The 58,880-nt window shown below is 33.3% G+C and overlaps 3 protein-coding genes across 5 annotated transcripts; 2 read left to right on the forward strand and 1 right to left on the reverse strand.

Annotated features, from left to right (window-relative positions):
• Window positions 1-11,058: 11,058 nt before the first annotated feature.
• LOC120352210 (putative nuclease HARBI1) lies at window positions 11,059-11,768 on the reverse strand. Its single transcript, XM_039431946.1, has one exon. The coding sequence runs from the start codon at window positions 11,719-11,721 to the stop codon at window positions 11,059-11,061; it is 663 nt and encodes a 220-aa protein (XP_039287880.1). The 5' UTR covers window positions 11,722-11,768.
• Window positions 11,769-12,306: 538 nt separating this feature from the next.
• On the forward strand, window positions 12,307-39,570 carry LOC111058721 (gastrula zinc finger protein XlCGF57.1-like). 3 transcript variants are annotated; one of them, XM_039432830.1, is made up of 7 exons: window positions 12,366-12,519; window positions 27,865-27,987; window positions 28,462-28,573; window positions 30,579-30,661; window positions 31,722-31,854; window positions 38,394-38,624; window positions 38,854-38,999. In XM_039432830.1, the coding sequence occupies exons 1-7, from the start codon at window positions 12,508-12,510 to the stop codon at window positions 38,865-38,867; spliced, it is 708 nt and encodes a 235-aa protein (XP_039288764.1). In that variant the 5' UTR covers window positions 12,366-12,507; the 3' UTR covers window positions 38,868-38,999. The 3 variants fall into 3 exon arrangements, with proteins under 3 accessions (XP_039288763.1, XP_039288764.1, XP_039288762.1); XM_039432828.1 differs by having other exon boundaries at window positions 38,394-39,570; XM_039432829.1 differs by lacking the exons at window positions 27,865-27,987; window positions 28,462-28,573 and having other exon boundaries at window positions 12,307-12,519; window positions 38,394-39,570.
• Window positions 39,571-44,526: 4,956 nt separating this feature from the next.
• Window positions 44,527-58,558, forward strand: LOC111058910 (SET and MYND domain-containing protein 4). Its single transcript, XM_039432832.1, has 6 exons — window positions 44,527-45,169; window positions 48,416-48,674; window positions 51,306-51,427; window positions 55,211-55,438; window positions 57,160-57,389; window positions 58,195-58,558. The coding sequence occupies exons 1-6, from the start codon at window positions 44,678-44,680 to the stop codon at window positions 58,541-58,543; spliced, it is 1,680 nt and encodes a 559-aa protein (XP_039288766.1). The 5' UTR covers window positions 44,527-44,677; the 3' UTR covers window positions 58,544-58,558.
• The last annotated feature ends 322 nt before the right edge of the window (window positions 58,559-58,880 follow it).

The following is a 58,880-nucleotide window of genomic DNA, read 5'->3' on the forward strand; positions in this document are numbered from 1 at the left end:
CTTCTCAACTACACAAAAAATGTGTCCTTTGTCCTTCAACTCGAATATTCGAAGATATTATCGGCGTTATTAGTTTGTTAAGTTATTCAGTATTTGTATTGAGGCAATGATTTGTTTATTAATAGATTTCTTTCCACTAAAAAGGGGATTTCTTCCGTATAGATAGGTTATGTAAAGAATTTGAAACGCGTTATGAAATATGTTAATAACGACAATATGAACTACTTGGAAAGCACTATCAAAAATCAAGTGTACAGACAGTGTCTTATTGTCATCTTTCCCCTCCCCCCACTCCTCGTCGGCCATCTGTTTTTATTGCCCCCACTACTCTATCATCCACCCCTTCCCTCTCCCCCCGTTCCAGTACAGCGCCAATCTAAAAGTCTATCAAAGAGCGCGGGACGCCATTTTATTTTAATTAGGGGTCTGTTTTGTGAGATTTATTTTCTTTGATCAAACTAAGGGTCATATTACCGTTCAAATTTAGTTGAATCTATCTTTGAATTACGATGGAATAATATTTTATTAAGATATAAGAATGCAATTGTTATTTGAATTCTAATTAATAACTTATTCTTTTTATCACAGTGAGTAACCAAGATAATAGCTTTCTTAAGACAGGCCTCAAAGTTCTTCCATTGATGTTATCTTTCTTCTATTGTTTGAATTCATTGGTATTGCTTATGGTGTTCTTTCATCTTCCTTTAAGGTTTGAATTCGTGAAGTAAAAAGATGAGTGTTTTGCTGTTGGGAAAATGAATTGTAAAGTAGTAACTGTGGTAGTTATTGAATACTTCAACAATAATATTCTCAATGTGATTTGGATTCTATACAGTGTACTGTATGTTATATATTTTGGATTGAATACGAAGCAGTGAATTCATTACGATACATAATACAGTTGAAAGAAAAATAGTTTCAGCTCAATCCTTTATAAAGTTGGGTTGAACATTTGATTGTGAACTGTATTAAAAACAATTTCTGTATTGGACGAATATAATTGAAAAATGGTAAAAGGCTTCCATATTTTAGTTATCGACACAACCTCTGGCAAATTCAAGCCTTATTATAAAGTTGGGTTGAACAATTTGATAGTGAACTGTATTGGAAACAAATTTCTATATTGGACGAATGTAATTGAAAAATGGAAAAAGTCTTCCATATTTTAGTTAATCGGCACAAACCTACTGGGCGAATTCAAACCTTATTTGAAAAAATATATATTAATGTTAATGTATTAAAAACAATAGTTATTAACCCAATACGAGAGATCTTATTTAAAATGCATAATGATTCGAAAGTGCAAGACAGTGCAATAAATTTATAGTTTTAAAAAGTTTCAGGGAAAATTACAGCTTCCAATCATGTATGCAAAGTTTATTCGGTTCTCATTATCAATCTCCCCGTTCGATCAATATTTCGACCAATATGCTGTAAGCTGGAAATCAATCGACCATCACAGATCGTTTGTGTCTCTCTTCTGCTTTGTTATTGTCAACAATTACAAGTACTCCTGTTTGTAGCCCAACTACAATCGGGGCACCGTAGTTGTTGTGAATGAATCTAAAGTATAGACGTGTAGGATAAATAGAGAGCATAAATTATAGTGAAGCAAGCTGTTGATATTTTGTTTGTTTTCTCATAACTGGACAACCAATAATAGTAAGAACAACTGGTTTTAACTTTATGTACTGTATGGTACATAGATCTGTTCAAATTTTCTAACTGTAATAACTCTTGCGATCTTGGTGTGTTCAGATTTGTGTAAATATCGCAGTTGCAGTGAAAACGTTCTTGAATATTCTCAATGATTACCTACCTTCATAGTCAGCTAGTTGAGTGATATTCTCATCATGAACCCATTCTGAACATTTTATTGATGCCATGAACGAATGTAATCGATGTTAAGCATATGTATGTTTTTGTTGAAGATATTTCGATTCGGAGATATGATATATATTATAAAAATTTGATTATTTTATTATTATGATTTATTAATATTACGAGAGAAACACATATAGTTGATTATAATTATTTTTTAGTATTTTTTTTTATTTGCTAGAGTACATATTAATAGTAAGAGTATTCTATCTAATTTTAGTAAAATGTTTATTTCTAGAAATGAGTTACAGCATTGTATGCTCCAATTTCCGAGACCATGTTTTTTATTATATTATATTGCAATTGTAAATCTCTTTGATTAGAACCTTAATTATTATTGAAATCATTGTAATTATGAGTCTTCATTCGTGTGCTTTGATTATTGTAAAATTGCTGTTCTATTGGAAATGCTTATTTGATATTATACGTTTCAATTGAGAAGAATGTTCTTGTTATATCCTAACAAAAGCTCCATGTGAATTGAACTTGAACATAATAGAATATTTGCAAACTTGGCAATTTAGTTTTTCTATTCTTAATTTTATTGAAATATTGGTGGTTATGAATTCACAAAATCGAAATTTTATTCCATTGGAACATATTTTTTTATTTGATTTTTACTATTTTGAACCTAATGTTAGTAAACGATTGTGTTTTTTCTTTAAGCATTTGAAATTATCATATTAATTGTTTGTTAATCAATAAACAAACAATAGCTGGAGAGAAACAACATAATTTAAGACCAAACTTGTTTTTATAACATATAATTCGGTATATATTTAACAAATTAAATACTTTACTTCCTTGTATGACTCAACAGAAACTGGTGTTTTGAAAATAGTTCAATTCAATTTAAGATAAATCTATTTTATTCAGTGAAATGGCATTTCATCAAATTGTGTCCTAGTACTGTAAAATGATTGTGAATATTATACAATATTTAAAGTTAGATCATACTTAAGAATCTTACATAGACAGGACTGTAGTAAATGTCTCTTTTATTATAAAAGTTGGATAGTAAGATTTTTTATAATTATTTTAAACTGGCAATGTTGATAAAAAAAAATTATAAATCATTGGCATCTCATAATAAAATCTTTCAAGGTTTTTCAATGAAAAACATTGAATAGACTCGTATCTAGGTCTTCAAATGATGTAAATTAATTCATTTCTCCTCGAGTACACTGGATGATAAAATAAATAAATAATGAATAAATGATGGTCAATAAATCTGTGGAAACCAACGCAAGAAAATATAGTTGATGTATATTGAACAAATAAAAATAAATTAAATTATTATTTCAACAATAAGTTAATATCTGTAGTGCTTAACCAGTGTTAATTCTTCCGTTTAATCTTAAACTTAACAGCTACTTTATAATTGTAGCTATTATAAATTTTTAAACATTACAAAATTTCCTATAAAAAATTAGTTGACGAATTTAAATATGTTTTTTAACAAGATTGAAATGAATATGGTATGAAAGGTAGTGTGCATTTATGATTCGTTTCTGAATTTTTGAAGTAACAAAGTATTCCTTTGTAAAAAAATCCCAGAAAATTCTTATATTTCTATAAGTGGCTGGGTTATATAAAATCCATGCTTCAAATAATAAAATTAATATTTTGTTTCTGGATTCAATCTTCATAATTTCAATAATTGAAACGCCCAATATAATTGAAATTGGTTTCATACGTTTTTTATTTGATAAGTGAAAGTTGTCAACCTTTTTAAAATTACAATAAAACAGTGTAATTTATCATAGTATAGTGTAGTTGAATATTTTATCTGACATATCTCGTTTTAATTATCTATCTACTGAACTCAGCTCTTCCAATTGGCATAACTTTTAGTCACTGTGTACAATAAAAATCTTAGTCTGTATATTTGGTCACTTCCAGCTATTATTGTTTTGAGTGAAGCTTTGATCATTTTAGCATGAATTCTGTTTATTTGAGTATTCTGTTGACTATTGTTTCAAGTTGATAGAAGTTAGAATGAATGAAGAATTGTATCATCTTTTTAAACTAAGATCCAATATCGTGTGTTTAATTGTAGCTCGAATTTGGATGAGAAACTATCACATCTATAATTTAATGTCATGTATTGTGTATTTTTGAATAAATCTAATGAAAGTATATAAATATTTATATATATATAGAAAGATTATAAAATATTATTATTATCAGCATCAACATTGATTGAATCAAGTTCAAGATTGATTGTAGTACAAAGGGTGCAATTAAATTTGACTCTAATTGTGATTTTAATCAAATTTCAAATCCTTGTCTTACTCCCTCATGATACAATCATAATACCATTATTGTTGATTATGATACAATCATTGCGATCAATATGTTATTACAATCTTGGCGGTGTTGTATTTACGTTTTCCTTGTAAAATTTACCTGATGAAATAATCTGAAACCAATAAATTTATACATTCTTATGCCTCTGTTGATTGAGATCTTTGCTTGGTAACACCAGGCCGAATATTTATGTCTGGAAATATGTTTGACATTGAATTGTATGTGTTTATATTTATAGATGTGCACCGCACATAATTTATGTGAAAGTTCATGCACTAAGATGGCAATAAACGATTCAGATATTTTAATTTCGTCTTAATGTAATCAAATCATTCTACAATTATGTGCAGCATTCATTTTGTGAAGTGTGGAAAAAACTTTTAGCAGATTTCACTCAACTACCACCGCTGCTGTACCTTAGTTCATAACTTTTTTAAATTTTTTGAACTATATTAATAATTATTATTGAATTATTAATAGTACAGAAAAAATGTCAGCTTATAAAGCGAATGAAAAGCATGATTCATTAGAAAGTTGCAATTGTTACTTTCAAAGCATTTTTGCATAATTATCTACAAATAGAAGGCAACGTTCTAAATACGGTAAACCTTGTTGACAGTAACGTTATAAATTATTTATAATTTGTAAATATTATACTGAACTGCTATAAAAATAATGATTAGTAATCATTCAATTGGTCATAAAATTAATATAAATTTTAATTGCATTAGAAGAGGGAGTTAACTAGCTCTCATTTCTGTTTTGTAAGCTTTGTATTATAGAGATGAGGTTATTTATAGAGTGTGAGTCATATGGGAACCCCGCAATAAATTTGAGACTGTTGTGGATATAATAATGTAACTTTCAGAATAAGTTATTGGACGAATACTCTACCTTTTGACGTACAACTGAGTTCAATCCCTCATAAGGGGGTGACTAATGGTTGTAACTCGAATATTTTAAATGTAAACACCCATTGTGTGGTACATAATTTTGAAGCCCTTTTCAAGAAAAGAAAGATGGCATCGATAAAATGTTCTATGATACTTGTATCCAAAATGGCGGCTGATTGAAGTTTTAGTTTTTAAATCAAATTTGACAACTTCTGTTGGTAATGACATCTTCAATGAATCAATTCATAGTAGTCAAATATTTTTTATCGTAAATCTGCAATAATTGTGGTGTTTTTTATTTTATATCAAGACGTTCTGACTGTATACTGTACCATGCAGAATCGAACCGTGTTCAATTATTTTGAAGTAAGTTAAGTCAAGATTACAGTACAAACTACACCTATGGTTCTGATTGAATAACACTGTGCACAGAAGTATGTGAATTTTAAACATGATTTATGGAGTGGCTGTAGTCGATTGATGCTGGCTTTATGATTCAGAGGCCTGGGTTCAAATCCGTTGAGGACATAAACACGGGTTTGTAATCCCATTGACAAAACAAAATCACCTATGGGTGATTTACCCCAGTTCAGTGTGAGCCAGTGCATTTTTTTGAACATTGTCAGATTTTATTTGACCGACTTTGGTAAATACTAGCATCAATAAAACTCAAAGATTTTTGTCAAGAGTTGGAAACATTTTATGTTTTGGTGAGTCTCCCTTTTTTTATCCTACATCATAGGTACTTCAAACATAAATGGTATTAGCATTACAAAGCATTCAACTAGTTTCTCTCCCAATCTGTGCTTAATTGTAAGAAATAAAGAATAAATTATTGAAAAGTTTGAAAAAAAATCATATGGCTTTTGCCAACATCACAGTATTAATGCATCAATGCTTATGGTCTACTTTGAATCCTTTTGAACTATTGTAACGTGAAGTAAAAAATATCCCGAGAATATTATTCCTTAGTGAGCACCTTGGGCCTATAAAGAAGCTATACTCCAATCACTGCAATCCATATGGTAGCCTACATTAGTTTTCCAAGAATCATGATCAGTGAGAAGTCAGTGATATTCGAATTTTATAAGTATATAAATAAAAACATTGTTATTATCAGTTTTGTCCAATCACGTATTTTTAACTAGAGCCATTGATAATAGTCATTTGTAAGTAATCACTAAGTAGAGATTACTTCTTCTCTATGAAGTAATGATGAGAAAATGCATAAATTGGAATGACATGATTTGAATTATGGTCAATCCAAGATGGCTAGCGCGGGAAAAAAATGGTGTCAGAGTCAAAGACCTTAAAGAGATATAGACCCACAATGCCTATGCCTTCCCAATCAGGGGTGCCCACAAGGGGGGGGCATGGCGCAATTTGCGCCATCAACATTTTTGGGGGGGGGGGGGGGCAAGATTTTTTTTATATTTTATGTCAACATTTTGAATCATGGCTAAAAAATCAAGGTATTAAATAGAGATATCCTAATGTAGTTAATTTTAATACTTTTTCCCACCTTTAGAATGTTATATTTCCTAAGGAATATAAAGCATAAAAAATACAATTGATAATATTTTGTATGCAGGAATTTTAGTAATTTTAAGCCTATGAGTTTGAAGGTAAATCTTTCACAAAAATAAATTATAACTTAATCATCCACTATTATTCTGATTTCCTTTGCTTAATTTCAATTTTAATGGTCCTGTGTTTGAGTTTCCTTGCTGTTGCAACCTAATTTTCTTAAAAGCACAATGACAAGTTAAATTGTAAAGACATTTTAATCTAATAATTATTTTAATTCGAATGCGTTTCATGATGATATTAATGTCTCTGGAATGGGAATGCAATTATAAACAACATCGCAAACTCTAGTGAATTTGACAGAAGAAAAAACTTCTCTTGTCAAAAATTTGTGAAAAATATCAAATGAAGCCAATTTCAATCTTTCAAATTTACACCCTATTTACCACACAGTAATCAAGTAATTATTGTAATGCTTCATTACTTTTTCTGTTTTGTATAATAGTACAGTCAAATTGTCGTTTTTCAGGAAACAGCCCAAAAGAATTTTTCGCGACGGTTCTATATATATTTTGGGGCACTGAATTCTAATCTAAAATTCGCTGACACGCCAGAAGGCGGCTTCACCACCAAAACTCCCAAAAAACCCCAAAATCTCGGACTTTTTTCAAGTTTTCCATTTAATGTTGAGAACCTTTAACTTTTCGAGAAAAAGCATTCCCTAAAATATTAAAGATAATACAATTTCAATAAATTGAGTGGTCGCGCAGGACTCTACGATTTTTGATTCCATAGTTAAGAGTTTTCAAAAAAGGGGTATTTTTTAAGGGGTTTTCAAAAGTATGCAAACCTACCAATTCTAGCCTATACAACTAGGATATTTTTCTAGTCATGATAGAAATTCATGTCCTACAGCCAAAATTCAAATTCTCATCATAATACCTCTTCATGGCCTTCCTAACAAAAAAGAAACATTTCGGCTGAAATCACCTTACGAGGGTTATATTATATGAGAATCTCTCGTTAGATTTCAGTATTTCCTAGTGGGGGGCACACATAGGGATACGTCCAGGATCAAAACTTTAATCACTTATAACTTTTGACTGAATGATCACATCTCCTCGTACCACAGCTCGTTCATATCAGCTCGTCATGGCAGTTGAAAATCATGTATCATATCACTAATATTTGTTTAAAAAAGTAGGAAATTTCTCCTTTAGTGTATTTCAGCCCATATTTCAATGCATAGAAAAATGGCCGATTTCTATATTCAAAACTGTGTGTCTCGGTAACTCAAAATGATACTTGGTCTTGATTTGAAGAAAAGAATCTCCTCTTTTATGTGAGGTGAATGATTTTTGTAAAAATATAATCGTGAAGTAAGATACGTTTGTTTCTAAAAATCAAGAAATTTGCGATATTTTTTTTTTCATTTTCACAGTCTCGACAGTTTTTCGATATAAACAGTAATGCAAGATTAAGGCAACTCAGCTTATAGAGCATGAAATTTTCTCTCATTTAAGACCAATCGCAAGTTTCTATCATGTATTCTACTCATTTAAGAGACTCTTTAATAACAGTAAAATCGCAAGAAAAATGAGGAAATGGAGGTCATTATTCATTGGCTGTAACTTTTGAACGGTATTGAAAACAGGAGGGAGTGAAAAGAGGAGAAAATTCATCACAACCTCAACTACTTTTTGGATTTTTTATCTGAAGTGTTCCACAAGATACGCAACGTTGCATATGCGAGACTGTGAAAATGGGGGAAATATCACAAATTTCTCGCACATGCAAAGTTGCTTATCTTGTGGAACACTTCAGATAAAAAATCCAAAAAGTAGTCCTCAATACATTGGAAATTTTATTATCTTTAATATTATATAGAGAATGCTTTTTCTCGAAAAATTCAAGGTTCTCGAGATTAAATGGAAAACTTGAAAAAAGTTCAAAATTTTGGGGGTGAAGTCGCCCTCTGGCGTGTCAGCAGATTTCAGATTAGAATTCAGCGCCCCAAAATACATATAGAACCATCGAAAAAAATTCTTTCGGGGCTGTTTCCTGAAAAACGACCATTGACTGGACTATAAGTTGTTATCCTATTATATTAAGCGAGCAATTTCTGTATATCTGTTTATATTTTTATATCTGGCTATCTGGTTATCTTGTTAAATGGTTATTTATGTTCAACGGGTCTCGGAAACAGCTCTTACGATTTTCAAGAAATTCGGAATATAGTAGGTTTATGATATCAAAATTCGATTGCACTAGGTCTCATCCCTGAGAAAACTCCCTGAAGGACATGAAAAGGATAATTTATTCATCCTTGGATGATTTCGTCATCTGTCGATAACAGAAGATGCGTGTGCCTGTGTGGGAGATCAGCTGTGTAATCAATTAGCTTACCGTATCTCGCGAGAGATCTAGAAATTTAATTGACTCAATCAAAATACAGTAATCTGATTTGTTGACATGAGATGGTATATATCATAATATTCAAAGTTAATCATTATTTTACAGTTCTAAGTGATTAGTGAGTGTTATATTGTCATTCAATTTGGTATGTAAACATTCTAAATTAGAAGTTTCATGTTTTCAAATATTTGGACTGAAAATTTCACTTGAATTCAAGTGTATGAAACATAATCTACTTTTTGGAATATTAAATATTCCAACTATAAATTTTATAGTGCATAAATCAAAATTCGGGGAAGAAACAGTTTTGGGCTGTGCCTGTTAGTCCTTCCCCAATCATTTTAAAGAATTGAGTTCTGTTTATCAATGAATAAATAACGAGCAAAGCTCGGTGCCCCGATATTTGGTATTAATAGATAGAATTTACAAAATGTACTTGTTCAGATGATATCTTTATTCCAAAAAACAAACCATTTGAAGATACATTTTGTTCGACTTGTGTTATTTACTCTTGTAATGTTAAAAAGTAAATACTACCAACAACGCAACATCAGTGACAACCTGTTCCAATTTATGATAAATATCGGGACACCGAGCTCTGCTCTGGAGTACCTACAAAAGCATATAAAATTATTACGGAAGAAGAAATTATAATAAATATTCATAGCTCATACAGAAAGGTTCTATCTAATCACAGTGGATTGAGATTAATTCCAAGAGGAATGCAAAAAATTCTCTCATAAAAGCATGTTAAATTTTAAACCTGATTAATTTCACGTGAACCAAATCACAGAAGACCATCTCAAACAGATAGCTTATCTGATTGGTTCTACTAGAATTAATCAGGATAAAAATTTAACCGGCTTTTGTACAACTGCCACTAAGTACCTGATTGAATAAGGTACAAAATTCAACAGCTGAGTCATAATTTTGTCTCACACACATACAATGTCCTTCAGCGAGTTTCCCCAGGAATGAGACCTAGTGCAATCGAATTTTATATTATAATCTACTATGTTCTGAATTTCGTGAGAATCGTTAGAGCCGTTTTCGAGATCCGGTGAAAGAGAAAATCTAAACAGAAATTGCTCGTTTAATAGTATAGGATTTAGAATATCTAAACTTGCCGACATGATATATTGTATGAATAAAATCGTTCCAAATTTGTATGAATGTTAGTAACAAAATTGCTATGCAATACTCTTTTGCAATAAAGAATTATCAATGATATTAATATTCAACTTTTTATAAGTAACCTAAACATTTAAAAAGCGAAGCCCCCCTTACTTGTTACATTACACTCTAACTGATTAACTGGATGTTATTCAGAAATGTTATGTGCCGTCACTTGGTTATGGGAGCTAGCTTATGGTTGAGAGGATCAACGTGCTAACCACACGTTACCTCTATCCTGGTTGATGATTGTTCACCTCTGGTTGTTGGATCGTACCCGCAATTAATACAATTAATTTTTAAACATATTGAAGTTTGCTTGCACTGTAGAAAGTATAAGAAATTTTTATAATACAATTTTTCTAAAAGATATAGTAAAATTCTCAATTTTTCAGAAGTGATCTTCATTCCTGCAACAGAGGAGGTGGAGGAGGTAGTAGAGGTGGAGAAGGCAGAGTAGGTGAAGGAGGTAGTAGAGGTGGAGAATAAAGAAATACCAATGCTAACAAGGCCTTCAAAGAAAGCAATAACGGAAAGCCCTATCAAAAATATGGAGAAAACAAGGAAGAGAAAATTTGAGGCTCTATTAAAAGAACAGTACTATGCAAAGGAGCATGATAAAAAAATGATTATATTAGCAAAGGAGGAGCAGGCTGCTGATTTGAAAATTCAGTACCTATATAAATATGAAAATTGAAAATGCCCAAAAAAAAAAACAATTAATTCTAAATATTGAGTTAAAAAAATTACAGAATGATAGTTTATTATCATAAAAGAATCTAATAATAATCAAACAATAATAATAATGATTGTGATTCTGAAATAATGTAGTTTTATTGTTGTGTGTACCATCTCCTCTTCAATTTAAATTCTGAAGATTGTAGCAATGACATTGTCTCGAACAGCAAACTGATTTCGTTTGATCAAACTCTTCCATAACTTCATCATTGTCCATTAGAGGCTGTTCTTTCTGCTGGATAGCTATATTATGAAGAACAGCCGTTGCTGTTATTATCATCAAAGTAGTTTGAATTTTTGTTCTTAATCCTATTGACAAGCAAGGAAATCTGCGTTTCCACACTCCAAATGCTCTTTCAATGGTATTCCTAGTTTGGATGTGGGCATTATTATATCTTCTTTCTGCTTCATTTGCAGGATGTAGAAGTGGAGTTAGCAAAAAATTTCTGCATGGATATCCACTATCACCAAGTAGGTAGCAGCTGCTGCCCCGATACAACCCAGCTTCCAAATCAGCATGTATCTTGGATTTATTAAAAATGATACTGTCATGAACAGAACCCCTCCACCTAGCAGTGATTTCTGTGAATACTAGCTGTGCATTGCAGATAGCTTGCACATTGATAGAGAAATATCCTTTTCTATTTCTATACAGTTCTGCATCTTGGCCACCAGGAGATTGAATTTTTACATGAGTACAGTCTATACATCCAACCACGTTAGGGAAACGACGCATTTGAAAAAAATCGCTTTTTGTTCTTGAAATTTCCTCATTTGTGGGCATTTGAATAAAATTAACGCACGAATTGGCTAAATAGCAGGAAATTTTCTTCACTATTTTGCACACAGTACTTTTATGGACATGAATGATATCCCCAACGACATTTTGAAATGTTCCAGTTGCAGACCCGTAACCCAATAAGTAATTGGTCTATTTTCGACAACGGCTTACTTCTGTTGTTCAAATTATCAAAATTGGGAAGTAGTTCAGAAATGTAGATCACTGTCTCTTTACTAAACCTGTATCGAGCTATGAATTCACTGTCCGAGAAATAATTAAATGTTTCAAGCCTAATCCTAAAGAAATTCAAACAGTTTATTTTATGGATGCATAACAACTCTAATACATACATTTAGAATGCTCAATAAAAATTCAATGTAGTTATTATTAAATATAACTGATTTGCGCCTTGTATTTTATGCAAGTTCCCATTATAACAATAGGGCCATTCAAATTTCCCGCCGCTTCTTGCCTCTCTCTGTCATGGCTGCCAATGTTCAATTCGTAACAGGAATAGTGGCCACTCAGCCGCTCACTATAGCCGCTAGTTTATTAGCACTATATTAGTTTACTATAATAGCTCGTTGGTGCACTCAAGTTAGTCTTGGTGCCATTTAAAATGCATGTCTAAATTGGAAGATACCTTTCTATATATATTCTGTTCTGTGGTGTTGCATCTTGCCAAGTTGCCATTTGTCAAATATGTAGCTAATTGGTATTTTAGTATTTTTTTGTCTCTGGTAGTTTATTTCATTTTAGTCCAATATCAATTCAAATATAAAATACTAAATGGAGTCGGAAGTAAGTAGCCTACTTGAAAATTATACAAGCATTAAATCAAAATAGATGTACATAACCTAAAACTCAGTAAGGCCTTTTCCAATAAACCAATACGGTATTATTTATTTTGATTATTTATATTATACTATCTCATGTTAATAAAAAATGTCTGTTGTTTTCTCCCAATCATATTATATATGTGATGCGGAAAGCAAAAAGGGACCCAAAGTCGCTGGAGAAAATTTTTCAGGAGAGGCAAATCAAGTGATCAATGTCAAAAATATCGATATTCGGTTTTTAGTCGATAATAATCGAATAGTGGAGCTATGTTCTGTTTTTTTAAGAAAAGGGACCTCTTGTCGTTATGGAGAAATAACATTGTGCGACAAGAGGTCCCTTTTCTAAAACACACTACTGCATATGGAAGTGCTGCACAAAATAGCCTGCTATGAATTATTTTGGCATTGAAGAGAATTAGTACAGTTCCATACTTCATACAGAACATTATTTCTGTTAAAATAAACATTTTATCCAACAAGACACTGTTGGCAGCCATGCTATTCCACAGATCAAATCAAATCAATTTTGCTGTGGCTACAGTTATCATAACCATGTCACCAAAAACCATCAACACCACAATGTTTGTAAAAAAAGAATGGCAATAAATTCAAATTGATTCGCTGTGGCTACAGTTACGGTTACCGTAACTCCGTTCGCGTTCCGGTAAACATTTGCGCAGGCGCGGCTACCGCTATTTACATGTGCATTGTGGTGTTGATGGTTTTTGGTGACATGGTTATGATAACCTATCGTTTCAATGAAGTTAGTTAGAAATAAGTTAGTTTATAATGAAGTTAGTTAGTTACTTAGAAATCATAATCAAGTGACCAAAACCACAAGCACCACAATGCACATGTAAATAGCGGTAGCCGCGCATGCTCAAATGTTTACCGGAACTCGACACGAGCTACGGTTACCGTAACTGTAGCCACAGCGAATCAATTTGAATTTATTGCCATTCTTTTTTTACAAACAAGTGATACAAAAACATTCTTATAATGTTATAACTAATTATAATCTAAACTAATTTGAAAACATATTCAACGAATGTTTTCTTTTATTTTAATATTGAAATAATGGGCTCTCCCAGAAAAGCTAATGCTTGAGCTCTGGAAGAGAGTTCAAAAATGTTAAAGGTAATCAGATGAAAAGTGTTTGGCAGAGAAACAGCTGTTTGAATTCACTTGAGGTTATGTTGTTGATAAACATCAAAGACCTTGAAGATAGACCTTAACCTAGCTCCGCAGTGCAGGCTGGTTGCTTGGCTGAATCGGACTAGGCGCTGAGACAGCAAATAATAGCAGCATTGGTGGGAATGCGAGCGGCCGCAGTAACATCTTCCACCCAGCAATGGTCGGCGTAGTTCCGCCTAGCGGACAGACGAAAGATCAAACCAGTCGGTTATTTGATCCCTCCAGCCAGGCTCAGCCAAGCAGCCGAGACAATAGAACAATGGAGTGGCGGTCTTATTCGCGTTCATCAGCAGTTTTCTTTCTCACGATTATTTTGAATTTTGTGTGTCAATAATAACTCCAGTCACCAGTAAAAAGTTCCCAGAAACGTGGTGTACTACCATATTAATGACTTTTCGTGATGATTTTTAATTATTTAGAAGCATTGTTGACATTCTGAGCCTTTAGGCTAAACTTGGGGTCGCTGAGAACGAATCTGCAATCAGAATTTCTCTATCACGAAAAATAACGAAAAAAATCCAGCTGTTGATCTTCCGGCAACCGTTAACAGTCATCCTGCAATGCGGCCGAAACACTTCCAAGCCAGACACCCATCTCGAATGAAAACAACGCCAAGCTGTAAGAAACCATCCTGCACTGCGGCGCTAGGTTAAGAGATGTTTTTGATACTGGTATTTGGAATAGAGGGAAACATTTTAGTTGTAGTTTTATTGTTTGTATTTTCCATCTTTTTATTTTTAGATTTTAGGGACATGGGGGTTATTAAAGAGCTTATGGAAAGATTTTTTGACACTGGTATGTGAAAAAGAGAGAGAACATTTAAATTGTAATTTTTTTGTTTGTATTTTCCATCTTTTTATTTTATAGTTTTTAGGGACATGGGGGTTATGAATGAGCTTATGGGAGTGATGGAGGGGGATGAGAAAATAGGGAGGGTACTGTTCGCGCGCCAGCTCCGGACCCCTGGGTGGAATGCGATTACTAGTACTAGTCATCACATAATTTTTTTGAAACATTGTCTACAACTTAGAAATTTCTAAACTTGGTAAAAAAAGAACAATTTTTTTAAAATGTCATCAACAAAGTTTCAAAACCATTATACTGTAAGATTTGTTTCAGGTTTTTTGGAATGTTTAATTGCCAATGAATAGGCAGCTGGAGAGTTGGATCAAAATTTTAAAATGTATTGAAATTATAAAAATATTAACAAAATTATGATAAAAACAATCAATTATTCATACAATTACATACCGTATACTATTCTGGAAGAGGTCGAGCGTAATCGTCTGAGTCTTCTTCGTCATCAGAGCCAGAATCATCTTCTTCATCATTATCACTGGAACTCGAAGACTCATCTTCGTTGTCCCCAAGGGAAATGGTGATATTGTCTATCACATCAGATATGATACCATCATTCTGCCAATACATTTTTTCATTTTCTACTACTTTCTCGCAGTACTTGGTCCAATCTGCACCTGTGAGTGTTGAAACTGCTTCTTCGGCTAGCTCCATCAGTCTCTTCAAACACAAATTACCGTCACAGTTTTTACTCCTTACATAATTTTTTACACTGGCCCAGGCATACTCAATGGCATTCAAGTCGCACATGTATGGAGGTAGCCTTATCACTGTATGATTGAAGCTTGAAATATATTTATCAATTCGAAAAGTTTTTTCTCTGGGCTTATGCAATTGTATCAATGGGACCAATTGTTCTTTTCTCATTGTCATATCGCACTCGACTCCTTTCTTTTGTAAAAAATCGATCATGTCTTTTTTCACTGAGTATTTTGTAGGAACTTTTTCAGCCAGAACAGAATGGTATGGAGCATTGTCCATAACAACTATCGAGTTTGGAGGAAGATTCGGCACCAATTTCTCCTTCACCCACTTCTCAAAATTAACATTATTCATCTGACCATGATAGTCCCCAGTTGTAATACCCGCTCTATAAATTAATTTTGCACCACTCAAAAATCCCGATGCACTCCCAGCATGTAAGACGATTAATCTATTTCCTGCCGAATAGTTCTCTTGAACACCAAATATCTCGTCTGATTGCCAGCATTTTTTGACAGTTATGTTGCTGTCAATCCATGTTTCATCGAGATAGAAAATTTCTCTACCTGTTTCGCGCAAAGCCTTAATCTCAATTAAGTATTTGTAACGCCAATTCACAATTTCAGGTTTCTCTATCAAAATTCGTCGTTGCTTCTACATTTTCTCCATTTAAAGCCAATACTTTTTAAAACTTTTCGTAGAGAGCTTTCTCTCCAGGGAAATGTATTTTATTTTGTACAATAGGGAGAAGCTTCCTAATTGTTGGGACAACTTTCTCTGTTTTATAGAAATCGTGCACTATATTACGTATTACACATTTATCGAAATCATCTACAAATAATGTTCTATTATTCTCAGCTCTTGTTGGTCTATGCTTTCCAGGAGTTGCAAGTTTTCCCTGGTCGCTCTCATTCAGCTGTCTACGAATTCTTTTTATAAGACTCTCTGATTTACCTGTATAGTAAGCTGCCCGTTTTGTAGCCTGTTTCACCAAGAATTTCGACGAATTTGCCAATGCTTCTTCATCACACTTTCGAATAATATTGCCTATTAATGTTCTCGCCTCACTATGTACAACAAAACTTTTTTTTCGGCTATTCTCAGACATTCTGAAGTGTATCGACTCTAAAAATTATTTGAACAATTGGATAAAACGACTAGATATTGTCAACCTACATAAATATTATTTTATAAAATATTATTAATTTAATAAATATTATTTATTAAACAGCTGCGCTCATCTGTTAATCAACAAATGGTTAAAAATCTGCATATATTGTCTAAAGATAAATTGCTGTAAAAATTCCGATGAATTTGCGGTTCAACAATATCTAGAATTTTTAATCAATTTGAATTCCTACCACATCAATTTCACAGGTTTCATTCACTATCACATCACAACTTCACAGGTGTCGAAAGAAAAGATATTTCACCGATAAAAAGACTAAGAACACCGTTTTCGAAAACCGTATTCGATGACATAACGCGATCACCGTTCATTGAACACTGGAAATGGAAATTTCAACGCATTCAGTTTCCCATAGCCCAACAACAATATTACTCTTATTCGTGCTGTTATTAAGAGAGAGAGAACCCAGCGAGTGTTGATGTGTTTACTTTGAGTAGTCATTCATGGAATTTTTCCTCTCTCCTCTTCAGACCTCAGGGGTCTAGAGCTCGCGCGCGACCAGTAGGTGTAAAGGGAAGGAGAATAATTAAGAATAATAATTTATAAGTATAAGCTACTTAAGTTAAAAGAAGTGAAAAGGGGATAAGTAGGGCCTACAGAGGTATTAAAAGGATAAGAGAGGGGAGGGAGTGGGGGGTGGTGATGAAGAGGGGCGAGCAGATGGGGAGGATAGGCATAAAGGGAAGGAGTATAGTTATTAAGGATACTAATTTCAAAGTATACTAAGGAGAAAGGAGTGAAAAAGGGATGAATATGGCCTATAATAGAATGATGAGGATATGAGAGGGGTGGGAGACCGGGCAGCGATGAGGGGGTGAGGAGTAAATTGAAATGGTAGGAGTAAAGGGAAGGAGTATAATATAAGGGATAATGATTATCACGTAGACCTTAAAAGAAAAGAGGATAAATGGGGCCAGTAGAGGTATGAAGAGGATAAAAGAGTGGTGGGGAATTTTGGTGGGGGGAAGAGTAAAGAGGAAGGGGGAATTTTTTCATCAATTTTTTGATTGTTGACACATTAAAGTTTGTTTTGATGTATAATTTATCTCTTAAGTATGTGAAATAAACAAGCAATAATGTTATCAAACTTTGAAACGCGTTTTTCTCAAAACTACCATTTCAGTTATGAAAACTTCAAACTGCCATAACTTTTTCAAATTTACAGATAAAAATTTGAATTTTGCATTGAATTGTCAGGAATTCATAGCTTAAAAATACAAAAATATTATCTAAAAATGTTCAAAGTGCAACTTTGGGTCCCTTTTCACTTTCCGCATCACATATTATGATTTGTAGAAATTCGACTGAGTCATTGTCAATTGTCATTTGTGTTTTTATGATTTGTGATTGTCAATAAAATAAATAAATGAATAAATTAAGGTTTTAGAGCATTAAGCAATTGCTACTTTGCTACGGGGGCACTTTAGTTTATGGGCCGCGGAATCTAGCATTGAGACCTACATAGATCGATAGAGGATATCATTACGAGATCAACCATGTATAAAATTGTTGTCAAGGATTAGCTGAAAAAACATGGTGGAAAGTTCAAAATTTTTATATCAATTTTCATTTTTAATAATTTTTTTAAAAATTAATTAAAATTAATTTTATATCAATTTTAATTTTAATCAATTTTAATTTTAATCACTTTTAATTTTATATCAATTTTCATTTTTAATAATTTTTTTATGGCTAAAATATGTTTAAAACTAGTGCAATCTTATGTAAAATTTGACGATGAATCCAATAAAACTAATTTCAGGTTCGTAACTTCAGTAGTTTTTGAGATATTGCAAAAAATGTGCAGAAAAATGCCAATTCCCTAACCTCGGCTTTTCATAATCTAAGCTTTTCCTAACCTAAGCTTTTTCCTAACCTAAGCTTTTCCTAAGTTGAGCTCTTTCTAATGCAAGTTTTCCTAACCTATCTTTCCCTGACCTAAGCTTTTCTCAGACCCAGCTTCCCCTAACCTAAGCTTTTTCCCAACCTGAGCTTTTCCTAACCTCAGCTTTACCTAATCTAAGTTTTTCCCAATCTAAGCTTTTTTTCCTAATATAAGCTTTTCCTGACCATAGCTTCTCCTAACCTATGCTTTCCCTAATCTAAGCTTTTCCTAACCTAAGCTTTCCCTAACCTAATATTTTCCTGATCCAAGCTCCTCCTAACCTAAGCTTTCCCCAATCTAAGCTTTTTCTAACCTAAGTTCTCCCTAGGTAGCAAAAAATGGAGTTGCAATATTTTTATTTGTCCAAATATCTCAAACAATTTTGAGTTTAGGCAATCAAGTGACTGGACATTTTTTCTTTAGAATTTATCATTCTACTAAATCCAATAGTTTAAAATACCTATCAATTACCATGCAAACAGGTTCACCTCTTTTAACCCAAAATTTGCACTTTTTCGCACATTTTTGCAATATCTCAAAAACTACTGAAGTTACGAACCTGAAATTAGTTTCATTGGATTCCTCGTCAAATTTTACATAAGATTGCACTAGTTTTAAACATATTGTAGCCATAAAAAAAATATTAAAAATAAAAATTGATATAAAAACTTTGAACTTTCCGCCATGTTTTTTCAGCTAATCCTTGGAAATCGACAACAATGTTATACATGGTTGATCTCGTATTGATCTCCTCTATCGATCTATGTAGGTCTCAATGCTAGATTCCGCGGCCCATATACTAAAGTGCAGCCGAGAAAATTGTATATTGGTGAAATATAGCCTAATTGTTGGTTTAGCAGAGAAAACAAGCTTCTATGAAAATACAAAATAATAATATTAGTATTTAAGGAAGAGTGGTCATCAACTTCAGCATTAAAAGAAAATAACATTTAAAAAGGATAATATAATAAAAAGAGAAGATTATTGAGTGCAATTGTGAAGTTTATTTATCTTAAAAATGAGGTCTTCCCACTTCAACAGTCAGTTGCACACTGAAGAAATGCCCCCAGACCCCAGACTCCCACCAACACTGTCATCTACTACGGAAAGGTATGAAGAAAGAAAACGTGGAAGCACTGGAAAATGGTAGCTATTGAAGCCACCTTAAAAGAACGAATATGCAGAAGTACAGTATGCTATGCCTGTAATTGAGGGTTAAACAGTCAAGTGAGCATGCATGAAAACATCAACATTTTGCAAGAGGGATATTTTGTCCACTTGTTTTATTCAGTGTAAAAGAGTCTCAAAACTTATTCTCTAAAATTAAAGCAGTAGGTTATATTTTTCAAATGACAGGTAAGAGGTAAATCATTAATGCAATCCGTCTTTTATAATATTCAATCTATTATCACAGTAAGCTTTACAATAATTTGTATTTCTAGCAATAACATTCAATAATCTTCAATATTGTGATAGTCTTAGGGGGGTCGCTGGAATTCTGCCAGCCCTGAAAACTCCACTCACCAAAAAAATGGCCAGTTTTAACGGACGTCCCCAAAGTGAAATAGTGAAAGACAAACTGGGTCTATTCCTATTTTACATCATCTATCATTTTTTGGCAGCACTGAACCTGTATTCCTCTTAGTTTGTAGTAACATTAAAAAGGATGGAAAGTAAAAAGGCCTATTAGAAGTGTTCATTATAGGAGTTATTATTAGTTTTAGTAATACTCTTATATTGGAAAATTGTATCATATTCTGGGAATCAAATTTATGGAAACATAATATTATATCATTTTTTCTTGAATCTCCTCCTAGTATCCAACTGTATCAATAACAAAACTAAGATATTTATAGGCTCAGATTGGAGAATGTGGTCGATATGCATTATCTATTTCATAGGTTAGTTCTAATATTATTAATGATCATCATTCTGGCTCTACTCAACTGGAAAATTCCATTGACCAAACCGTTGACTGCTAGACCAGTTACTCGAGATTGATAGTTGAATGAAAAACAGTCCTTCATAATATTCAACCAACAATATGATTCTTAACTCATTTACAAAATGGCCACTTTGACCAGTTGGAAAACGTTGTCAACCTTTGGTCGATAGAATTTTTCGGCCGGGGGTAAACCAAGCTTGTCTTTATGTGAAGCGACAAGCTGGATAAAAAAAGACCTAGTTTGTCTTCGTCCCAGTTTGACAAAATATCCCAATTCGTTCCATTTTTACTTTCCTTGCCCTACTACCATAGGTAAGGAAAGTATTGCTTTCCAAAAAAAAGGTACCCCAATTTCAAGTTTTCTATACGTTTCAAGGTCCCCTGAGTCCAAAAACATGATTTTTGGGTGTTGGTCTGTGTGTGTGTGTGTGAATGTCTGTGAACACGATAACTCCATTCCTAATTAACCGATTGACTTGAAATTTTAACTTAAGGTCCTTATCAATTTCAGGCATTCCAAATTTCAATAAGTTTAAAAATTGTTTAAAACTTTTATCAATCTGAGACAAGATTGATTCATTCCCTGTCAGTATTTCGATTCATTTCCTATTAGCTGTTTGTTTTATATTTACTATCATTTTCATCTTATCATGTTTGCTTTTGGTTAATTTTGTTTGTTTTTTTTTTGCTTTCAAAGTAATTAATGCAAGTTATTATGAGTTCTATGATGTGCTGGGTACTATTTTGAATATTATTCTCATTGGAGCATATTTGTGTACATATTTTTCCATTATATTTCCCGTTGGTCTTTATTTTATTCTTCTCTTGTGTTTCATTATTTGAATTAATGTATATATAAATTTGCAAAGTATAATAAGGACTCCTAGAGGAATAATTTTATTCTGTTTTGTAACTGAAATATCTTTGTGTTTATATAATTTTTGTTTTCTTATCAATTGGATTTCTTATTTTTTATTCTTATTTTGTATGATTAAAACTTTATTATTTAGTAACTTCATCAATAAATTACGTAATCTAGTTAATTATAGTTTGAAAATTGTATTATTTATTTCTTTCACACTTTGATGATGATGATTTCTATTATTTTGTTAATTTATTATTTCTATGTAATAAGGTAATTGCTCTTACACTCATCCCTCAGCACAAGCTTATGCTTAAAGAGGGATGGACCTTTTTCATTGATTTGTATAAGTTTATTAGTAGGCTACAAGATTTTGCAGTATTGTATATTATTATTTTGTTTGATATGATTGGTTAATAAAAAAAAAATATTATTATTATTATTATTATTATTATACCATGAGGACCCAACAATAAGAAATTCAATAAAATTCAATTCAAGATGGCGGATAATACTAAAAACCATGTTTTTCACGATTTTCTCAAAAACAGCACTAACGATTTTCTTTAAATTTATACCATGAATAGCTATTTATAAGCCCTATCAACTGACATGAGTCTCATTTCTGGGAAAATTGCAGGAGCTGCGTAATATTCTCGAGAAAAATGGCGGATAATTACTAAAAAACCATGTTTTTCACGGTTTTCTCGAAAACGGCTCTAACGATTTTCTTCAATTTATACCATGGATAGCTATTTATAAGCCCTATCAACTGACATGAGTCTCATTTCTGGGAAAATTGCAGGAGCTGCGTATTATCCTTGAGAAAAATTGCGAATGATTACTAAAAAACCATGTTTTTCACGGTTTTCTCAAAAATTACTTGACTGATTTATTTCAAATTCATACTCTGTATAGTTATTTATCAGCTCCATCAATGGCATGAGTCTCCTTTTTGGGAAACTAATGGGGGGTTCACCCCATCCTTGAGAAATGGACTTTGTAAGCTCCTTCTCGTGCATGAGGTAGGTAGGTAGCAAAGTTAGTAGACAGAAGGTTGGTCACTCATCTATAGTATTTTAGTTGAAATGCAAATTGGAGTGGGGGAACTGCAGCCGTGACGTAGGCTGTAGTACAGAGTAGGCAGAATATCGCATTCTTGAAAATCATACGGTGACCTATAGTCAAATTATATAACACAAACATTTTCTGACAATCAAGCTTTCTGTTTCTGCTTTACATTAATTATCAAAGCATTTGAATAATACAAGCATTTTGCAATATAAAAGCAAAAAATCCACCTCCTAACCTTCCCTTTCAAACCCTAAGGTTTCTTTATCTTCTAGGTCGTGTTTATATTTTGTAGTTTGGCTATACATCAGCTTGTGAATTTCGGGGATGAGATATTTTGATTCTCGTAGAACATGTGCTCGATACCAGCATGTGTTCAGTGCATTTATATGAATGAAATTTATTGGATTTATCGGGATCGGTTTATTGTTTTATTGCAATGCATTGGTTTATCAAGATTTTTTATGGGTTAATCTGAAATTATAATAGTATAACGTTGTCTACTAACGCTTTTCCAGCTTATTAACTTTTCCGTGTCACGTGTTTAGATTCTTGAAAAACTTTCAACTTCACTTTATTCATACAAGTTGAATGAACTTGAAATATTAAACAACATCATTAGAATCGGTGATTAATTCGCTATAAGTATGGAGAATTTTTAAGTTCTAGGTCAATCTTGAGGGGATTAAACGACGATGTATTTGAAGATACAGTGAATAAACTGTATGCTGAGTGTGGTTACTCTATCACTTCTTTACTACACGTGACGTCACGCTGGCATTCCCCCCACCACTTCGAATCTTACACCTGTGAGTGATCAACCTTTTGTCTACTAACGTTGGGTAGGTAGAGCAGTCTATAAAAATAACACATAGTCGAGATATTTCATCTGTAGAACAGCTGTTTTGACGACTTTCAAAAAATCATCGGATTTCACAATTTACACAAAGGAAAAAGTACTCTGAAAACAATTATATACACACACTAGCCGTCAGGCTCGCTTCGCTCGCCATATCCGTCTAGCCAGGGGCTCCGCCCCCTGGACCCCCGACTGGATTGTCCAAGAATAGATTAGCAGGCTCGCTTCGCTCGCCTGCATTTTTATCATGTTAGGACAATCCAGTCGGGGTCCAGACTAAACGTCTGGCTAAACGGATACGGCGAGCGAAGCGAGCCTGACGGCTAGTAATATAATATTCCCAGGATTGAAGTAGCAGTGCCCAATCAATTTTTCCTCGATAAATGCATTTAAATCTTCAACTTGGTGCCAACCTAACAAAGTCAACTCAACTTAATGCCAACCTGACAAAATTATTAATTTAGTTGCCATTAACAACTGTTCATTATAGGAGTTATTATTAGTTTTAGTAATAGCCTACTCTTATATTGGAAAATTGTATCATATTCTGGGAATCAAATTTATGGAAACATAATATTATATCATTTTCTCTTGAATCTCCTCCTAGTATCCAACTGTATCAATAACAAAACTAAGATATTTATAGGCTCAGATTGGAGAATGTGGTTGATATGCATTATCTATTTCATAGGTTAGTTCTGAAATTATTAATGATCATCATTCTGGCTCTACTCAACTGGAAAATTCCATTGACCAAACCGTTGACTGCTAGACCAGTTACTCGAGATTGATAGTTGAATGAAAAACAGTCCTTCATAATATTCAACCAACAATATGATTCTTAACTCATTTACAAAATGGCCACTTTGACCAGTTGGAAAACGTTGTCAACCTTTGGTCGATAGAATTTTTCGGCCGGGGGTAAACCAAGCTTGTCTTTATGTGAAGCGACAAGCTGGATAAAAAAAGACCTAGTTTGTCTTCGTCCCAGTTTGACAAAATATCCCAATTCGTTCCATTTTTACTTTCCTTGCCCTACTACCATAGGTAAGGAAAGTATTGCTTTCCAAAAAAAAGGTACCCCAATTTCAAGTTTTCTATACGTTTCAAGGTCCCCTGAGTCCAAAAACATGATTTTTGGGTGTTGGTCTGTGTGTGTGTGTGTGAATGTCTGTGAACACGATAACTCCATTCCTAATTAACCGATTGACTTGAAATTTTAAACTTAAGGTCCTTATCAATTTCAGGCATTCCAAATTTCAATAAGTTTAAAAATTGTTTAAAAACTTTTATCAATCTGAGACAAGATTGATTCATTCCCTGTCAGTATTTCGATTCATTTCCTATTAGCTGTTTGTTTTATATTTACTATCATTTTCATCTTATCATGTTTGCTTTTGGTTAATTTTGTTTGTTTTTTTTTTGCTTTCAAAGTAATTAATGCAAGTTATTATGAGTTCTATGATGTGCTGGGTACTATTTTGAATATTATTCTCATTGGAGCATATTTGTGTACATATTTTTCCATTATATTTCCCGTTGGTCTTTATTTTATTCTTCTCTTGTGTTTCATTATTTGAATTAATGTATATATAAATTTGCAAAGTATAAATAAGGACTCCTAGAGGAATAATTTTATTCTGTTTTGTAACTGAAATATCTTTGTGTTTATATAATTTTTGTTTTCTTATCAATTTGGATTTCTTATTTTTTATTCTTATTTTGTATGATTAAAACTTTATTATTTAGTAACTTCATCAATAAATTACGTAATCTAGTTAATTATAGTTTGAAAATTGTATTTATTTATTTCTTTCACACTTTGATGATGATGATTTCTATTATTTTGTTAATTTATTATTTCTATGTAATAAGGTAATTGCTCTTACAACTCATCCCTCAGCACAAGCTTATGCTTAAAGAGGGATGGACCTTTTTTCATTGATTTGTATAAGTTTATTAGTAGGCTACAAGATTTTGCAGTATTGTATATTATTATTTTGTTTGATATGATTGGTTAATAAAAAAAAAATATTATTATTATTATTATTATTATTATACCATGAGGACCCGACAATAAGAAATTCAATAAAATTCAATTCAAGATGGCGGATAATTACTAAAAAACCATGTTTTTCACGATTTTCTCAAAAACAGCACTAACGATTTTCTTTAAATTTATACCATGAATAGCTATTTATAAGCCCTATCAACTGACATGAGTCTCATTTCTGGGAAAATTGCAGGAGCTGCGTAATATTCTCGAGAAAAATGGCGGATAATTACTAAAAAACCATGTTTTTCACGGTTTTCTCGAAAACGGCTCTAACGATTTTCTTCAAATTTATACCATGGATAGCTATTTATAAGCCCTATCAACTGACATGAGTCTCATTTCTGGGAAAATTGCAGGAGCTGCGTATTATCCTTGAGAAAAATTGCAAATGATTACTAAAAAACCATGTTTTTCACGGTTTTCTCAAAAATTACTTGACTGATTTATTTCAAATTCATACTCTGTATAGTTATTTATCAGCTCCATCAATGGCATGAGTCTCCTTTTTGGGAAACTAATGGGGGGTTCACCCCATCCTTGAGAAATGGACTTTGTAACCTCCTTCTCGTGCATGAGGTAGGTAGGTAGAGCAGTCTATAAAAATAACACATAGTCGAGATATTTCATCTGTAGAACAGCTGTTTTGACGACTTTCAAAAAATCATCGGATTTCACAATTTACACAAAGGAAAAAGTACTCTGAAAACAATAATTATATACACACATATACAGTAGTCTGATCGTAGTTTCAAATAATTATGTTGCCGCCAATCGTCATTATGTTATTTCTCTAAATTATTGTCGTTTAAGAATGAGGCTCCCAGTTCAATGAGCAAGGAAAGTTGTGTGAGTGTACCACACCAGATTTTTACTTTCCTTGTCCTATTACTATAGGTAAGGAAAGTACTGCTTTCCCAAAAAAATTAAGGTACCCAAATTTCATATTTTCTATACGTTTCAAGGTCCCCTGAATCCAAAAACATGATTTTTGGGTGATGGTCTGTGTGTGTGGGTGTGTGTGTCTGTGAACACGATAACTCCATTCCTAATCAACCGATTGACTTGAAATTTTAAACTCAAGGTCCTTATACCATGAGGATCCGACAATAAGGAATTCAATAAAATTCAATTCAAGATGGCGGATAATTACTAAAAAACCATGTTTTTCACGGTTTTCTCGAGAACGGCTCTAACGATTTTCTTCAAATTTATATACCTTGGATAGCTATTTATAAGCCCTATCAACTAACATAAGACTCATTTCTGGGAAAATTGCAGGAGCTCCTTAATATTCTTGAGGAAAATGGCGGATAATCACTGAAAAACCATGTTTTTCACAGTTTTCTCGAAAACGGCTCTAACAATGTTCTTCACATTTATACCATGGATAGCTATTTATAAGCCCTATCAACTGACATGAGTCTCATTTCTGGGAAAATTGCAGGAGCTGCGTAATATCCTCGAGAAAAATGGCGGATGATTACTAAAAAACCATGTTTTTCACGGTTTTCTCTAAAATTACTTGACTGATTTATTTCAAATTCATACTCTGTATAGTTATTTATCAGCTCCATCAATGGCATGAGTCTCCTTTTTGGGAAACTAATGGGGGGTTCACCCCGTCCTTGAGAAATGGACTTTGTAACCTCCTTCTCGTGCATGAGTTAGGTAGGTAGAGCAGTCTATAAAAATAACACATAGTCGAGATATTTCATCTGTAGAACAGCTGTTTTGACGACTTTCAAAAAATCATCGGATTTCACAATTTACACAAAGGAAAAAGTACTCTGAAAACAATAATTATATACACACATATACAGTAGTCTGATCGTAGTTTCAAATAATTATGTTGCCGCCAATCGTCATTATGTTATTTCTCTAAATTATTGTCGTTTAAGAATGAGGCTCCCAGTTCAATGGGCAAGGAAAGTTGTGTGAGTGTACCACACCAGATTTTTACTTTCCTTGTCCTAGTCCTTGTCCTTGTCCTTACTATAGGTAAGGAAAGTACTGCTTACCCAAAAAAATTAAGGTACCCAAATTTCATATTTTCTATACGTTTCAAGGTCCCCTGAATCCAAAAACATGATTTTTGGGTGATGGTCTGTGGGTGTGTGTGTCTGTGAACACGATAACTCCATTCCTAATCAACCGATTGACTTGAAATTTTAAACTCAAGGTCCTTATACCATGAGGATCCGACAATAAGGAATTCAATAAAATTCAATTCAAGATGGCGGATAATTACTAAAAAACCATGTTTTTCACGGTTTTCTCGAGAACGGCTCTAACGATTTTCTTCAAATTTATTATATACCTTGGATAGCTATTTATAAGCCCTATCAACTAAAATAAGACTCATTTCTGGGAAAATTGCAGGAGCTCCTTAATATTCTTGAGGAAAATGGCGGATAATCACTGAAAAACCATGTTTTTCACAGTTTTCTCGAAAACGGCTCTAACAATGTTCTTCACATTTATACCATGGATAGCTATTATTATTAATGGATAGCTTTATTCATGAGCCCTATCGACTGACATGAGTCTCATTTCTGGGAAAATTGCAGGAGCTCCGTAATATTCTTGGGAAAAATGTCGGATGATTACTAAAAAACCGTGTTTTTGACGATTTTCTCAAAAATGACAAAAAAATAAATATAATAATTTTATTTACTTTTTTGTGCAGATTTTCAATGGATTGCAGATCAAGGAAGAAATTGAGGCGTTCCTGGATGGTCCAATGGATATTGACAGAAGTGACTTTGAATTATCCTTGAAGGCTGAATTAGACTATGAGGATCAGTCAAATGTGAGTCGATTAAATAATATTATGTCATATAATTCAAATAGACTTGTTCACCCTAAATCATGGTACATAATTACCAACTAGCAAATTTACCATTTTACCAATTAGCAAATTTTATCATTCTCCAGGATCTGAATGGGAGTAGATTCATCTGATCTGTAGGTGTGGTTATATTCAAGTGGATCAGATGCTGGCTTCATAATTTAGAGACCTGGGCTCAAATCCTGGCCCAAACAAGATATTTTCCTCAGCAACTCTCATGTTTTAGATGAACACATTAAGTCGTTGATCCCGGCTGCCTGAAAACAGTCGGTAGGTCATGTCAGAAGCTCTGAAATTGATCATTTATTTCATGATCAATAGATTAATGTCACTACTGAAATTGATTCTTATTTAGTAATCCATTCTGTGAGATTTCAATAATTGAAGCCACTTTGGAATGTTCTTGGTAACTGGAACCATTCTAATCCATTGCAGATGTCCACATGTGACCAGGGAACTGATAGCCAATCACCAGTCTCAGAGCACAATTCATTGAGTGGAAAATCAGATTCAAGGTTGACTAGAGCCATTGAAAGAGAAGTGTGTGGTAAGTACAGTGATAACATTGTTGATGTGTAATTTGTAATTCATAATTCAACTTGTATTGTTCATTCAAATTTGCATCAGCTGTGTGTTTCAAGTAGCCTTCAACTGCACCAATCACAGGGCCTGTCTCATGAACATTTAGAAATCTCCTGAAATAAGAGCAGCTGGCAGTAGGGTGTGCAAACACTGTTGTGACATTCACCCTATGAAATCAGTGGAAATGATAGGAACGTATTGTTGCCACTTATTCATTACCAATGTTTTCCATAGTAGATAGCTCTGATGCAAGTTATCTAACCAGGTTAACTATCAGAACTAATATTTATTTATTTTTCATTGATCAATCCTGAATTCAATAGATTTGATATGTCATGGAATAAATCTTGACGTGACAACGTCTTATAAATTGGTTTGCCGGGTGACACTTCAAGAAACTGCGTTACGCTCTGCTCACGTTATGCGCTCACAATGAGAGCGAGTGAGAGGCACGCGTCCCTTCCACTCGGGCATGGTTAGCCCACCTAAGAGCGAGAGAGACAGACATAAAAAGTGAAAGGCACGCGTCCCTTCCACTCGAGCACAGTTAGCCCGCCTAAGAGCGAGAGAGAGAGAGTGTGTGAGAGATAGGCATACACACCGGTTCATGTCTTGCGCTTCTATTTCGCTTAGGCGCCTGCATACAAGTTTACACGTTGCCAGTTAATTATAAAACGATTGTGTAGTGATAATGTGAGGGTAGTTTCGTCCATCGCAACAATTCAAACAGCAAAGGTAAATAATTTCAGACTGATAATATAACATGATGAAATAAATTACTAAGACATAAGTGAATAGGTTATGTTGTAGTAATCACAATGTTGTGGTAGTTTTCAATCACAAAAGTAGTATAAATCGTTTATCAGCCAGTAAACGCTGTTTCATTGTATGCAAATGTATTGCAAGTTATTGTATGTATATTTGTATATAAATACGTATGTATGTGTAAAGGTAAAAATAAAATTTTGTTAATATGAAATTCAGTGCGAGATTCTTTGTATAAATAAATGTTTTAAATTGTTACTATTATTTCATCCTTCTTCCAACTATACGAATGAATATTCACATTAAAATTATTTTACCACTCAAAGTCGTTGTCACGTAAAACTTTCGCCTGTATACCTTTACAGGCAGCCATCACGGTAGACTTTACAGGCAACCATGCAATTTTTATAATTCATAATTTGTCTGGAATTAACAATTTCTAGGACACTGTACTCAGTTATTTTAATTATTGATCAGCATTCAATGAATTCAAAAATTCTAAATGAAAACCGTGATAAAAGTTGAGGAGTACTTACAGACGTGATTTCATTGTTCACACTTAGAACGACGAACTTGTATAAGAAATTGGAGCTCTCTAGAGGTTTCAACTTCTTTATTTTCATTATTAAATCTATTTTCAAAATGACAATGTGTATAGATTTAGTTCTTGGATTTTACTCTGTATTTTCTCATTGTACTCTTTCGCATCCTTTGATCCCTTCTCCTTCTCCTCATCATCTTCCACCTCATACTCTTCCACTTCTTTTTCCACTGCTTTCTCATCTTTCTTCTTCTCATCAACATCTTACTCCTCTCCCATCTCCTCATCCTCCTCCTGGTCCTCTCCTGGTCTATCTCTTACTCCTCCTTCTCTTGTACCTCCTCTTCCTTTTCCACCTCATCCACCCTCTACATAATCCTCCTCCACCTCCTCTTACTCCTCCTCCTATCCTGGCTCTCGTTGAGCTTTTACATTCTTCTTATGTTCTCTTCCCGACCTTTTCTCTTGACTCACCTAAAATATCCAAATCTACTCAATTTAATATAATTCAATTCACTTAATTCCTTTAATTTCGTGTTGACTCTGTTCACAACACTGGAGTGAATGAAATGAAATGAAAAAATTCTTTATTAGGCGGAGTTAGGACTTTTAAGTCCTCTCTACCACTCAACCTCAGAATCTCATGTGCTTGTTTGTATTTCAGGTGGTAGAATAGCCAAAGTAGTATTAGTAAGGTTGGAGGAATCGTTTGAAGGCTGCAATCAACAGAATCTATGTCCATACCAGGTGAGAGGAGTGTGTCTGTTTGAAAGTTATTGAAAGTCATTTCCATTTGCTCATAAACTGTATTCAAGATTATTTTCAATTTCTTGTTGTCAAGTAAAATCTTGTTAACTGTTGTGTACCATACATATTTCCACTGTAGGCTCCCAACAACACTTTTGACTATTGTGTCTTTTGATTTTGTTGTTTTCCATTCTATAGAGAGAATCTGTTACCAGTTTTTGAATGATCTGTTCCAATTATTTCAACTCGAGTCTTTCATGTCTCAATAAGTCATAGTGAAAACATGCTTTCCACAGATTATATATTTCATCGATTTAGGGGAAAGTGTTACCCGTTCTCTGCAATGATCTGTTAAAAGCTCAAATCGATTGAATTTAGTTTTATATTTTCTTGCTATTAGAAATATAACCACTTGTGATATTTTACTATATAAATACGTTTTGGTTGAGTATTTTATCATATGTAGGCATTGTATTACAAATTGAATAAATGTGTTCTATCTTCAAGACTGTTATCAATTGAAATGAAAGAAAGGCCCACAATCATCCTTAACAAATTAAGAATCTTTATGTGAAATTCCAGTTAACCAGTTTAGTGGCATCTTAATTTCTGTTTTATAAATTATTCAAAATGGGTAACAGTATTGTAAAATCACCCTATTTTTCCAACTCTTCCACAATCAAGTCTGCTTTAGTAAGGTTCATGTTATAATGGTAGTAATTGATGTTTCTATCCTTGTCTATTTGACAGAGCAGATAGTGCTATCCTTTCCCAGCTCTACAACTTTGCCTGAACGTTTTTTACAATATAGAAATATAATTATTTAACAAAACAATATTGCAATATATACTTTTGGTGAATGCTACTTTTTATTCCTACACTTTTCATTTCACATCATAAAAATGCTATTCAATCTAAAACTGTTACAATCACCCTTCCTCTAAAATACAGTCTGCTAGTCATCTAAAATTAATGACCTCATAAACCACTGTGAATAATGTAGTCTATAATAATAATAATAAAAGTCCTGGCATTGATTGTGAATGTGTATGTGTTGCAGATGGCGACAGTTACTGTTAAAAAGGAGGAGGAGGATAGCAGCCAGCAACCAGCTGCAGTGGAAGATGAATGCAGCCAACAACATTATCTAATCCCTGGCTACAACATGATCTTCATCAAAGAGGAGGCATATGGTGAGATGCATTCTATTACTAACCGATTGTTGATTGACCAGGGTCTACACTCCTTGTTTGGGTGATTAGATTGTGGCCAGCCTCCTTACATGAAGTAGTTCGATGTTTGGGAGTGGAACTCCTGTGTAAATGCCACTCCTGAATGGGCTGTCTGCCACATGTCAACCATGCACATGTGCAGAAAAAATGTGTAATGTGTTCAGATTATCCCATAAAATCGCATATATCAATCTGAATTGAATTGAATTGAATTTATTTCAGCAAAATTTACACAATTTACAATAATATTTCAACAGAGCAAATACACAACTTGAGATATGTAATACCAATAATACTATTAATAACTTACCCTATTCCCTATCATATATATCTATATTATATTTATGATAATAATATTCCTAGTTTAATCCAGTTCAACAATGTTTTAGCATATTTTATTGTGGTATAACTTATCTTATTGCACCTATCCCAAGTGGATTCACTCTATTTAATGAAATATAAGAGCCCACATAGACCTTTTTGGCCTGTTCGTGGGTCAATGAGTCCAGTACTGTGTGATTAAAGTATACATTTTTTTCCTGATTGAACTTAAGAGAAATAAGTTTTTTCAATTTCATAATCGCACACACACACACACACACACACACACACACACCACATACACACACCACATACACACACACACACCACAGACACGTTGGTCATCACAAGGTGAACCGCTAGGCAAAAAGATATATTGATTGGGACAAAGAGAATATCCAAACATTAGAAGTAACCAATATCCTATTGATAAATAGATTGAAGTAGCCGTTCACATTGATCTTCATTCAGCGTTTTTATCCAATTTGTAATTATTGATTTATATTTTGAGAAACTACATGCGCCCGGCTGACTTATTTCTTGAGGAATGTTATTCATAATAGTGTGGCATAGGTATGATATATTCCTATCACAGGCTGAACGGGTGTTTCGTTGAAGACCCGAGTGATGAAAGCGGGAATGTCTTGTCATGTAATGATGATTGGACTCTGAATTGAAATATATTTTATTCTTGAACATATACATCAGTACTGATTTAATGAATAGCTGCCTGATTCTGAAAACGTTGAAGACCTGAAACAATCGTACGGATGGAAATCTTCTGCATAGACCAAGGCCAACTTTTATTATAGTTTTCTGAGTCACTGATATTTGATCTAACAACGCTTTGGGTGCACTTCCCCAAAGGATAATACCGTAGGAAATAATGGACTGAATGTACGCATAATACACTGTTCTCAAATGATTTATATTGAGGATTCCCCTAAGCTGGTTGAACACATAAATCATTTTTCTCAGCCTACTATTAAGGTATCTAACATGAGAGCTCCATGTCAATCGACTATCTATATGAATGCCCAAATATTTATATTCATAGACAGTCTCTATTAAATCACAGCCACACACATTACCCCAATCAGCCCCGCACGTGTGAACCCTCAATTCCAAGTTGGTAGGGGGAGCACGACTGTCACGCAGGAAAATAGGCAAACACTTAGTTTTTTTTGTACTCATGCTGAGTATATTGATATCAAACCAGCTTTTCAATTGTCTTAGCTCACTTGAAGCTACTCTGTACACATTTTCCCAACTGTCTCCCTCAAAGTAAACGGCTGTGTCATCAGCAAAAAGCATCATTTTACCACTCATATTTACCTGAATAATATCATTAATGTAGACCAGAAATAGAATTGGTCCGAGGGTACTGCCCTGAACCACACCATAATTGATATCTTGGATGCTACTTTCGACTCCTGCAATAGATACCAACTGGCGACGCTTTGACAGGAAACTTTTAAGCCAATCGTGTGCAGCACCAATTATTCCTATGGCCGTCAGCTTATTCAACAACAAATCGTGATCAATGGAGTCAAAAGCTTTTGCCAGATCAATAAATAGTAATAGAATATATTTATTATTATTAATACCCTGTCTCAGATAGTCGCTAAGCTGAAAGAAACAATTAGACGAATTCCGGTCATCCCTAAAGCCAAATTGATTATCCATTAGAATGTTATTGTTTTTAAGGTACTTGGTCAATTGCTTCTTGAAACATTTCTCGATGACCTTAGAAATGAAACTAAGAAGGTTTATAGGTCTATAATTATTTAAATCATTTTTAATGCCAGACTTATAGAGTGGAATAACTTTCGCTAATTTGAGAATATCCGGAAAAGTTCCTGATGTAAAGCTTCTATTAATAATGTGACGAAGAGGAGTAACAGTAGATTTTATATTATCCTTCAAAAGAGATGCTGATATGCCATCGCAGCCAGGCGCAGAACCACCTCGTAGCTCCAAAATGCAGTTTTCAACATCCATCTCACTCACCTGCTGTAAGTCAAAAATCGAATTGCATGGAGGGTGATCCATGTCAGGTAGATTAATATTATGGTTGCCTTGTTTTATAACGTCTGCAAGAGATTCTCCAACTTTTGAAAAAAATATATTAAATTTATTGGTAACATCAGAAACCGTAGTACAACTTCCTGTTTGAGGACTTCGGCTGTCGTTACTATTAGTAAGAAAACTTTGTATAGGAAATGAGTTATTCCTTGGATTTACACCCGATATTTCATTAATTGTTCTCCAAAAGGAAATAGGTTTAGAATCGGATAATAATTTATTCCTATAGTAATTATATTTTGTAGTTTTTAATGATCTATTCAATGTTTTCCCATAATTATTGTAGTATAATTTCAATTGTAAATTAAAGGGTTGTCTGATAACAAGCTTACTTTATTTATTCCTCTTTTTAATCGATTTGATAAGCGAATCAGTTATCCAGGGCTTTAATTTTTTTAATTGGACACTTTTTGGTTTATTTGTTGTACAACTATGTTTAATTTCTTAAATTTTCTTAACGAATGATTCAGTAGATTCATTTACGCTTTCTATCATTGTTACATCCTGCCAGGTTTGCTGTGAAACAGTTTCTGAGAATTTCTGAGTTCTGAGAATTTCAAGTAATCAATGGAAGCATGGAATTGGAGAGGTTCAAATCTTGGTACATTCTGAGCTTGATTATCATTTTTAATTAAAATAGACGTTACATAGTGATCAGTAATGTCAGACCGGAAAACGGCCGGACGGAGAGCCTCCGTATCAAAGTGCCTGACAAAAATGTGGTCGATGCAAGTCGAAGTGAAGGCCGTCCGCCTTGCAGGAACGTTAACGCAGGAAACAAAACCAGCCCCATAGAGCACATCTAGATATCTGTTACTAATATTATTAATTTGGTCAGTAAGAATATTGCAATTGATATCTCCAGCGATAATCTCAATAGTGTTGTTCAATCTATTCCTCCTATCGATGTATCTATCTTCAAGTCCACTGATAAAATTTGACAGGTCCAAGCCCTGACAGCGATAAGCACATAAAGCTTTATAACTCAGCTCGTATTTTTGGCAATCCAATATTAGACAATTTACTCCTCCAACATTAATCTCCTCACAGGATGCATTCAGTTCAGATCTTACATAAATAACTACTCCATCATTCTGATTAAATTTAACTGAAGTACGAAAGCTAGAATATTCTTCCAAGTGTGTTATGTTCTCATCCACACTCAACCAGGTTTCGGTTAAAATAATGACATCATATTCAAATCCAAGACATTCCAAAAGAACAATAAAATCGTCAAAATTTTTATGGTAGCTCCTAATATTCAGATGTATAACACTTTAAAGCATTCATACCATTCTCTCTCAAAAATCCAGCATACACACCACACTCATCAAACTCCTCACAACCAACGTGTCTGTAGTCACTCAATTCATCTAACACATTCATTTTTCTTACTGCCGATCCTTTTACTAATATATATATATATATATATATATATATATATATATATATATATATATATATATATATATATATATATTATACATTAGCCTAAATAAGTTCATATATCCAAGTAATGTTCGGTACTGAAGGTGGCGTTGATTAATTACTAAATGAATATAATAATGATAATAATAGTTGTAATTAAAGAAATATATTTATGTATATTATCAAAATTTGATTTACATTTAATGTAAATTATTAAATTTCGAAAAATGTTTCCTAGTAATTGGAACATATATAGAAAATCTCATATTTTATACTGGTTTAGTGATTAAAGGCAATAGATTTAATGATAATATCAAATGATAGGATTACAAAAGTATGCTTATGCTCTTCGATTTCAATTACAAACAAATTTATTAGCTGGAAAATAATTATTAATTCAATGAAAAGTTAGCTTAGATTGTCATTATGTTTACACAACGATATCCAAAATCATAAATAGAAGTAGATACTATTCTTATATAAGTACATGATAATAATAATGAAACAAGTTCTCAAAAAAATGAATAGATTTGAAGGAAAATGGAATGTTGCACTGATAAAAACCAAGGAATAAATTAATAGAATAGACAATAGAAGGAACTTACATGATGCGAAATAAATATTACAATAGAAACAAAGGAAATTATAAATGCTACTCCCATTTACGACTCAATTCAGATGAGAAAAAAATCAATTTAAAATAATCCTAAAAAATACTGAGTATTCATAATATTCTCCCCTATAAAGAACTATTATTGTGAGATAACATGCCAACATGAGTTGTTTCCTCTTTTCCCTTCACTACAACAACTCTCTTCCTTACTTCTTTGTTGAACAAAGCTAACTCATTTTATGTTTTATAGAATTAAATATATTATTCCATCAATAATAAACTAATTTAAATCACCTAAAAAGTTCCAGTAACACAGTTCATTAACTATAAATCCTGCATGTGGAAAATAATAACTATAGACAAATAAAAATAGGAAATTATTAAATTATTAAAAGCTCAACACGTTTGCATTTATCAGAAAATTAACTTAATAAAGAGTTCAAACCGCCACCATTCTGTAACCATGACTTTATCTTGCAACTTACAGTTTATTTCCTAGTTCCTTGTTCAGTGTCGTTCGTAAATATTTTCAAATCATCCTCTACAATAACCCTTACCACTGGACCTTCCGGATTTCTCCTAACAAAGATTTTACCTTCTCTAACCCAAGCGAACGCGATCCTATTTTGTTTCACTAAGTCTCTCGCAGCATTGAGAAGTGATCTGTTAAAATCAGTTAAGAGTTCGTTAATGTAGATTTTTTTATTATCGAATGATTCATGCAGTAACTTCGCTTCAATTCCCTTCATTTTACGAGCCGCATTCAGCCAGATTTTGCGGCAGTTCCTAGACATAAGTCTCACTACGATCGGGGGTCGATGTGGGCCTCCTTTATTATTCAGGCGATGTGCAGTTGAAATGTCCGATATATGAAACTGAATTTTCAAGATCTCAGCGAGTTTTTGCAGAATAAGATAGACGTCCTCTCCCTTGGTTTGGGGAACACCGATAATCACCACATTATCTTTCCTTGAATATTGGTTGATAGAGTTAATTTCATTTTTCAAATCACAAATTTCACCTTGCATGCGAACATTATTATCCCGCAAAACTTTACATTCATTCTTTAAACTCGCGTACTCTTTTACGGATTTGTTGACTTCGAGACGTAACACGTTTAATTCCGATTGAATCATTTCAGTAAGTGACTGCTTCATTTCTGCAAACTGCTTGTCCATTTTTATACCTAGGTTTTTAATAGCAAGTTCCAGGTTACTATTTGAAGCACTATTGTCAACGGAAGATTTCAATGTAATACACTCATCACATTTCCAGGTATTTTTTTTCTGTCCCAGTTTACGAAGATTTTCTGTTGTACCTACACGGCAACACTTTGCATGAAATGCATACACTCGACACATTTGATTTCGTCCTTAACATCATTCAAAACCAAATTACACAATGAACAGTTAACCATTTTGAAAAGGCTAAATAACACGGTACTGTATTACGGATCGGCACTACTACTACTACTACTATCTAATCAGCCAGAGCGAAAAACAACCTTCTCTACCGAATGCCAAGACAACTGTCACATCTAAAGATGTTTATGTTTTTGAAGGGACGGATTCAAAGATCTAAATGTTCGAAGAACCTCACACATCAACCGAAGCTCATTGTGTGTCCCAAAGTATGTTAGTTGGACAAACCAACTCCTGTGTCTTTTACTTGGTCCAAGAGTTTTTACCCTATACCAACATTCCATTCCTCACCTGGTTACTTGCAATCTAAAGATGATTGCCTACAACTTTTGATAAATTTGAACTTCTTCAATCTCATTTATTTCCTCTGATTAATTTAACTTTTATTACCACTGTCTCTATGTGACAACATGACAATTCAATATCATATCATTACAAAAAAATATTCACTAGACAAAAAATATGTATTTAGATGGGATTGATCATTATTAATGAGAATTAGGAATTAATAATATTGTATCAGATATGCTGGGAGGACTTGAAACACAGGTATCTACTATAGGAGGTGAAAAGAAAACTCACTTCCTAACATACATGTAACTTAATAATTATGTTATTATCAATTATTGCAGATGATCAAGAGGCTGAAGGAAGTGCAGTGAAGAGTGAGCCAGAGATGTGGCCTTCAAAGTGCAGCACATCTGGCCGAGACGATGCAACAGAAGTGGGTGGACTGAATGAGCATTCAATCTCTCCAGTGGAAAAGTGCACTGAGTCATCTGTGGCTGGCAAAAAGATCAAACTCCACAGCTGTGCTCACTGTACCTATAAAACACCAAGGTTTGGTGATTTGAAGAGACACATTCGGAAACACACTGGTGAAAAACCATTCAATTGCGAGTTTTGTGACTACAAAAGTGCGAAGTTAGATAATATGAAAAGACATATCAGAACTCATACAGCAGAAAAACCTTTCAATTGCAAGTTTTGTGACTACAAAAGTGCTCATTCAGGTGTTTTGAAGAAGCATACCAGAACACATACTGGAGAAAAACCTTTCAGCTGCAAGTTTTGTGAATATGAATGTGCTGTTTCAAGTAGTTTGAAAGAACATATTAGAACTCATACAGGAGAAAAGCCATTCAGCTGCGAGTTTTGTGACTACAAAAGTGCAAGGTTAGGTTATTTGAAAGCACATATCAGAACACATAATGGAGAAAAACCTTTCAGCTGCGAATTTTGTGATTTTAGAAGTTCTAGGTTAGGTAATTTGAAAGAACATATCAGAACACATACTGGAGAAAAGCCTTTCAGCTGCGAGTTTTGTGACTACAAAAGTGTAAAGTCAGGTCATTTGAAAGCACATATCAGAACACATACTGGAGAAAAACCTTTCAGCTGCGAGTTTTGTGACTACAAAAGTGCTGAGTTAGGTAGTTTGAAAAAACATATCAGAACACATACTGGAGAAAAACCTTTCAGCTGTAAGTTTTGTGAATATAAATGTGCTGATTCAAGTGGTTTGAAAAAACATATTAGAACACATACTGGAGAAAAACCTTTCAGCTGCGATTTTCGTGACTATAAAAGTGAAAGGTTAGATGATTTGTAAGTACATATCAGAACACATAACTTACAGGAGAAACAACTCCTAGCTGAGCATTCATAATAGTCACTACCACAGCTTTAACAAACCATAGCTCTAATTACAGAATAGATCTTTTGTGAACTGTAGGGATATAAACTGTTTTCGTTATTGTTCTGCCTGTTTGCACAGACTTGTTTTAATCATGATTCTGTCAATTCTCACTCTCTTATTCAACTTTATTAAAACCTACATCTTCAATTGATCCAAATAATTTTATTAATAAGTAAAAACTTGGTGGGTGAATCCTGCAGTGGAGTCTGTCATGAATGAGGTTAGTTCTCCTTCCTTTCAAAAATTAATCAATTTCATTCATTTGTGAATTTATTGATTATGAACAGATCATATGAATATGATTGGGGAATAACAACAGGCTTGGCCCAAAACTTGTATTCTTCTAAATTTCATAAAGAATATAATTTTTCATGTTCTCTTAATTCAGTTTAGTTTCAATTTTCAATAAAATTTTTTATTTAAGAACAACATTTTTATCATAATTTTGATGTGAATGAGGTTTGTTTTGGCATTAAACGTTAAACCTCTATTTTCATATACAGAGTGGGTGAAAAGTCTGAGAACGGCTCAATATCTCATACATAAAGGTAATTGGGTATACTATTAAAATTGAAAATACTACCACCATCAAATTACCTTTCTGTGTGAGATATTAAGCCATTCTCAGACTTTTCACCCACACTGTATATTAGAATATATTACCTCATATGAAAATAGTAAAACAACTCAACTCCCACTACCTAACAGCATTCTCCCTACTTTTGTGTCAGCATCCAATTGTGTGCAGCTTGCTTACTCCTCCCCACTACTCTGTCCATGCTACAAACTGTGCAAGGAGAAATCAGTTCCCCCTCTTCATGTTAAAAGTAATATCTTTTGGATTATAGAAAGAAAATCTTTTCATGCATGATGTCCTTTGAACAAAATTTTGTCAAACTAAAATTAAGGGAATTATCATTGAAAAAATTGTTGAAAAGAATAAAAGCTGTTTTAATGTCCTTCAAAAAACACTGGAAAGGAATAATCTAAACTTGATAAATATTGATGATAAGTTTTTGTTTTTAATTCTAGGTATCAAAAAATGCCATATTGCTTTTTTCAACACATTCAGCAGAGAAAACTTGCTACTGAGATAAAAATGAAATATTATAATACTAGTGACCTCCGGGGTTGGAGAACTTGCCCAAGTATTGCAATCTTTGAAACCTGCAACTATCAATAAATACAGAGTTGGTTAAAATGATGGAAACAGCTAATAATATTTCTCTTACAAGGATAATTTGACAGTAGGTTTCATTGGAGATCCTATTTGAAATGAGAAATCACTTTGTCACCCATATGAAACCAAATTCATTTTTTTAAAGAAATGAGGGGTTGTAACTCAAATATTTTGAATGTAAACACCAATTGTGTGATACATAATTTTGAATGCATTTCAAAACGAGAAAGTCGACATCAATAAAAATGTTCTATGATACTTTTATTCAAAATGACGGCTGATTGAACTTAATCAATTATTTTTTCAAAAACTAAAACTTCAATCAGCCACCATTTTGGATAAAAGTATCATAGAACATTTTTATTGATGTCATCGTTCTTGTTTCAGAAAGGCCTTGGAAATGATGTACCACAAAATGGGAGTTAACATTGAAAATAAATATTATTTGAGTTACAACCCCTCATTTCCTTAAAAAACTAAAAGTTCAATCAGCCGCCATTTTGGATACAAGTAACATAGAACATTTTTATTGATTCCATCTCTCTTGTTTTCAAACCGGCTTTAAAGTGGTGTACCACACATTGGGTGTTTACATTTAAAATATTCGAGTTACAACCCCTAAGTTACCCCCTTATGAGGGGTTGAAATTCAGTTGTTCGTCAAAAGGTAGAGTATTTGACTAATACCTCATACTGAATGTTACAGTATTATATCTACAACAGTCTCCAATTTATTGAAGGGTTCCCATACATGTGACTCACTTTGTATAGTAGTAATTACATAATGACAATCTTCGAAAGTCATTGTCTTCGCAGACTTGAGGTCAATTTATCTAATGTATTATAAATTTATTATTTTGTATTGATACTGCTGCAACAGTACTTGCCTTAATGACATGAGTACACAAAATGTTCATCGTGTCTTTAGTGGCAGCCCAACAGGACGCATTTCTATGAAGTGACTCTCATCTTCAGCTGACAGTGAATACCTTTCAAGTTGAAAGTGTTAGTTGAAGATAGGGCTCAGTGGCTTGTAACGTGTCTTGAGTTGATAGATTATTATAGTCAAAGTTACTCAGTATGTCTTATGAATTTTCTAAGAATTTTATGACAATACAACGAAGACCAATGTTGAGGTGGAGGGAGAACCTGAATTGAAGCCACTTGCACATAGGGACAAAAGTCTGAACTATAACCGCCACTATTATCCCTGTTCGCTGGAGGCTTAATGAAGGTTTATTAACACTTTCTCCTAACAGAAGTGGTCAGCCTCCAGATGAGCTTGAGCTGATAAACAGTCATAACAACTTCACTTGTCCAACAATAGAGAGAGTTGAATCAATAAAATATTTATGTGTATCTGTGGATTAGCATTTTTAATGGGACATACACATTCAGAATCTATGCTTCAAATTGAAATATTTAATAACCATTTTTTACAGGATTAACCAATTAAAGGACTTTAATATTTTGAGAACGATTTACTACGCTTATGCTCATTCACTTTTCCATTATAATATAGAAGTATGGGGAGCAGAGCAGCGTATCACACTCATTAAAAAAAAAAATTATAATACAAAAGCATATTATTAGAGCTGCGCTTGGTAGACCTAGACTCTATCCCACTAATATTTGAAGAGATAGATCTACCAACGTTACGTCAAACTTATGTGACAAATTTAATTCTTTTTATCAATAAAAATAAACATCAATTTGCCCGCCACACAATCCCTTAAAATATACGGGCAACTATAGTAAATGCTTTCAATATTAATTTTACTTCATTAACATCTAGTAAACACCAATTTGAATATCAGAGTAATAAACTAATAAATAGAATTCCGGAAGACTTTATTAAGGATAAAATAACAAAAACCAAATTGAGATTAATAAAATCGTGGGCAAAACAAAACTATTATTTTAAAATTGAGAATTGAGTTGGCTGAATCACCAATTTTGGCAATATTAATTATTCATAATTGTGTAAAAATTATTAAAACTTGACAATTATTATTATTTATCTGTTCACTTATATTATGTTTATCAAGTACTTGGATTATTGATAAAATTCTACATCCATCAACAGAATTGTTTCATTTGTACGGTACTGCTGTTATTAGATTCAAAAATGTATTTCTTCTGTATTTAGAACTCGTGGCTGGAGCTTAAGGCTTCTTTTTCCAGTCACGCCAAAAACTAGGTATTGTATTTTAATGATTATTTTTATTTGTAAGAATATTTCTTGTATTTGACAATAAATTCATTATGGGTGATACCATAGAAAAAAGATAGCACAAGAAGATATCCCATGGTATAGGGCGTTTATGTTCTAATTTTCAATGTTAACTCAAGCTGATAGGTAGTTCTAGTGGTATTTCTTCGTGAAGCTATGTGACACTGGTAGTCTCTCATACTGTGCCGTTCTATCACTCACCTGGCCAAAACAGTAATAATACACAGTAGTCGACAGAAATCGGTTTGAGTTAACAAAATATCAACTGAAATTTGGAACATAAACTACCTACCTATATCTTATGCTATCTTATAAACTACCTATCTTCTTATGCTATCTTCTCTCTATGGTGATACTATGGACAGGAGTTTGCGAATCGAGAACTCCGACGTCCGACCCCATAAAGGGTGTGTGCACACAGTGCGTTCACAGTAATAGCGGATTTGAAAGGATATAATAGTTAAAAATAAAAAACATTTTAACGACTAGTTAAATTGACCATTGGCCATTTTCAAGTTAAAATGTAAAAATAAACAAGTTGATAATACGAGATAATATATTTATGTTCATATGATTTATTTATTTCTTATTCATTATTTTTGGTTGAAGGTATTTTTAATTTTAAATTTTTTTAATAAAAGGGTACTACAAGTTTTTATATTGTTTTTATTAATTTGAATAAAGTAGCCGATATACGGTAAGTGAAGTGATTTTAAATAACAATATTTATTCTCCGAAACCCTAAATATAGCGTAATAAACGCTCCCCCATAAAGGTCAAGTATTCTGAAGACGCCCGTACAGAGTTAGGGGGAAAGACTTGAACCGGATGCATACTTGTGTAAACTATACGAGCGAGAAAGTGGAGGCCTAAGTTAATACATGCTTACGTTACATTCCTGCCGAATGACCAACAGAAAGGGTTAGCGTCGTGCTTTGGTCTTGCCATCCACACAGTCTGTGTTGGTCTTTCCTTTTGACACAGTCTGTCTGGTCTTCCCAGCCAACGATAACGGATTTAAATATCATGTAAGTTGTGGTATCACACTGCAATGTGACCATAAGAATAAGACAAGGGCCCTATCATAGTAGGGAGCCTCTCGCCTTTGCTTGTCTCATTGGCTGGCCTGTGCATGTGGTCATCTTGTCTCGACAAAAATCGGAGCAAAGGCGAGCGGTGGTATTTTAGAAAAAAAGGGGTTGTTATACTGTACTGTCCCCTTCCTTCCTCCAACAATGGTAAATGTAGATAGTAGCCATCAACATCAACACTCTTGCGCTTGACGTCATTTGTACGCAAAATTTTGGCACCTGCATGAGGAGAAATGTGTCAGATTTCAGTTTAATCAATAATATCTAGCTCTATACAGCTAGAATAAACTGTAGGTCTACGTACCACCGCATACCGTTACCGAATATTCTAATCAGAACCAGTTCTAACTAACTGAGCACTGAGGAGATCAGCATCAATGTTTCTCTGATATGAGTATTCAGTAATTATTGTCATGATCATACTCAACTCAAAATTGGAAAAAATAGTTTTAAACTGTAAATTAAAATAAAACTACAAATGTGGAATAATATTTAAACTTTGGCGCTTTAGGTTTGAAAGCTTCAAAAAAGATTTAGATCCAAGTGGCAGTGAAAGTGTATGCATTTTGAGGTTAAGTCACGGAGTACAAGTTGTTTGTGTAGTAGATTCTTAGCCCTTCTCCTTTTTTGGAAGTGTAGATATCTAGGCTAGTGAGTGAAAAGTGTAATTTTAAATGGTTTTAAGTTTTTAATTGTATTTACTTTGTTTTGAATATGGATAGCATAAATTCAATTCACGACACCATCGTCAAAAATCTTAGAAACGAAAATAGGATTGTAACGGTATCAAAGTTGTTTACCCAGTTAGAAACAGACTTGGAAAGATATGAGCTTGGCTCACTACTGTTAGATGAATTTGATATTTCTCCAGCAGTTGATGGTCCATGTCATAAAAACGCTGGCCAATCGGAAAAATTGAGAAACGAAGGTAATTCCGCTTTTCTAAAAGGACAAGATCTGAATGCCATACAGTGCTATACTTCAAGTGCTGGATTTGCTCCAAACGAAAGTAGAGAACTTGCTCTAGCGTATGCTAATCGTTCAGCGGTGACTTTTGCTTTGAAACAGTATGATGAATGTTTAAAGGACATTGACCGAGCTTTGTCTGGATATTATCCGGATAACTTGAGGTATAAATTGTACGAACGAAAAGGAAAATGTTTCAAATTTACTGGTGACAATGAATCAGCCAGGGAAAACTATATCGTGAGTATACCTGTTATAAGAACATTCTCTATTATTTAGTAATGTGCAGTTTTATTGTTACAACTTTCAGATTTTAATTTGATATAACATACAATTCTTTAAAAAAAATTAACACTCATAAGGCTACAAATTATGAAACCAACTTGATAGATATTATAACTTGGGTGTATGTCATGTAAACTTTTAATTTGTACAGTATTAGATGTGTCAAGATTATGATAAATTAAACGTTATACAGTTTCGACCGTTTTGCGGTGTCCTGTCATAAAATTGAAATTAGAATAATTTATATTACTGACTTGTCGCAGAAATTATATCAACTTTTTGTCTCATTAGGCTACTGGTTTTACAAATTGTGTAACATAAAATATACATTTAAATTATTTGGATTAGAAAGGACCAGAAGGAACTCTTTACTCTGTAACAGTTGAATTTCGTGAAGGAAATAGATTAAAAATGAATTATATCATTTTCTTCTCACTCTATTAATACCACAAGGATCAAGCAATTCATATTTTCTTACCAATCCATTATTACTGATTTATTAGGTAATAATATTCTACATCTGAAATATATTATTGATGTATTTAATAATAACAGTTACAATAGATCCTATCATTGTTTGGCTTGGCTAGGTGTCCTAGAATCCAATCAGTCATTGTTGAAGACTAGACTAGTTTAGACTAACCGTTTAGCAAACAATAGACGTTTGGAACCGATCCAATCTGTATAACTCATTAATCATTGTCAATCAGTTGATCATATTATACTCAAGCCAATTAGTAAATAATATACACTCTATTCTTCAAACTCTTTAGGACAATAATTGTTGTTTGAAATAGTTCAATTATGCTTCAGGATTAGTTATGTATTTACCAACTTATTATGGTAATGTTATAATGGCAGTGGAGAAAGATAGGAGAACAGAATTTTCGATTCTATTCCTTACCACTGCCTTCTATAGAGGATAGGCTAGCTGATAATTTATAATTATGTAACCGACCCAGAATGGGGGTAGAATTAAGAGATCTCTAAATTCTAAAGGGCGAGTCATGGGACTTTATTAAACAACAAACTTTAGCATTCTATTAAACTTGTAAAATTTTATTAAATGAATTAAACTAATTTAAATTTGGACAATAACAAAAATAATCTATATCGGTTCATTGCACATTCTAAAAATTCAAGATGACTGCATGTAAGATTTTGCTAACTGCTTATCTGGATTCTAACTGTTCACGAAGGTAGCGTGGACTTTACTCATTTCTCAATTACAAATTTATGATACTAGGGACTCGGTCATTCAAGGGCTTTTAGCATGAGCTAGAAAATATAATGGCACTAACAATCGATCAATTTATAAATTCATTACTATTTAGAAATTTTTACTACACTGTTTACTCCCGGATAACTTACTAATTTAAACAAACATTGATATATTCACTTCAAATAATTAATAAACTATTTCAACTTAACTCACAGCAAAAAATAATACATATTAAAAAAACTTAAACAGCAAACAAATTCAACACACACGTTAATTTTGAATGAATGAATGAAATTTTGAGCCCTCGAGGCCCGAGGCTACCTCTGGATTTTGAATGTGAATTCGGCCGCGGCTTGATTGGAACTAAACTATTCCACGCAAATTATGTTCCCCTTCCACCAACGAGACAACGGTCCACGTGGAGACGAGCATAATTCCGTGGGAAAGGAAAATAATGCAAGTTTGAAATATTCCCAAATACTCGTGTATTTTCCATCGCTAACGGAAATACAGTTCCGTGAGAATACCTCAACCCTGCATAAAATTGGAGTCTTCCCCGACGCAAGTTAGCAAAATCTTAATGTGAGAACAATATTTTTTAACAGAAAAATAAATTTCTCACGATAAAAATTTACATTCAGCTACAAGATCACTAAAGTCTGATTGTTGAAGTCCTAATCCTACACTTTTCGAATGAACCCATACTAAGTTTATCTCTATGAAAACACAAACCCATAATTAATTAATTTATTTCAATTTCATCACCATCACAATTATATTTCATTCGTCAAGAATTTTTTTTAACGATTATAATATTATAATACATTATTATACCGTATATTAATTGTTTCTCAAAATTGAGATTAAATATTTCTTTAATTAATTATATTTCTACATTGTTGAAAAACGATTTGGTAACAGAGCGGAGCTAGAAAAGAATATCGCCATCTGCTTTGTCGAATGATAGACAGGGATAGCAACACCAATGTCAATCAAATACTGCCATTATAACATAGACCCCAGTTCTCATTTTTGTCATTCTGATAATTTTTTGTCTGAAGCTCTTCTTTCCAATAAATTCCTGCTCTGTTGCTCATTATTACCTACGGGAGTGTAGGCCTACACTCAATTACAGAATTACGTGTGAATACTCCCGTAAGGATCAATATTGTAATGTATTATTTTTCTGCCCAACAGCAGAAATTCACTGCCTAATATAGTTGAAGCTCTCTATAATTGAAGCTGCCAATTGTATATTACTTGAAAATCTGACATCTAGGTCCTTTGATAAATTCCTTCTCCCATGATTACAATACACGTGGCATCCAACAACAACTGTATAGGTACCCGATTCGATTTTTGCATATTTACAAAAAGAGTCCACATTATTCAGGCATGAAACTTAATAATAAACTACCTTCAGCTATAAAAAATATAGAGCTAGAAAGATTTAAACAAACATTGAAGACCCACTTGTTGATGAGATCTTATTAAAAAATTTATAAAATCGTATTGGAAAATTTTTGAAGATCCCTTGACTCATCTTTGCTGACCTACATAAGTCTAACTAGAATTTTTCATAGTATTTTCTTACTGGTATTTCATTACTCATCTTATGTTGTCTTGATTGTATTCAATTTATTTTATTATCAAATTATAATATACGGTAGGCCTATTCTTAGTCTATTTATATTTTTAAATAATTTGTGTATTATTTCAATTATTAGGATAGCTTGTATCAATTGCAAAATATGATAAGACATTTGCCTTGGCAGTCACTCTGCATCTATGGCGTTTTTATGTCAACAAATATATTTATTTATTCATTTACAATAACAACTCTTCTCATTTTCTAAAATATAGATATTCCATTATGAGTTATCAATCTACATCTTATTAAGAATATAAGTGACTTGAAGGTTTTTATAGTGCAAATCTAAAAAGTTTGAATATTGAATGTTTTCATACCTCAATTGCAGAAATCGCAAGAATGGTTGGCCAAGTCGAATCTCAAAAAAGATAAGCAGGCCAGCTACAATTCGTCCTTGGAATTGTCCCTCAGTGACCTTGACAAAGATTGTGAAAATATGGTGGTGGTTCGCTTGGGACAGCTCAGTGAAAAACTGGAACTCTCATTTCCACCAAACGATGAAATTCTTTGCGCTTGTGATGCGCTGAAAATCGAATACTCGGAAGAGTTCGGAAGGCACGTGGTTGCTACCAAAGATATTCTGCCAGGTAATATACTTTCATCATTAAAATTTTGTGAATCCTATAATATTTGTTCATTCATTACTTTTTTTTTGTGAAAGATATCATTCTACCAGGTAATATTTCCACATCAAGAATATCAAAATTTTGTATAGCATTTAGATAAATTTCATCTTGTACTATTATCAAGTATTTGTAATATTTTAATTATTGAAATAACATTTTCAGGTTTGTAATTAAAAAGGCTTTCATGAAATGAACATAAAATCTTATTTGGCTGTTTATTAAATTGTCTTACTTTTAATTTTTTTAAATTGTCTTACTTCTCCCTTTAAATGTTCTTAGGCAGTTATATTTTGCTTTTGTTGATCCAAAAATGAGTTATGGTATTAATTTTTGGGGCTACACCTATATTTGTCACTTGAAGCCATTGATATCGGTGCAGAAATCGATAGTCCGTACTATAAAAAGAAAGGGTGGATATGAACATTCTTTTCCTCAATTTCAGTGTCTTGGATGTTTGCCTCTAGATGTATGTATGTGTTCAAGGTCCTGTATATGTTCTATGTAATGTCTGGAAACGGTGGTCATGCGTTGCTCAGGGATGTCCCCAGCTATCAAACTAGGAGAGTGACAGCTGATTTACTGAGACTTCACAAATCGTATACCACTTGTATCCAGAAATCGTTTGTATTTCTTGGCCCCAAGTTTTTTAATAGCATCCCAATTGTTTTCAAAAAAGAATTCGTAGATGGCTCAGAGGTCATTATGCCATGGTCATAAATGCCTGACCATTTAGAATCCTTATTCAATGTTATTTCGTAGTTTAAATGTAATTTTGGTTCCTTGCAATAAGCATTAGTATGATGAGCTGTTTGGAATCAGTATGATGAAATTGGAAAGTGTGCAAAGTGAGTGAATGTGAGAGTGAATGGTTGCTAGTCTTTTCTTCCTTCTTTTTCTTTCACCATTTATTCATGAATTTAAAATTAATTAAAGTGATATTCATTCCTACTTGCAAACGTGGAGTGTTGTATATAACCAGCAAGTAGTATTTTTTATTCCAATTCACAAATATCTTTCTAATAAATCATACCAGTATTTATTTTTTATCTTACTGAGCTGTGTGTTTTTGTTTTCTTATTGATTCTGATTGTAAATATTGTGAGTTTGAATAAATAAAATTTGAATTTGAATTATGTTTGTGATGTTGGAGACTTGATCTTCAACTTTTTGTTTTCTTATTGATTCTGATTGTAAATATTGTGAGTTTGAATAAATAAAATTTGAATTTGAATTATGTTTGTGATGTTGGAGACTTGATCTTCAACCTTATCTTGATATCTTGAGACTTGATCTTGATATCCACCGGAAAGTCAACTTAATTGAATTTTGCATTATACATTTTTCATCTTCAGAAGTATTTTTCTTTTTCAGAAGTATGTTCAATATTAAATCACTGAAAGTAAGACGTGATGTTAAATTACTTGTTTTTCTGTACAATCTGTTGAATAATAAAATTGATTCTTCCTACCTGCTTTCTAAAATTAACATATATACAAATACCATTGCTCGACGTTCTGGATTTTAATTTCATATTTCTCGCTCCAGAACGGTAAGCCATTATAACTTTCCTTTAAGTAGAGCTCAAAGAATTTTCAATACTTATTCAGAGCACTTGTACATCTTCTGGTACTTCCCTTCCAAATTCCGAAGGATTTCATATGATTTAGTCTTGTAGTATGTGGTCCATCATTTCGTGATTTGCGCTTGCATTTCTTTTATCCAATTATCCTCATAAAGGCTAGTGGTAGTACATTACACAGACACTTTTTTCCTCTTGTCTATACTAGTAATGATTATAGTTTACTGAGGTATGTGTGCATTTTTTCTTATTGGATTCAGTTAATGTATTTTTATTATTCTATATACGACTGTATATTTCTTCTATGTTTCGTCTTATTTCATTCTCATAATTTTATAATTAGCTATTTTTATAATTTATTATTTTCTATCTTCTTTTTATTGAAAATTGTATTATGTTGGAAATTATTGTATAGTGTGGAGGAGGCAAAATGGGTTTTTTACCTCTTGTCTCCATGAATAAATAAATAAATAAATCTTATTCCAATTCAGTTAGAAATACATGTATTATAATTTCAATGTAATCAAATCAAATCAAATATTTATTTGTCCCAAAAACAGAATTACAATGACAAAAATGGTTATAAATGAAAAAAGTAAAATACAATATAAAATAGAAAAAGAAAAATACCATTAATAGGATTATACATAACTATATTAAAAGCGGGAAGTCCCTGCAAGGTTTGAGGAACCTGAGCGCAGAGGCCGAATGTTCAATGCTTAACAGTACAAGAAAATAATAATGGGATATTATTAAGAAATAGGGAAAAGAAAAAGTGAGTGAGGAAGGGAAGACAAATAGCAGAGTGAAGGCATACGGGAAAGAATAGTTGAAAATTACATAAAAAACATGAGAAGTCTTTATACTAAGCTATGAGGAAATTACATTGCCAAAATTACATTGTTCGAGATTATCCATGTATGAATTTCAATTAGCAGTTTTCTATTAAATTTACTAGTGATAAAATGGTTAGGAATAATCAGTTTTACATCATTTTTTCCAACTCAATCCAGGTCAAATACTGGCAATAGAGCGTCCATTTGCTTCGATTCTACTGCCCACTTCTTACACAGAGTATTGCTTCCACTGTTTGAAACGCTGTCATTCACTGCTGCCTTGTACAGGCTGCGTTAAGGTAAGGTCACATCTTTATTTGAAATAATGATTTTCCTTGATTTTCTTACCTTCGTAGAGAAGAGTTATCTGAGTATTATTATACAGTCCCTACCAATACTCTATGGCATTGTTCCTGGGTGAAAAACATATCTAAATATCATATTTAAATTGTCCGGAAATCTTCAGTTACTCACACAGCGGCCATTTTGCTTTTTTCACTTATTATTTTTTTTCTAGATAATCTAGATAATGGTTTAACATACGATATTGAAACTTTGCACGATCATTTATAACAACTAGACAAGTCTACAAAAAATTATGATAATTTTTCAAATTCATAAAACAAAATGGCGGCCATTTAAAATTTTGTTTCATTAATAACTCAGAAACCGTTGGTTTTACAAAAACGTTACAGGAATAACTTTTAGTAGATCAAATTTCCTATCGATTGGTACCAAATTTTCTAAGATTGGACAAATATTAACTGAGATATGGCAGGTTTAGTGGTTGGTAACCCACCTTTAGAGGGTTATGTAAAGTTATTTTATGGTTTGAAATGACCTAAACTTGCTCACAATTAACATGTAATGCAAATGGAGATTGTTGCATCATTGAGGTGACTCTATCAGCATGCCTTGGTTTGCACTGCAACAAACTTTCAGTGGTCACCAACCAGTAAGGCTGCCATATCTCAGTTAATATTTGTCCAATCTTAAAAAAATTGGTACCAATCGATAGGCAACTTAATTTACTGAAAAAAGTTATTCTTGTAAGTTTTTGTAAAACCAACGGTTTCAGAGTTATTTAAGAAACAAAATTTTAAATGGCCGCCATTTTGTTTTATGAATTTGAAAAATTATCATAATTTTTTGTAGCTTTGTCCAGTTGTTATAAATGATCGTGCAAAGTTTCAAAATCGTATGTTTAACCATTATTTAGAAAAAAAATGAAAAAAGCAAAATGACCGCTGTGTGAATAACTGAAGACTTCCGTACAATTAAATATGATATTTAGATATGTTTTTTATCCAGGAACAATGCCCTAGAGTATTGGTTGGCAGTTCTTAAACACCCTGTAGAGAAAAGATAGCATAAGAAGATATTCCTTGGTCTTATGCTATCATATCCTCTTATGCTATCTTTTCTCAATGGTATTATCTCTATTAAGTATTTGAAAAAGTAAAAGATGAAACTTTTGGTTATGATACTAGTAACTAAGACGATGTGGTTGAATGACACAATTTAAAACCAAAAAACTCGAAGATCTGTGTATTCTAATAGCCTAATTTGTGTGGTTGCTTTATTTGATTCATACTACTTGTAACTTGAGAGATTCAACCTCATCTAATAATTTTCATTTCCATTTAGAGAGTATAACTTCAAGAGTATAACGAGAATAACAATAGTATTTTTGAAATGAATGGTTAGCATTACTAAATAAATCTACATAATATTCAAATGTTGTAATGTACAATTAATTATTCATTGAATGGTAGTGCATTGAGATTACATTGAAAACTCTATCAACAATTTTATAGCAACAAGAAGTAATTAGTAGCAACCTATTCTTTTTCTCGTCCAAGATTCCTTGAATCATTCAATTCTTTGAAAAAGATGAATCACATAGCATTTTTCATGTATATAAATATATTCCATAATACACTAAATATTATTTGTAATCGTATATTATAGGCATTCAATTATAATCCTTGTAACATCTTCTTGCAGCCATTATTATCACTGCACTGGTAAATGTTTTAAATTGAAAATTAAAATGAGATAAATTGAAATTACCAAGGGCAATCATGAGAATAAATTGAAAATGACAGAATCTCAAGTAGGTAATATTGTTTTATTTTAATAAAGCCTTATTCATTACTTTATTTTCACGATATAGAACAATTTAAATAGCTTGCTTCCGTCTTCTATGCCTGAGCCAATTGAAATTTAGTCTCTGCGTTTCATTTCAGCTCTTTTCTGCTTTCTTCTTCCTGTATTTTTGGCCTTCTCTTTTTTATTTTTTCACATTCCCAATCATTTTCTGCAATTGTTTCTTTCTCATTTTAGTTCCAATCAAAGTTTTATAGAATTACATATTTTGTATCTTTTGCCAATAACAATGTAAGAATTTAGAAAGGTAATAAATTGTCAAAAAGTTTGCTCTTTAATAACACATAAAACTTCTCTTTTAATTTAATATTTTAGATAGTTTATCCATTATTTTATGTTATATTTACTTCTGTATAAATTCATTGCCGCGTACTGCTTTCATGCCCATGCGGGTCTTAAAAATTTATTTCAATGTAAAATTTTGTTTCAGTTCATTCATTTATTAACAAATCGAAGTGTTGTCATCATCAAATTGATCATCAAAATCATCAATGTTGTCATCATCAATATCATCAGATTGATAATTTCAATTGATTTTAATTGATAATGTACAATGTATGGCTGTGAGTTGAATACAAATTTGAGTTTGAAACTGTCGGCATTCCTCATTTATCTATGAAGAGGAATCACCAACGCTTCCCCCCATTCGATCAATGTTTACTGTTTGAAGTAAATCTCACTATAAATAACTTTCACATTTTAAAAATGTTGTAATTATATTATGGATTGTTTTCAATTTTTATTTTAAACACGAACGTGTAAAATACCAATCTGGGAATCTTATTCAATGAGCTTACAACTGGAGTGCTTAGGCAGGACCAGAGCCTACAGACAAAATTACCACCGTAGTTGATAGACGGAATTATTATTATTATTATTAGGCCTATTATTATTATTATTATTATTATTATGCGTCAAATTCCCTTGTATGGAAATCGCCAAGTATTTACTTTGGATGCCGTACTAGATCCTTATTTCTACGATTATTCCAAAAAAATTCATTCTAGCCGATATAGCCTCTCTTCTTTCTTGGGAAAAGACTACATTTCTCCTCTTAATTTCCACGGGTCGTATTTCCCACTTTGCAACACTCCTTCTAAATTGGTCTCTGTCAAATATTATGTCATCATCAATTCCTGCATCAGATAAGTCCTTCTGTACATTTTTAATCCAATTTCCGCCCGTCTTTTTGCTCTTCACAAAAAGTAGGATTCTCTTCGTCATTCGATCCCCCGGCAGTCTCATCAAATGTCCAAAGAATTTTAATCTCCTCCTTTTGATATCGGCAGATACTTTTGAGTATTTTTCTACAACGCAGTTCTTCTGCAGCCTATAGGCTTCTTCCGTTTTCCTTGGGCCAATTATTCTCCTGATTATTTTCCTCTCCATGATTAGGCCTATTCATATTGGAACATTCACGTCTACCAAGATCAAATCAAGCCATTATTAACTAGACGAACGGAGATTTCGACAAACGGAGTCCCTCCCAAATATCTGATTGATGATTTTTCTTAGTGGAAATTCGTATAAGTCCACCAACTACGGCGGCCTTTTTTCAGGACCAGGCTCGGTATATAGGAGGTACTGGCTTAAGACCTGCCCATATTGGAGTTGGTAGCTTCTCATGTTCGAACCACCTGCTAGATCATGCTTCCTCACAGGTGGTCGTTTGCAGTAGGCTACATATTGTAGTTCTATTTTATGTGGCTTCCAAACCACCTGTTTTCGCAGGTGTTTTTTGCGGTACATATTGCAATACTATTTTATGTGGGTTCCGAACCACCTGCTTTCGCAGGTGTTTTTTGCGGTACATATTTCAATACTATTTTATGTGGGTTCCGAACCACCTGTTATTTCGCTGGTGTTCTTCGATACATATTGTAATTGTATTATTTGTGGGTTCCGAACCACAGGTGTTCTTCTGCAGTGCATCGTGCCGTGAGGTGTCATGGCGCCAGTCGCACTGCATAGACTGCTCTCTGCTGGAACGCCTCTACAACTTCGGCTGCAGCAATCTGGAGATCCTCAGTGTTCGAACTCTGATCTTGGCGGCAAGGGTTGACAAGTTCTGTGACGTCATCAAGATGATCGATGGCCTCAACAAGGATGTCGATCCTCGTCAGCTCGGATTTAACGAACAGGTGAGTCGCTACTATCAATTGTAGCGCATGGCTTATTAGTATATCAATCTTTTCGTGAGACAGATAGTCTTATCAGTTTACCCCTTTTAGAGAAATATACAAACATCAAAATATATTGGCTCATTATACATGCCATGGATAGTGACGAGCACCATATCGACAATAGTCATACAATAATAGAAAAAAACAAGATATTGATACACAAAACACAATAATTGTACATAATAGAACAACTCTCATCATAAAACAAATAACTTATATCTAAGACCTAGACAACATTTATAACTAATGCAACATATTCAATGGTCGAAGATACTTCGCCACTCATAAAAACATTTCTCTAATAGCCAACATTTTAGATTTGTCTTGAAAGAGTTTAGGGTTTGGGCAGCTTTTATATTCTGGGGTAAACAGTTGAACACTTTTTGCCTATGAAAAAAGGCAAAAAATATATTATTATTATTTAGAGGCAGGTATCCAAATTCGTAATATACGCTTTGGCTTCCTCAGTCAATACTATAAAATCTTTAAAATATCTGGGATATGCTCTACCCTGGCAGTGCCCAACTATGTGTCCAATTGTCTGTTGGTCTGCTTCACAGCCACCATTCGGCCGATCTGCAAATCCCAATTTATAAAGTGTTGCAGCACTTCGCCCATGGCATGTCCTCATCCTATTCATATTGGAACATTCACGTCTACCAAGATCGAATCCAGCCACTCTCTCACTCACCTGATAATCCATGCACACACTGAGTGGGGCATTGTCTTCTTCCTATCTCTCTAATAACATTTTTTGACGCAACCTATCCGGTAAAACTAATCTTGTTGAAGAAAAATATTCCTATTCATATTTATTTACTTGTCATTAACAGTACTACATACTATATAACAATGGTCATACAATGCATTCAGAAACAATAACAATTACAAAATAGAAAGTAAACCACTGCACTATATGAAATGACCAAATACAGAATGAATTTAAAGTTAGAGATAGAGAATACACATAGTATTAATTAATTAGTCACTAAGTAAAGAAAGATTGTTAGAAGAATCTATGGAGGTATTAATTAAGGAGGTGAATGGAGGCAGAGGACAAACCGAGAAATGAATTATATTCTCCAGGGTAGAGAATCCCAGGTAATCCCAGAGGCTACGATGGATTTACAATGGGCACCTAGAAAGAATGGCTGAACAGAGAATGCCCAAAAAAATGTATAAGGGTAGATTGGAGGGAAGAAGACAGAGAAGACACGCTGAGCTGTAATGCCGGAAGAAGAAGAAGTGACTAAGTTGAAAAAATATACCAAAATAAGTTACTAGCCTCTAAAATAAAAACTGTCATGATAACAGAGATTCTACCCATCAATATCAAAGAGACTCTGATAATTATGAAGACAAGCCATTCTTTCAAACCTTATTTAAATTACTGGATTGACTGGCATGTCTTCAAATTCAATGGCAGGGCGTTGAATACTTTCTTACCCATATAATTTGGGTTCAATTCATAAAAGTTCGTACGGAGCTGTTCCACTCTAATTAGATCTCTGGACCGAGTGCCATAAATATGAATGTCCGAATTTCACTCTATATACGAAGACAGAAAGATTGTATGAAACTGTGCTATGATGAAGTGATGGCTATTGACAAATATAGATTGATTTTGCTTCTCTTTGTTGGGTTTATTTGTGAGATGGATGAATGATTGATTGTTTTAGGGCAAATACGACTCGTCGGACTACCGTGCGTCGCATTGCTTGGCCCGCAACACGGAGCTGCGTTCTCCGGCCGACCTGTTCAGGCGGGTGATCTTCGCTGTGTGTGCCATCCACTTCATCGACCGCCATACCGACTTCTTCGAGATCAACTCGTCGCCGGCCAAATATGACAAGTGCAACGGCAATGATTTGCTTATGATGCGATGCCAGGCTGGAGGACTGCTGCTCAGGTAATTGATAAAAAAGTTGACGGTTTTGTAATACTTTTATCATGCATCAAGTATGACAAGTGATATCAAGATTACTTTATTTTCGCAACATTCATTATAATTGAGCAATACTTAAGCAATCTTAACCTTCAAGCAATACTTATCAAAATATCGTCAAGCAACAACAACAAAAATTTAGGTGTTAATGGACTGGACACTTACTTCTTTAGTCCAGTTGAGTTTACTGTTCTGCAAACATGTCATTTGGCAAGTGGACTTAATCATTGAAGTTATGGATAATTTATTTCCATGCATGCACTGCTGGTCCGCTATTTGAAGAATGTGTTGTAGATATGTAAGTGATTTTCTTTATACTGTGATATATTATAAAGTACATTTTTGCCAACCCCGCATAACCATTTGCTTATCTAGTAATCAATAACTAAACAGGAACCAATCAAAACGATTTTTTTTTTTTGCTGCTAGACAAAAAATCGAACTTGGCGTGAGTTCATTCTTGAAATTTCTCATAGATACTACCAAGGAAAGTGGAATAGAATGGATTCTAGGTACATTGGATACTACATATCTATCCAATAGATAAGTCCACCAGCTTGACATATCTAACGAATCTATAGTTTGGCTAATTATAATCAGTTTGAATTTCAACCAACAGCTGTTTGGATTGGGCTTAAACCTAGTCGTATTTTAATAATCACTCTCCTGTATAGCCGAACCCATAATAGATGAATTAACTAATATAGTTAATCTATGTTTATAAATTATCAAAAATGTAATGTCTCTGAACATTGTTATAATCTTTTAGATACATGCAGATCATTCCGTGCAACGGGCACGAGGTGTCTGAAATGTGTGTGACCCTGGGAGGCGAGCGGAACAACAACCCCTCCACCAACCTGACCACTGCCCCAACCCCCAATTACACCCCCACCCCTGAGGATGAGGAGGACGGCTCGAAGCGGTCAACCAGCTACTTCGACTACGCGTGCAACGAGATTGGTTCGGCGCTGTACCCCTTCCTCAGCCTCATCAACCACTCCTGCGACCCGAATGTGGTGCGTCACAGCTACAACGGAGACGCGGTCGTCTTGTCGGCAATACAGGGTGTCCGCAAAGGCGAGCAGGTCAGTCAAAATCACCCAACTTCTGAGTAGTGCGTAACGGTTTCGGCTCAAAACTTTTCCAGTTTTTTTTATTTTAGAATTATTTGATTGTAGTCAATCTAAGACCCCAACTATACGAGCGTAATATATTTTCAAAAGGATAGCACAAGCACAATACACTTTGCGATTTGAGTCGCACAAGTGTGAATATAGCCTTAGGCTGGCCACTAACGTCAGATCATGCATAATAAATTATCATGATACCAGAGACAAACTTTGTATCAAATTCAATTCAAATTCAAAAACTTTATTGTTTCTTCCAAAACTAATACATTCAAAAATTTCACTTGAACAGCAAAAATACAAGAAACCAATCACCTGCAAGGAA

Source organism: Nilaparvata lugens, chromosome 7 (genome assembly GCF_014356525.2).
Source record: "Nilaparvata lugens isolate BPH chromosome 7, ASM1435652v1, whole genome shotgun sequence".
Lineage (NCBI taxonomy): Eukaryota > Metazoa > Arthropoda > Insecta > Hemiptera > Delphacidae > Nilaparvata > Nilaparvata lugens.

Excerpts from the sequence above, each read along its gene's own strand:
- LOC120352210 (XM_039431946.1), bottom strand. The coding sequence starts at position 11,721 with ATGCCCACAAATGAGGAAATTTCAAGAACAAAAAGCGATTTTTTTCAA.
- LOC111058910 (XM_039432832.1), top strand. The coding sequence starts at position 44,678 with ATGGATAGCATAAATTCAATTCACGACACCATCGTCAAAAATCTTAGA. Across the intron at positions 51,428-55,210 it reads CTTGTACAGGCTGCGTTAAG|GTGTTCTTCTGCAGTGCATC; the intron begins GTAAGGTCACAT and ends TCCGAACCACAG. Across the intron at positions 57,390-58,194 it reads GCTGGAGGACTGCTGCTCAG|ATACATGCAGATCATTCCGT; the intron begins GTAATTGATAAA and ends ATAATCTTTTAG.
- LOC111058721 (XM_039432828.1), top strand. Across the intron at positions 27,988-28,461 it reads ACTATGAGGATCAGTCAAAT|ATGTCCACATGTGACCAGGG; the intron begins GTGAGTCGATTA and ends AATCCATTGCAG. Across the intron at positions 28,574-30,578 it reads CATTGAAAGAGAAGTGTGTG|GTGGTAGAATAGCCAAAGTA; the intron begins GTAAGTACAGTG and ends TTTGTATTTCAG.